This window comes from Nycticebus coucang, chromosome 21, assembly GCF_027406575.1.
Source record: "Nycticebus coucang isolate mNycCou1 chromosome 21, mNycCou1.pri, whole genome shotgun sequence".
Classification (NCBI taxonomy): domain Eukaryota; kingdom Metazoa; phylum Chordata; class Mammalia; order Primates; family Lorisidae; genus Nycticebus; species Nycticebus coucang.
Window position 1 is genome coordinate 50,179,620 of NC_069800.1, and position 60,948 is coordinate 50,240,567.

Consider the following 60,948-nt stretch of genomic DNA (forward strand, 5'->3'; position numbering starts at 1 on the left):
CGAAATAGTGAGACTCTGTCTCAATAAAATAAAATAAAATAAATCCTCAATGCAAAGTTTTGACAATAAAAGGATATTAGTCATTCAGCATCGCAAACAGGTTTGGTCTAACTGGGGGGTAGGGAAGTCATGAGATCCCCAAAATAAAGCTCTAATACTGTACATGAAGCCTTTCTTAGATTTGGGTTCCCCTAGAAGCAGGCCCTGAGACAAAGATTTGAGTGTAAGTAATTTATTTGGGAGGTGACTCCAGGAAGCAAGAGAGGGGAGGGAGGAAGAAAGAGAAAAGATGAAAACGAATTAATAGTGTCTTATCAATTCAGCTACCACTGTGGACACCAAGAGCTCCTTCCTACTGGGATCTCTTGGTAAAGAAGACAAACCTTTGAAATAACCCACCTAAAGGAGGAGGGGTGTTTATACTCTGACTCCCATCTGTCACTGCCTATGCCCAGGGGCACCAGCTCCCCAGTATTTCCAGCCTGCCCAAGCACCCAGGGCTGGGAGGAAGCCCTCAGTGGAGAGTGGCAGGTGTCTACAGTAAGAGTTCCTCAGTACGCACAGGGACAGTTAGTGCCAGTGAGGGTGCAGGGGTGAGTGAGCAGGACAGCTCCAAAGCCCAAGGAGAAAACCAAGAGAAGTTTGTCTCCAACTAACCAATAGGCATCAGAACCGAAAGAAAACTAAGCAAAAGAGGGAGGGTCTGAGACCCTCAGAGAAATCTCTGAATAGAGACCTACAAGCTTCTGCCTGCTTCTCTCCCTCTCTTCCCTCTGTGGCGTATCCGCCTTCCATTTTCTCTCCCTGCCTGACCTGGAATCTATTTTCTTCTCAGCCTGAATCTTCCTTCCTCTTCCCCCTCAATATCTTCCCACCCACCCCTCTTGTCCTTATTTTTTCCCACCCCTTAAACGCCTATGTGAAAGCGAAGTATCTTGCCTAATATTTGTTTACTTAGAAACAGTGAGTTTCATGTACACTGTTCTTAATTAAATTCTCAGCAAGTTTCTATTTGTGGATGGAGAGGCATTCTGCCCAAGGAGAGGGCCTTTCAAATCTTGGCATCTTGTTGCCGATGCACCCTCAGCACTTGGAAGTAACATTTGGGAATTCAGTCTTCCATGTGGGGCCCATGAAGCTATCCGTGTTCTCGGCAACACCAATTATTGGCAATTTCACTCTGTGAGGGAAGTGGCTTTCCTCCCAGACATCCTGGCATGGTGCTCCAGAGGGTGTGGTGACTTGCTGCTTCATCTGTGGGGGCGGCCGGATAGATAAATGATCATGTAAAGTGCCGGGTGGGGTATTGCTAGGAAGCACTTGGTCTCTGCCCAAACCACAGTCTGGAGTCCTTGCTCACTACTGTGACTTTGGGGAGTCCTCTCCAAATGATGGCATTGAGAGAGAGCTTCTCACTGTCCCCTTCTCTCCTCTTGTGATTCTTTCTCTGCATGACTTGATCCTCACAACTACCCAGTGTCATCTCCCTGAAGGAGTCTTCCTTGGCTCCCTAGAGATAGCAGACACCCTCTGTGCTCCCTGCATATAGGACCACCTGCTTCTATGGCTCTGGGGTCAGGGATGATGGAGTCCTCATCTGGGTCAACTTGCCCACCTAGGGGTTCAACATAGGGTATGAGCTCCAGAAATGTTTGTGAGTAAATGAGCACATGAATTAAAGGACTGGCTGAGTACCACGGGGACTTATTAGAGCCTCAGATTAGAGGAACTCCTGGGCTGACAGCTAGCCAGAGGTGTAAAGAATCCAGTGCCCAGAAAGTCCAGTGTTTTTCACACTGGGGTGGGGATGGGGCCCTGAGGAGGCCAAAGTTAATGAATCTCTCCCACGTGGAGCCAGGATGCTCCATTTCTGTTGATTTTACATACTGGGGTTCTGGAGTTCCACTTCTTTAAAAAGTTAGGAAACAGCTGGGCGTGGTGGCTCATGCCTATAATCCTGGCACTGTGGGAAGGTGAGGCAGGTGGATGCCTTGAGCTCAAGACTTCAAGACCAGCCTGAGCGAGAGGGAGACCCATCTGTACTGAAAGAAGAAAAATTAGCCAGATGTTGTGTCAGGTGCCTGTCGTCCCAGCTACTGGGAAGCCTGAGGCAAGCGGATTGCTTGAGCCCAAGGGTTTGAGATTGCTGTGAGCTATGATGCCACCACACTCTACCTAGGGCATCAGAATAAGACTCTGTCTCAAAACAAATGAACAAGCTAACAAAACAAAAGTTTATAAAGTTAGGAGGCTGGGCGTGGTGGCTCACACCCATAATCCTAACACTCTGGGAGGCCAAGGCAGGTGGATTGCTTGAGCTCACTAATTCAATACCAGCCTGAACAAAAGCAAGACCCTGTCTCTACTAAAAATAAAAATAACTGAGGTTGGGCAGCGCCTGTGGCTCAATGGGTAGGGTGCCAGCCCCATATACAGAGGGTGGCAGGTTCAAACCTGCCCCCAGCCAAACTGCAACAAAAAATAGCTGGGCATTGTGGCAGGCACCTGTAGTCCCAGCTACTAGGGAGGCTGAGGCAAGAGAATCACCTAAGCCCAGGAGTTGGAGGTTGCTGTGAGCTGTGACATCACAGCACTATACTGAGGGTGATAAAGTGAAACTCTGTCTCAAAAAAAAACTGAGGCAAGAGGATCACTTGAGCCCGAGTTGGAGGTCGCTGTGAGCTATGATGTCACAGCACTCTACACAGGGCAACAGTTTGAGTTTCTCTCTCTCTCTCTCTCTCTCTCTGTCTATATATATATATGGTTTTCCCAGAGCAAGGCTTATCCATAGCACTCCAGATGTGCTGACCCTTGTTATTTCCCCAAACATGGGAAACTTGACTGCATAATTTGTGGTAGTGGGGGACTACATTTGCAATAAAAGTAAAAAATATATAAAAAGTTAGGCAACCAGTATTCTGTGTTCAAACCACGTCATTTTTTAGAGCATCATGCCCTATTCACAGGAGGCTGGTCTAAAAGCTAGGTTTGCTGACTCTCTGTTTGGTGCTCAAGGCCACAGCCAAGCTGGCCCAGAGACTGGCTCCAGCTCTGAATGTGGGCTTTGCACTGGAAGCTCAGCTGGAGGTGATATCTGCCCACCCCTGAGAGCAGAGGCTGCGATGGGGAGATGGGGAACAGGCATGGAGGCAGGCATAGAGGCTGATACCCGCCTTCAGCAGTGGTGGCAGGCCAGAGGAGATAGGATGGAGACCCCAAGATCAAGGGGAAGCTCAGAGGCCTAGACTGGATTTAATGAGTGGCTTCTGAGGCTGGGAGACTGAGGCGGAGCAGCAGCCGCAAATATGCGGTAGCGCCACCTGCTGGCACCCGCAGGGAGTGCAGCTCAGGCCCGGTCAACCTCAGATGGGGGCAGGTGCTGGGCCCAAAACAGCAGAACAGATGTTTACTCCCTTCACACACACACTTTTTTTTTTCTTTTACATATTATTGTGGAACACTTGAAATACATACAAAATTAGCGATAATTGTAGTCATGAGCTCCCAGATACTCATCCTTCCACTTCACCAATTATTATTAGCTCAGGGCCAATCTGGCTTCATTTTACCTTTCTCCACTACCCCCTCCCAATGTAGTTCAAATAAAATCAAATCTCAGGCATCTTACCATTTCACCCCTAAATGTTTCGGTATTCATCTCTAAGATAAACATTTTTAATAATGTAACTATGATACCCTTATCTTACCCAAAAATAATAATAATTTCTTAATGGTGGTATCATCCAATACAATAAATTTATAAATGTTTTTCTACAGTTTTTTACAGTTATTCTGGAGTTGATTGATCAGGTTCCTAATAAAATCCACACATTGTGACTGGTTTCATGTCTTTTGAGTATTTTTTAATCTATGTGTTTCCCCTCTTTTTTTTTTTTTTTCTTGCCGTTCATTTGTTGAAAGAACCTGGTTGTGTCCTGACACATCCCGTAGTCTGAATTTTTGATGGTTGCGACGCTGTGGTATCATTTCAGATTTTCTGAGTTGTAAATTCTGTCAGTGCAAGTCGAATCTGGAGGTTTGTTCAGATTCAGGTTTGATCTTTTGTCAACTCTACATCAGAGGAGTGCTGGTGTTCTGTCAGGAGGCAGGTGACATCTGCTGGCCTCTCCTCTGGTGGTGTCAGCAGCCATTGACAATCATTACCGAGATCCATTATTTCCCCAGGATGGCAAAATGATGGCATTCAAATTCCATCATTAGCTGTTTGCTTTCAAATCAGAGATTCACTCCTCACTCTATGCACTTTAAATGACAAGGCATTTAAAGATGTTTCTGGATTTTTTTTTAATTTGTAAGGTTGTGTAAATTACATGGCATATTGGCTAGAAATCCTGAGTTATGGACTGTACATATGTATAGTTTGTAAAAAGGACAAAATGACCGAGACAAACTCTTAATGCTCCTTGAGTGACATTGAGGCAGGGGGAGAAGACAGCTTTGAAGTTGGCATTCAGGGCACGCCCGATGAGGCTGCACCTGTTGACACTACCATGGGCATCCATCTAGTGTCAGGTTTTCTTGTTTTTGTACATATATAGTGACATAGCATTCTGCTGTCTTTCTTAGCTATAGACAAAGAGGGGTCAGCTGGCATGAAAAGTGTTTGGATTTTTTTTTTTTTTTTTTTTTAGTTAAGTGCAGCAGTTTTTAAAGTGTTTTAAAACAAATTGTAGAATGGGGCAGGGTGACTCACACCTCTAATCCTAGCTCTCTGGGAAGCTAAGACAGGTAGATTGCTGGAGGTCAGGAATTCGAGACCAGCCTGAGCAGGAGCAAGACCCAGTCTCTAAAAACTAGCCAGGCGTTGTGGCAGGCATGCCTGTAGTCCCAGATACTCGGGAGGCTGATGCAAGACGATCACTTGAGCCCAGGAGTTGGAGGTTGCTGTGAGCTATGATGCCATAGCACTCTAACTGAGGGCAACATAGTGAGACTCTGTCAAAAAAAAAAAATGTAAAATGCTTCATTGTCAGCAAAGAGCCACAGTATCAATGAAAGTTCAAAGAACTTTCTGTACTTAAATGAAATTTGTAATGTTCTGTTATTTTTTTTTGTAGGCTTAGAATACTAAACATTTTTTCTTCCCCCCCCCCCACCTTTTTGTTTTTTAGAGACAGGGTCTCTCTCTGTCACCCAAGCTGGAACACAGTGACATAATCATAGCTCACTATAACCTTGAACTCCTGGGCTTAAGCTACTCTCCTGCCTCAGCCTCCAGTAGCTAGGACCTACAGGCACACACCCCGCTGATTTTTTTTTTTAATATTTTGTATAGATGGCATCTCACTATGTTGCCCAGATCAGTTGAAATGTTTTCGGAGTTAAATAAACAGTATTACATTTTTTACAAAATCATAAATCTATGATTTAAACAGGTATAACATAATAGTATTTATAATAAAGATAAACGGGTTATAGTAATCAATCAAAACTTAGGGAGGCTAAGATTAGGTGAGCGCACAGCAGTGTGCTATTTGCAAGCAAACACAAAAGGATACAAACAGATTGAAGAGTAAAGAATTTAAAGGATATATCAGACAAACATGACCAAAAGAATCCTGAGGTGATTATCCTAATACCTGACAATTATGATTCAATGGAAATAATAGCATTATAGGAGAAGCTATAGATTTCAAATAGCCACCCCTGAGCATATATTTTCACTGCAAATTTTAGCTACAGTTCGCAGCTCAAAATACATGAAACACCACATTACAGAATTGCACAGAGAAATAAATAAAGTACCAATTGTTATTTAGAGAATTTAATTCATCTCTCCTAGGAACGAACCAAGCTCTCACACACACACACAAATCTCAATCAGCAAGCTAATACATACATGTGGAACACTATGTCCTATAGACAAAGAGTAACCAAGATAATGGTTACTGCTCCCAGAATTTGCACAGGCCTGGCTCCACTCAGGTGACTCCTAGATCTCTGTGAGGCCCAGTCCTGGGGCAGTGTGACAGGGTCGGATTTTAAGACTCATATGCCTCTCAGAGAGAGAGACACACACAGAAAACCACCCTTAGACTTGAGTGACCACGGTCTCTCCGCCTTGTGCCTTATTTGGAGGACCTTTCTCTGTCCTTCCTGTAGCTATGCCCTTGCCCAAGGAGTAAGGAATCTAAAAGACCAAGAGTATATGCCCACTGTAGCCCCTCTGCCTTCCTAGACCATGCTGCAGTGCCCCAAAACTCCCTTGCCAAATGATTTCAAGCCTGCTTCCAGCACTTGCATTAATCTTATTTTTAGGTCTTTCCTCCCAAGGGTGGACTTTCCTCAGTATGTGCAGCCCTCGCTCAAAAGGCCAAAAGGAGGTCATTTGCAGGGGAACAGTAGAGGTGGGGAGGGCTCGGAAATGTAGGGTAAAGTGAACAAAGCATGTAGCCAGACCCTTTGTGGTGCAAAGCTGGGGACAGGTCAGAGCCTCTGCCTGTGCTCTTGTCCCTGACCTCTCGTATATTAGAGTTCCACATCAATACCATAACCCCAGTCACAACTCTCCCCTTACCCCATGAGGGTGGTGATAAAACACAAAGAGCAAAAACAATCATTGCTGGAGGCCTAATTATGGCGTGCAGCCTGGTAGTGCTGTATATAGACTCTGCTTAGAGAGAAATGTGCTGATTTATGCAGTTCCCAACATTTAAAGGTGGAGACCAGACTGTGGCTGAATCAGAGCAGATCATTCTCTGGGATAAATTGCAACCCTGAGCTGTTGAGCAAAAACTGTAAAGGATCATCTATCCCCCTCCTGGCCTTTCTTCTCCTAACCTGCTACCAACTCCACTTTGGGTTTTCTGGTCATTCTTTTGAGCCCCATCTCTTCCCCACCCCAGCCCAGCACAAGGTTTGGCACACAGCAGTGACTCATCACACATCTGCTGAATGAATGAGCCCATCCTGCCACCAAGCGCAGGAGCGCAGGGGCTCAGGAGCTTCACTGTCGGGTTCAAGTCCCTGTTCTCACTAGCTCTTCCCCAGCTCTGTGCCAAGATTCTAGACTAAAGTTTTGTGCCCCCAAAATGCATATGTTAAAGCCCTAACCACAATGTGATAGTATGTAGAGATGGAGCCTTTGGGAGGTAATTGGGGTTAGTTTAGGTTATGAGGGTGAGGCCCTCATGATAGGATTAGTGCCTTTATAAGAACAGGAAGAGAGAGAGATCACTTTCCCTCCATGATGAGAGGACACAGCAAGAAGGTGGCCACTGGTAAGCCAGGAAGAGAGTCCTCATCAGGACCGAACCCTGATGGTGTCCTGAGCATGGGCTTCTGGCCTCCAGAACCGCAAGAAAACGACTCTGTTGTTTAAGCCACCCAGTTGATGGCATTTAGTTCCAGCAACCCAGGCAGTCTAAGACAAGCACACAGCACACATGGGGTGTGGAGGCAGGGCACTGCAGGTTATCTTACGTGTTTGAGAGAAACACAATGACATCATCTGTCAGACACCCACAAACTACAGCTCAGGAAAGTTGGCAGTTTCAACTTCAGCTTGTGCTACGTTGCCTCCACCATATCTTTGCAAAGCTGTGTTTTCAATGGTCACAGTAATGAAAGCAAGTACCATGTGAGAATCAATGTAGAACAGGAAATGGGGATAGCAGTGCACAACTGGATTTCAAGTTTTGAGAAGTTACATGGTGCCTAGCAGGCATGGACATCCCGTTACTATGTGATTCTGGTCATCTGAGATGGAATACAAATTTTTTTTCTTTCAATTTATCTGAGTTGTTTCTTCAAATGACCACTAAGCTGTAAGGACATAAATACTTACAAGTTGTTTGGATCTAACTGCTTAATGAAAAGAGCCAGTAAGTATTTCTTTTGGCCTTGGGGCACCACAAAAATGTTACTAAGACACTAAAGGTACTGGAGACAGAGAAACTGGGTATTTTAGGTATTTTACTGTTTTAGGTGTTTTAATTCATTTCTGCAGGTCTCAGTTTTTTTAATTGGGAAATACAAGTATACATCTCAAGGTTATTGATAGGACTAATTAAGTGAAGATATTATATACACAATATTTAGAATGGCCCCTGGTGCAAAATAGCTGCTATATATATGTTGTCATTATTGCATAGAGAGACCAAGTCAGCAGCTGGAATTGCAGAGAAAATATCTAAAATGCAGGGTGGCGCCTGGGGCTCAAAGGAGTAAGGCACTGGCCCCATATGCCAGTGGTGGTGGGTTCAAACCCAGCCCTGGCCAAAACTGCAAAAAAAAAAAATATATATATATATATATATATATATATATATATATATCTAAAATGCATCATGAAGCAGTTTTCCAAAATTCTCTCCTTTTATTCATAATGTAATTACCATAGACCAGGTGTTTGGTATGCATTACAGAGAGCACTGGAATGGGAGTCAGAGATGTGTTCCAGCCTCAGTTCAGCCTGGAAACCTTGTGCAAGTTCCTCCTCCCAAACCTCAGTTTCCAGATCTGTATGTCACATGTGCAGTGGTGACAGGGAGTCCGGGGGAGGGAGCTAAGACTCTTCCCTCAAGTATATAAACACCAACAAGGACCAGGCCCCGACAGAGAAGCACTTACCCTACTGCAAACAGTGCAAACATCAGGAAGCAAGTGATTAATATTTCGTAATTGACATGTTAATGACAAACTATCTTTATCAACTCATTGCAGTGAGTTCCCTTCCACTCTGCAGGCCACAATCTGAAGGAAAGAGTTTCTTGGCTTACACTGAGTTGAAGGTAATTAAGCCACTCAGTTCCAAAACCATCCACTTCAAACTGATTCAGACCTTTCACTAAATTAGACCATCTCAAAATGTGTCGAAACAGTAGGTTTGGCCAGCTGTATAATCAGTTCCATATTCAATTCCTTAAATAGAGATTTGTTGATAAACCAACCTACCATTTTAAAAATGTAGTTTTGTCTTTGGGGGGAAAAAAATGATAAAGCTTTTCTTTAAAAAAAGATCTCAGTTTTCATCAGATCAAATTTCCTTTGCCATTTGCCTCTAGGGTTCCTTAAGGAGTCTGATATTTTTTTAATGCCGAGTTTATTCCTTTATTAGATAGTCATTGAAATTGACCTCGTTCCCATCGAGGGGTGATTATGGATTCATTCCTTTTATAAGGCTGGTGGCTGACAGAAGATACTACCAGGAACTTCAAGGAAATGTGTTTTATAAAACGAGGACTAGGGTTATTAGATAGCTTATTTTGGCATGTTTTCCTAAATTAAAGAAAAATGAAAATGGAAAACTGGCTTCTCTCAGCTGAAGAACTCTGCTCAGAAAGGTGGGACTTCAAAATCTAAAACCCCCCTAGAATATGAATAAAGATGGGTGTCAGTCCCTTAACTCAACCTCCACCTAGGTGGCCCGTCTCTGATATGGGAGCAGAAAGAAGACCTAGCCAGGGTTCCCAGACCCTTCCTGAGGATACATGGTATTTCAATGTTTAGACTCAACCCAACAAAATAAATGATTGCCTTTACAGCTTTCATTTATTTATTTATTTTTGAGACAGAGTCTCAAGCTGTCACCCTAGGTAGAGTGCGATGGTGTCACAGCTCACAGCAACCCCAAACTCTTGGGCTTAAGCAATTCTCTTGCCTCAGCCTCCCACTGGGACTACAGGCACCCACCACAACGCCCGGCTATTTTTTTTTTTTTTTTTTGCAGTTGTCATTGTTATTTTAGTTGGCCCAGGCTGCATTCAAACCCACCAGCTTTGGTGTATACGGCCAGCACCCTACCCACTGAGCTACAGGTGCCACCTCCTTTCGCGCTTTAAAAGAAAAGAATCATCTCACCTCAAACTGATTCCATAATCTCATAAACTCCCCTGTTAGAAAAGTCAGGAAAGTCAGCAAGACATTAGTTGCTACTAAAATTTTTTAAAAAGAAAAAGAAAGAAAGAGAAGTTAGGAAAAGAGAAAAGGCCTCCCACATTAGAGAAGGGTGGAGTCAAGAGCAGGAGTGTCCTTTCCACATAGCCTCTAATGCCAGAGGGCTCAAGTTCAAATCCTGCCTTTGCCACTAACTAGCTGTGTGACTTTGAGCAAGTCACTTAACCTTTCTGTTCTTTGCTTTTCTCATATGTCAAATATGAATAACAATTAAGAATCAAATGGCTTAATATTTCTAAAGTGCTTGGAATAGGGACTGGTATGCATTATTTGATGAGAGCAAACTGCTGGAGTTTTGTCTTCACGTCTGGCCAATAGATAGTCCTCCTTTGCTCCCAGCCTGCCCCTCGCGATCGTCCATTTCCCCAGTAAACTCAGTATACACTTTCTAGCTTTTGCTCACCCCTGCCTTCCACTCCAGACAAAAGTCTGGAAGGCCTTGACATTGTTCAACAACCCTCTTATTTTTCCTAGTTCATCCTCTCACCTTCCTTAGGGAGACTGGATCAGACCTGCCTCCCCCACCAAACCTCTAGCCTTGACTCTTAGCCCATCTCCCCTTTACAGAGAAAATAATGCCATCAAGGGGAACTCCTCAACCTCCTTCATACCTCCTGCTCTTGCTCTGGCTCCTGACCACGCTCCTTCCCTCCTCCACTGTCCTTCCTGCCAGAGTAGAAAAGACTCCATCATCCTACCATCTGAGGCCTCTCGTGAGACCTGCTAGTATAGCTGTACAGATTGTGCACCGTGCAAGGGCATTTAGTCAAGGTGCCAGTAGGAACTGAAATCCAACCCATTTGTATCCTGGAAGGAGATGTCCAGACATATGTGCTTTTTCTAATTCATTCATCCAACAAGGCCCATTTTTCAAATTTAAACAGGTATCTTATAGGTAAGTGGAGATCCTTGCCTCTGAGCTCAACCTCAGATACCCTTAAATTTCCAGCGCTCTTACGCTGTCACCTCTTTATAAGCCTCTTTTCTACCAGCTTCTAACTTCAGTTCCAGAGGTATCCTGGGCAGAGGACAACATTAAGGAAAAACTGGCCAACACATGGAAATGGGGCCAAGAAAGGACCGTGTGTTCCTTCAGTTCTGGGTGTTACCAATCAGATGCTATCACGCCCCTTTCTCTGATTCTCTAGGAATGAGCCATCCAGTACAGTGGCCAGTACCCACAAGCAGTTACTGAACACAAGTTGAGGCTAGTCAGAATTGAGATGTGCTATTAGGGGTAAAGTGCACACCAGTCTTCAAAAACATAGTTAAGAAAAGAAGACTATCAAATAGCTCATTAACAATTTTTATATTGCCCCATTTGCTGGGGCTATCATAACAAAGTACCACAAACAAGGCAACTTAAAACAAAAGAAATTTATTGTCTCACAATTCTGGAAGCTAGAAGTCCAAAATCAAGTCATCAACAAAATTAAACTTACAAGGGAGAACTGTTTCTTGCTTATTTCTATTTACCAGGGCGGCCTTCAATTCTTGGTGTTCCTCGGCCTGCAGCCGCATCACATATGCCTCTATTGTCACTGGGTATTCTTCCTGTGTGTCTGTGTCATCACAGGCCATCTTCTTCTAAGGATACTAGTCCCACTGGATCAGGGGGTTGTCCCTTACCCAATCCATTATGACCTCATCTTCGTGAATTACACTTGCAACAATCCTATTTCCAAATAAGCCCACATTCTGGGCTGCTAGAGGTTAGGATTTCAACATATCTTTTCATGAGACACTATTCAACCCACAACACGTGTTTAAATAATGCTATTTTGAATACATTGAGTTTAAATTAAATAAAATAATCGATTGTATTTGGGCTTACATTTCTATTGGACAGCATCACTCTAGAGGTGTGCACCGTGGTTTAACTTGTTAGTTAATACTGATTAAGGAACCTTACAATTCTGAAAGAAAGGTTGTTAACTTGTAGAAAATCAATAGCAGTCAATAAGTTTTATCCTATAGATATGCAAACAAAAAAGATCCAAGCTAATGGATGTCTTCTGTAAATATTTTGGCAATTTTATTCCAACACCCTTTCTTTGAAGTGATGCTATGTTTTGTATATCCCCCCCCACACACACACACAAAAACTCATGTTGAAAATTAATCCCCCAAAAAAAGAAACAAAAAGAAAATCAATCCCCAATGTGGCAATATTCAGCGGTAGGGCCTTTAAGAAGTGGCTGGGGAAGGAAGGCACTGCTCTCATGAATGGACTGGTCCATTCATGGATTAATGGATTGATGAGTTAACAGATGCATGGGTTCTCATGAGAGTGGGACTGGTGATTTTATGAGAAGAGGAAGAGCGACCTGAGCTAGCACACTCAGCCTTTTCGCGGTGTGATACCCCACACAGTCTCAGGACTCTGCAGAGAGTCCCCACCAGCAAGAAGGCCCTTATCAAATGCATTCCCTCAACCTGGGACTTCTCAGCCTCACAACTGTAAAAAATAAATTTCTTATCTTTATAAATTACCCAGATTGAGGTATTCTTTTATAAGCAATAGAAAATGGACCAAGATAAGTAATTGTAAATATTTCTCTTTCTCCTCTACTTTCTTGTGAACTCTCCTTCAAAAAAAAAAGCCATCTTGCTGGCTCGCTGATGAATTAGTTAACTAAATCTTTGACCTATGCTCACTTCATGGCAAGTTAAGTTTTCAACATTTCAGAAACTATATTTTGATAAGGTGATTCTGAGGACAGGAGAGCCTGAATAGAATCCCTTTCCTTTCTGTTCAACTTTCAGCCTATTGCCTTTTCTGAGCAAGACCTGGTTCCTGCGGACATCACCACTATGGGGCTCCCTTTCCTCACAGACAGTTAACCAGTGAGCAGTGCAGGGACAAGAGTGAAAAGTGGTCATTCCAGGGAAAAGACAAGTTTTCGGGATCCATGGACCCTGCACAAAATTGCTGAGCCTTCTTGACCTTTAGAAGGCCAAGAAGTTGCTGACTTGGATTGAATTATCCCTCCACACTCTGAGAGAATCCAGAGCAACCAAGGAATAGAGAAACTTCCCTTGGACACCTTGCCAGGGGCATGACGAGTCACAGATCCTCAGAGTCAGAGACCCTTCATTTCTGCCCATCTTCTCAACCAGATCTACACCCGAAGAAAGAGATACCAAAAGATAACAGCTCGTCAGAGGTTCCTCAGAGAAGGATGACGTGGAACAAACAGATCCCATGTTCACTAGATAGAAATGGAAGTCGAAGAGACGAATCACACTTGAATTTTTTTTTTTTTTTTGAGACAGAGTCTCAAGCTATCACCCTGGGTAGAGTGCTATGGTGTCATAGCTCACAGCAACCTCCAACTCCTGGGCTCAAGCAGTCCTCTTGCTGCAGTTTTTCTATTTTTAGTAAGACAGAGGTCTCACTTTTGCTGAGGCTAGTCTCGAACTCAAGAGCTCAGGCAATCCACCCACCTTGGCCTCCTAGAGTGCTAGGATTATAGGCATGAGCCACTGCACCTGGCCTGAATTTTTCTTTAAATTATAAAAGACTTTAAGAAGATCCAAACACATCACAGAAAGAACTCCTGAAGCTTAAAACAATAAATGGGAGCTTAAAAATTAATTAATTAAAGGACAGAATGTCATTGTCAAGCCATGAATCAAAAAACTGAAAGATCAAGTATAAGAAATACCCTTAAAGCTCAGAGAAGAAAGGTAAAGAGATAAAAAAAAAAAAAAAAAATGAAGGAAAAGATAAAAGATTTAGAGGAAAGATCCAGAGATCCTAATATGCAAAGGATAGTAGATCCAGCTGGAGACAAAATAAGAGTAAGAACAGAGGTAATAATTAAATATGTGTCAGAAGATTTCCCTGAACTGAGGAAACACCTGAATAGCCTGTTGAGTCGGGACTGCCAGCTAAGAAATTATTCACATGCTGGGCGGCGCCTGTGGCTCAGTGAGCAGGGCGCCGGCCCCATATGCCGAGGGTGGCAGGTTCAAACCCAGCCCCGGCAAACTGCAACAAAAAAATAGCCGGGCGTTGTGGCAGGTGCCTGTAGTCACAGCTACTCGGGAGGCTGAGGCAAGAGAATCGCTTAAGCCCAGGAGTTGGAGGTTGCTGTGAGCTGTGTGACGCCACGGCACTCTACCAAGGGCAATAAAGTGAAACTCTGTCTCTACAAAAAAAAAAAAAAGAAAGAAAGAAATTATTCACATGCTAGAATGCAATAAACACATTCAAAAACCCAAAGGTGAGCCTGTAGATAAGAGACATGGGCGGCACCTGTGGCTCAAAGAGTAGGGCGCCGGCCCCACATACTGGAGGTGGTGGGTTCAAGCCCAGCCCCAGCCAAAACTGAAAAAAAAAAAAAAAAGAGAGAGAGAGAGACAACTTGTGTGAACTAAAAAATGGTTGCTGCTTCACCTCTGCCCTCCAAATCTCCCTCATGAACCTCTCTCATGGCCCACCCTAACAAGACATTTGTAGGTAAAGGTGTTTGTGAAGTGTAGATAAGAACACACATTTCAAAGCTACCATACTAGCTAAGGCTAAAAGAATTGAACATATTTAGATATTTTTAGTCCCATCTTCTCTGAGTGACTTCCAAGCAATAACTGAGCAAGGTGGTGTCACAAAGGCTCAGCCATTTCTGCCCACTGAGGGATCTCTTTAATGGGCAATTGCTGTTCCAGAGCTCCCCTGTCGGGCTGGCAGGAACAGTATTAGGAATATATTGTGATGTGATGGTTCCCCTGTCCGATCCTGCTTCTTTCCATTTCCTTTCACAGGTGTCACTCCACAATAAATCTTTTACACTCTGTCTCTGTATCATCTGCATCTCAGAAATTCCAACCAACATTAAATAATTTTAAATGAGCTGTGACTGCAAGTGTCTCTGAGCCCATTCTGGTTCGGGGGCTGCTCAATAAAAAGGGTAGAAGAAGGCTCGGCACCCATAGCACCACGGTTATGGCTCCAGCCACATACATGGAGGCTGGTGGGTTCGAACCCAGCCCGGGTGAGCTAAACAACAATGACAATGGAAACAAAAAAAAATACCCAGGTATTGTGGCGGGCACCTGTAGTCCCAGCTACTCAGGAGGCTGAGGCAAGAGAATTGCTTAAGCCCAAGAGTTGGAAGTTGCTGTGAGCTGTGACACCATGGCACTCTACCGAGGGTGACAAAGTGAGACTCTGTCTCAAAAAAAAAAAGAAAACAAAAAAGGGTTGACAAAGCTGTGCTCAAGGACACCAAAGAAAATATGTTTTAAATCAATGAACGAATTGGAAATTTCACTAGATAAATAGAAACTACAGAAAAGAACCAAATGAACATATTGGACCTAAAAAATACTATGTCTGGATTTTTTTTAAGTTTGCTGGATGAGCTCAACAAGAGATTAAAGGTGACAGAAGAGTCAACAAACTTGAAGATAGGTTGTAGAAATATCCAAGCCACAGGACAGAAAGGGAAAGACTACAAAATATTAACAAAACTTTAGTGACCTGTGAAACAATAGCAAAAGGTTTAACATTTGTATAATTGCAGTCCCATGAGGCAAGGAGAGAATGGGACGAAAAGTTTTGTGGAGTGTTAACAGTCAAAAATTTCCCATTTTAGGCCAGGCGCAGTGGCTCACGCCTGTAAGCCTAACACTCTGGGAGGCCAAGGCGGGTTGGAGACCAGCCTGAGCTCACGGGTTTGAGACCAGCCTGAACAAGAGTGAGACCCAGTCCCTAAAAATAGCCGGGTGTTGTAACAGGTGTCTGTAGTCCCAGCTACTCGGAAGGCTAAGCCAAGAGGATCACTTGAGCCCAAGAGTTTGAAGTTGCTATGAACTATGATGCCACAGCACTCTACCAAGGTTGACAAAGTGAGACTCTGTCCCCCCCCAAAAAAATTGCCCATTTTAGTGGAAGTTATAAATTTACACATTCAAGAATCCCAACAACAGGAAAAAAGTACAGAGAAAACCACACATAGACACATCATACCAGCCTGCTGAAAACCAAAGATAAAGAAAATGCGATAGTGACCAGAGGAAAATTATACATTGCTCCCTGGACAGCAATGATCTGAATGACTTCTGACTTCACTTCAGAAATAATGAAGGGCAAAGGCAATAGATTCACATCTTTAGAGGGAGGAAAGCAGAATCATCAGCCCAGAAGTCTATGTCCACTAAAATATGCTGAAAAATGAACGCAATGCTGTGTAACCATGATGACAACTCAGTGGGTTTAAAATACTACATATTATCTCACAATCTCTGAGGATCAGAAGTTGGAACAGGGCTTAACTGGGTCCTCAGTAAGGCTGCAACCAAGGTATCAGTTAGGAATCAGTTATTCATATGGCAACTGGACTGATAATGAATCCTCTTCCAAGCTCACTTATGTTGTAGCAGAATGAATTTCTTTGAGTTTGCAAGTTTGAGGCCATCCAGGACAACTGGATGTTATTGAAGTATCTCGCAGCAGTTCTAATGCCGCGACCCTTTAATACAGTTCCTATGGGTCGCCACCCACAGGTTGAAAATCACTGCTCTAGAGTCAGCTAGCAAGACAGTCTTTTACAGTGTACCATAATCGGGGGGAGACACCCCAGCACGCCTGCCATATTCTGTTGGTTCTGAGCAAGTCACATGTTCCATCCACGCTCAAGAAGGGGAGTTTATACAGGATATGCATACCACAAGGTTGTGATTCTTGGGGGTCACTTGGTATTTGTCCATCACAATGAAAATGAAATAAAAATATTTTTTTTTTTTTTTTTTTGTAGAGACAGAGTCTCACTGTACCGCCCTCAGGTAGACTGCCGTGGCATCACACGGCTCACAGCAACCTCTAACTCTTGGGCTTACGCGATTCTCTTGACTCAGCCTCCGGAGCAGCTGGGACTACAGGCACCCACCACAACACCCGGCTATTTTTTTGTTGCAGTTTGACCAGGGCTGGGTTTGAACCCGCCACCCTCGGCATATGGGGCTGGCGCCCTACTCACCGAGCCACAGGCGCCGCCCGAAATAAAAATATTTTCAAATGAAGGAAAACTAAGATAATTCATTGCTAGCAGACCTGCATTACAAGGAAAACTAGATGAAGTTCCTCAGGGGAAGGGAAATGACACAATTAATTGGAAACTTACATCTTCAAGAAAAAAGTGCAAATCCCTGGAAGTGTTAAATATATAAGAGTGTGTTTTTCAAAATATACATTTTCTGAATACTGGCTATTTGTCAGATGTATATGTTTTGTGAATTTTTCCCAGTCTGAAAATGGCAGATTCATTTTCTTCTTTTAATTATAGAAAAAAGAAACTTGACATAGGTCTCCCTTGGTCATCCAGGCTGGATTGCAATGGTATGACCATAGCTCACTGCACCCTCAAATCTGGGCTCAGGTGATCCTCCTGCCTCAGCCTCCCTGCATAGCCAAGGCTACTGGTGCTCACCAACCCTAGCACATTCATTTTCTTTTCTTTTTTTGAGACAGTCTCACTTTGTCACCCTTGGTAGAGTGCCATGGCAACCTCGAACTCTTGGGCTCAAGTGATTCTCTTGCCCATCTTATTTAACTTATGTCTATCCCATGAGGAGATAAAGGTTGAGGGTCACCTTTCTTTCCATAATAGATATCCAGTTGTCCCAGAACCATCTGTTGAAAATGGTTTCTTTAGGCAGCACCTGTAGCTCAGTGGGTACTGCACCAGCCACATACACTGAGGCTGGCAGTTCGAACCTGGCCCAGGCCAGCCTCAGTGTATGTGGCCGGGTGTTGTGGTGGGCATCTGTCGTCCCAGCTACTTGGGAGGCTGAGGCAAGAGAATCGCCTAAGCCCAGGAGTTTAAGGTTGCTGTGAGCTGTGACGCAATGGCATTCCACCAAGGGTGACCTAGTGAGACTCTGTCTCAAAAAATAAAATAAAATAAAATAAGAAAAGAAAAGAAAGGCTTGGCACCCGTAGCACAGTGGTAATGGCGCCAGCCACATACACTGAGGCTGGGGGATTCAAACCCAGCCCGGGCCAGCTAAGTAACAATGACAATTGCAACAACAACACAAAAATAGCCAGCCATTGTGGCAGGTGCCTGTAGTCCCAGCTACTTGGGAGGCTGAGGCAAGAGAATCGCTTAAGCCCAAGAGTTTGAGGTTGCTGTGAGCTGTGACGCCACAGCACTCTACCCAGGGCAACAGCTTTGAGACTCTGTCTCAAAAAAAAAAAAAAAAGAAAGAAAGAAAGAAAATGGTTTCTTTATTGTATTGCTTTGATGCCTTTGTCAAAAATCAAATCGCCCTACAGATGAGGATCTACTTCTGCATTCTGATTTCATTGATCTATTTTTCTATACTTACACCAGTACCACAGTGCCTTGAGGACTACAGCTTCACCGTAAGTCTTTAAGTCAGGTTGCATTAATCTTCCAATGTGTCCTTCTTTTTCAAGATTGCTTTGGATATTTCTAGATCGTTTGCATTTTTATATAAATGTTAGAACCAATTTGTCGATTTCTACAAAATAGTTAGATTGAATTATGGTTGGAATGGCAACCAGATAGATCAATTTTAGGGATAATGGACATCTTAAAAACATTGAATATTCCAATCAATAAGTTTGGTTTATCTCCCCACTTATTTATCTCTTCTTTAATTTCTCTTAGTATTTTGTGGCTTTTGATGTAGACACTTTTAATGCAGAGGTTTTAAATGTAGAGTTCATTTGTTTTGTTAAATTTATTCCTAACCATTTCATGTTTTCTGACAATACAGTAAAGGAAATTGTTTTTCTGATTTCATTCTCCAATTTTTCACTGCTAGAATGTGAAAGTACAATTGACTTTGGTATGTTGTCATCGTGTCTAAAACTTTGCTAATTTGCTTATCAGCTCTAGTAGATGTTTTTAGATTCCTTAAGATTTTCTCTGTAAACAGTCATTTCATTTGTGAATAAAGACAGTGTTATTTCTTCCTCTCTGTATGTCATTTGCTTTTTTATCTTGCCTTACCTCACTGGCTAGGATCTCTGATACCATGCTGAACAGAAGTAGTAAAAAAGGACAGCCTTGCCTTAGTCCCAACCTTGAAAATTATTCAGTCTTTAGCCAGTAAGCATATTGTTAGCTGTAGGCTTTTTGAAGACTTCATTAATCAGATTGCCAGAAGTTTCCTTTTAATTCTGCTTTGCGGGAAGTTGTTTCCTTTTACGTTTTGTTTCTAAATAAATGGATGTTGATTTTTTTTCCCAAATGGTTTTCCTGCTTCTATTTCAACTAGTATATGATTGCTAAGACGTTTAATTATTTTGTTTGACTTTTCACAAATTAAACTGACCTTTGATTTCCAGGATACATCTGAGTTTGTCATGATTCATTTTGTTTTTTGTATGTTGCTGGATTCTATTTGGCAATATTCTGTGAAGGCTTTTTACATCAATGTTCATGAAGAATAGTGGTCTAGAACTTGGGGATTTTTTGTGATTTCTTTTTTTTTGTTTGTTTATTTGTTTTGGGGTTTTGTTGTTGTTCTTGTTGTTTGTTTGTTTTTGTAGAGACAGAGTCTCACTTTATCATCCTCGGTAGAGTGCTGTGGCATCACAGCTCACAGCAACCTCCAACTCCTGGGCTTAAGCGATTCTCTTGCCTCAGCCTCCCGAGTAGCTGGGACTACAGGCGCCCGCCACACGCCCGGCTATTTTTTTATTGCCGTTTGGCTGGGGCTGGGTTTGAACCGGCCACCCTCAGTATACGGGGCCAGTGCCCTACCCACTGAGCCACAGGCACCACCTGGATTTTTTGTGATTTGTCAGGTTCATCATCAGGAGTATGTTGGGCTCAACGGATGAGTTGGGAAGTGCTCTTTCCATTTTCTGGGTTTGCATGTTAATTCCTCCTTAAATTCACTGATGAAACCTTATGCAGTTTTCTTTGTGGGAAGGTCTGCCATCTCCTTTAAGTTGCATTTTCTGCACGTATGCAGAGCAGGTGCAGAAGGAGACGCACAGGAGGCTGGACAACAGATGTTATAAGGGCCATCTCGGGTGGTAGGGTTCCAGGTGACTTCCTTCTTCTTGTAGGAAAGAAGAAAGGAAGGAAGAGAGGAAGGAAAGAAGTCTACAGTCTGCAGTCTCCACATCCTCACCTCCCATTCTCCCCTCAACTCCTAACCTTGCCAGGCCTCGATCTTTTCTGACCTCTCTCCAGCTTTTCACCTCATTGGAAGATGTTTCATTGAAATACTTCCTGTCAGCGACTTCCATGGCACCCTGCTCCCACTCTTGCCTCTCTGGCCATCACTTCTCACTCAACGTTGTGAAATCATCGTCCTCTTTCCACACTCACCATACGCTTCCTCTGGATTTTGCCCTCAAGTCTTTCCTTTGCTCAACTTAATTACCACCTCCACGCTAATGTCTCCCAAGCTTCCAATCGAACACGTCTGGCCCCACAGGGTCACCGGCCTCAGCCTGGCCAAAACCAATCTCATCATCTTCCACCCAAAATCTAATGCTTCTCCTGCAATCCAATCTCAGAAGATATCAGCCCCTATCCACCATTTGAACAAGCCATAAGCCTGAGTATCATTACTCACTCTCTCTCACACTCACAACCAATCACTCACCAAGTGCTGTTGATTCTGTCTCCTGGGTCTCTATCGGTCCATCCCCTTATCTGCTGCTGCTCCACCACCACTGTCTTGGCCCAGCCACCATCATCTGTCTTCTAAATCACCAAAGCAGATGTTGACTCATCTTTCTGTCCACTGCCCTAAACTCATCCCCCACAAATGCCAGATGGGTATTTCTATACCACAGATCTGACCATATTGCTTCCCTGCTTAGAACTCTTTGGAGGTTTCTCATTGCTCTTAAGACCAACATCAAAATCTTAGACATGATATATTAGTTTAAGGATATGTTCAGTCTCCTCCAACACACTCTCCTTCAGCCTCTGATCTCTGTCTTAACCCCATATCTAAGAAGCGAGAACATTGCTGTGGGCCAGGTTCAAAGGCCAGGAGTGCTTAGCTAGTATACGGCAGGGACAGGAAGAGCTGTAGCAGTTGATGCAAGTGAGAATGTCTCTCTCCCTCCTCAGAAAACTACCTTGCAAGTGGCTGGAGAAGTGGAGAGAGCTGAGGCTGCTCTCCCACCCACCTGAGGGTGCGAGCCTGCCATCTCCCACTCGTCCCTCTGACTCTTATTCTCAAGAGGTCAGAGACAATCATCTGGTTGGAGATTACTGACCACAGAAAACAAAAACCCAGACTTGGGACTCGGCACCTGTAGCACAGTGGTTATAGCGCCAGCCACATACACTGAAGGTGGTGAGTTCGAACCCGACCCAGGCAGCTAAACAATGACGACTGCAACGAAAAATAGCTGGACGTTGTGGTGGGCACCTATAGTCCCAGCTACTCGGGAGGCTAAGGCAAGAGAATCACTTAAGCCCGAGAGTTGGAGGTTGCTGTGAGCTGTGACGCCATGGCACTCTACCAAGGACAACAGAGTGAGACTGTCTTAAAAAAAAAAAGAAAAGAAAACCCAGACTTGAGGAAAAGCCCAATTTTCTGTAGTTTTGGGGAGAAGGTTCTGCTCTGGCCTCCTTCATAGCATCCTCCATTTTAATGTCTGACATCTTACATCAGCGCTGGGACCAAGGCCAGAGGGTTCCTTTGCTGGTGACTGTCCACACGTCCACAGCACAGCACCAGGCACTGTAACTGTTTATCTGAATCTTTATTAATGGAGGGTACAATGAATTTCCCCCCTTAGTTCCAAACACCCAAGCCAGAAGGTGAGAAGAAAAAAATTATTCATGACATTTGTTAATGATAATAAGGCAGGGGTCCTCAAACTATGGCCTGCGGGCCACATGTTTTTGCCACCGCGGCCTGTCCTGCTACAGTGCGCATGTGTGGAATGTGTGCGGCACCTTCCAACTCCCCTCCTCTCTGTCTCTCACTCCTCCTCTCAGTCTCGAGACTAACTGATGCACACTTGCATCACTTGTTACCACTAGCAGTGACAGATACGGAACCAGACATTGACCATCTCATTAGCCAAAAGCAGGCCCATAGTTCCCATTGAAATACTGGTAAGTTTGTTGATTTAACTTTAGTTGTTCATTTTAAATATTGTATTTGTTCCCGTTTTGTTTTTTTAATTCAAAATAAGATGTGTGCAGTGTGCATAGGAATTTGTTCATAGTTTTTGTTTTGTTTTTTTTAACTATAGTCCGGCCCTCCAATGGTCTGAGGGACAGTGAACTGGCCCCCCATTTAAAAAGTTTGAGGACTCCTGTAATAAGGCAAACTTGAAGAACCATGGTAGTGGGTAGAGGGATGTCTGCAAAGGGGCCCTGCAGGGCGGCACCTGTGGCTCAAAGGAGTAGGGCACTGTCCCATATACCAGAGATAGCGGGTTCAAACCCGGCCCCAGCCAAAAACTGCAAAAAAAGGGGGGGGAGGGGGATCCTGCAGCAGGGGAGAGAGATTGGACTCAACTCTGATGCCAGCAAGGAAGGACTAGTGGAGCTGTACAGCTGGAGAGCATGGAGGGGCCAGTGGATGGAAAATCACTAAGAGGACACATCAGGGGTGGGAGCATTCTGTTAGTAAACTCAACAGAAGTCTTGCTGGAGGCAGGCCAGGGTGATAATACACCAAGGACTTAGCGGATTCTTGATCAAACTGGATTCTGCAGGGATAGACAGGGAAGCCCAAGATCAGGCCTCATCAGGGGAGGCCTCCTAGAGTTTGGGTCAAAGGCCAGACAGGCTGAAGGAATGCAAGTAGAGACAGACAAAGGAGGGTACAAGGTTGCACGCTGCTCAGAGAACCCCCTTACTTTGAGGCACTCTATAAAGTGGGTGAGCACTGGCTTGAGGGTCCAGCTATAGGTCTGAAGTCCTGGTCCTGTGCGCTACTCACCTCCAGCCTCGACCTCCCCATGGGTGATAACAGAGAGTCAGACTTTAAGCCCAATAGTGGGGGTTTCAGAGCTTACATGTGTACTCAGGGTTCTGATGCCGGCTTTCCAGAAGGTCCCAACTTGAATGTTTCTTAATGAACAAAAGCCAACTCTCTTTCTTCGATAACTTCCACATTTACATATAAATTGCTACCTAATGATTCTGTCCTCCTTTATCTCAGCTCCAGACTCTAATGAGCTGGAAAAATGGTCCTGTGCCTGGGAATAATGAAGCTTCCAGGCTGAGGAAGGAAGAGATAGTGGGTCTTCACTTGCTGTGCCGTAGGGAAGGAGCAGAGGAGGGGATACGATGCCCTGTCTCCACTGGGACACACCCCTCAGTGTCCCTAAGGAAAGGGGGGAAGGAGCATCTTGTAACAGTTTGAAACTTGGTGAGAAATTAAGCATGAAAGTGTTTAAAATCCACTACACAATTTGTGAAAAGCGAGTCATAATTCTATTTGTTCTTTCTGGTGTACACATCACAAATATTTCATCCAGACAGAACCTAAAAATAAAGATGAGCCAGGAGCGCCATCTGGGGTGTGATCTGTCATTAGCCTTAGCTGCTGAAATCCAGAGATATCTACGTGTGTCACATTCTCCACCCCGCCCCACTGGTTCCAGGCCCCTCTTAAAGCGCTTTGCATCCTTTTATTTAATCCCAAAATAACATGATGTTGATATTTCCATTTAAGAGATTGAGGAAACTAAGGATCACCCACTTAAGTAAATCTGGCAGACTTGAGTTTCAAATTCAGGCCTGATTCTAAGGCCCACTTTATCACCAGATGTGGCCACTAGAACAGAGGTTCATGCATAGTATTCAGGAAGTCCATGGATAAAAAATAATTACATCTTTATTTTCTCCCACTTTCAACTAAAATTTAGCATTTCCTTCTGATCCGAATGCGGGCAACAAACCAGTACCTGTGACTTTGTCACCAGTAGAAATCACAGATTTTCATATCATATTAAGAGTTGTTGCTGATATCCCAAAATATTCATCCCAATTCATCACTATTTCAAAGTGTCAGTAGTTAATAGACCCACCACGAGATCTTATCATTTACTGCACTCATAAAAATGCACCATGGCAGGTAGGTGGCTCCCAGAAATAAAGCTCTGTTAGGTAGCATTCACCAATTCCCCCAGTGTAAATGTTCCTGCCATTGCCAATTTCAAGGATGGCTATGTTTACCAACTTGTTTGCAAATTTCCTGAAAATGGAGCCATCAGTTCTTAGAAGCACAAACAAGACAGCTTAGCACACCATTGGCGCAGGAGTGAATTTTCCTAGGTCTGCCTTCCTTCCACGTGCGTCTCTCTTCCCAGAACTTCTGCAGCCTTCGATGTAATGATGTTAATAATAATAGTAATCCAGGGTGGCACCTGTGGCTCAAGGAGTAGGGCACTGGTCCCATATGCCGGAGGTGGCAGGTTCAAACCCAGCCCCAGCCAAAAAAAAAAAAATAGTAATAATAATAATAGTAATCCATTTTAAATATATATGTAGCATTAAATTTTACTCCATGGCAGGCATAATAATAAGCACTTAACATGATCCATCTAATTTAAACTACCAACAATCCTATACGGCAAATATTACTGGAGTGGCTCTGAATGGGGTAAAGTGGTGGTGGGGGAGATGTGCCTTTGCCCCTGAGAACATTTGGCAATGCCTAGAGACATTCCCGGTCATCACAACTGGGTTTGCTAGTGGCATCTAGTGGGTAGATGCTGCTAAACATTCTGCACTGCACAGCACACACACACCACCCTGTAAAGAATTATCCAGCCCAAAATGCCAGTAGTGCTGAGGTTGGGAAATTCTGTTACTGTTATTCTCTTTTTAATGATGGGGAAACTGCCACCCATGGAGATTATCTTACAGTTTTCACATAGTAAGTGCTGAGTGAAGTTCTTACTCTCTAACTTACCCTTGCCAGATGTAGGGAGAGTTGCTTATTTTATTAATGCATTATTATTAAATGAAAGACAGCAGCCTGCTGGGAGCAGCCTTGCAATGTGGGTTCACAATTCCTCCCACGGAAATTCAGTTCTTCCAGGATGGAGGATCCAACCCCAGCTGCAGGAGACATGACCACAGAAATAAGTCAACCAGATGGCCCACTGGGCTGTCTATGAAATTTGTTTAAGACAATGAAATGAAAGAGGAAGTGGGGATTGCTCATGTGACGAATGTTTGCCAAGAACATACTGTCCCAGGCACAACACTATTCTAGGTGTTGAGGACAGAGGAGTAAACAGAACAAAAATGGCTCTTGCCTTCCTGGAGTGTACAAGCTGGAGGGGGGCATAAAAAAGCAAATAAACAGATTAACACAGTTCTAGATCGTGATAGCTGCTGTGAAGGGAGAGAGTGAAGAGCTGTGATAAATCGCTTGTGGGCGGGGAAGACTTCTCTGAAGAGGGGACTGTGAGCTAAGACATGAAGGGAGACAGGCAGTCATGAGGAGCGCCAGGACAGAGGGACAGAGGGCTGCTGCCAAGGTCCAAGGCGGGAATGAGGTGGCCACTGAAAGGATCCAACCCCAGCTGCAGGGCAACCTTTCGATAGTGAGACATCGAAAGGTTACTCCAGCCTGGGCAACATAGTGAGACCAAGTCTCTCCACCAAAAATAGAAAAACTAACCAGGTGTGGTGGCTCACACCTGTAGCCCAAGCTTCTCAGGAGGCTGAGGAGAGAGGTTCGCTTGAGCTGAGTCTGAGGTTACAGTGACATACTTATGATTGTGGCCCTGCCCTCTAGCCTAGGTAACAGAGTGAGACCCTGTCCATAAATAAATAAATAACAAAAATAGAGAAAATGTGACCAGAAGAAAGACACGGCCTGAGGCATTTGGAAACACATGCCCCTTGGGCAGCGCCTGTGGCTCAGTGGGTAGGGCGCCAGCCCCATATGCCGAGGTGGTGGGTTCAAACCCAACCCTGGCCAAACTGCAACAACAACAAAAAAAATAGCCGGGCGTTGTGAACAGGGCCTGTTGTCCCAGCTACTTGGGAGGCTGAGGCAAGAGGATCGCCTAAGCCCAGGAGTTGGAGGTTGCTGTGAGTTATGACACCACAGTACTCTACCAAGGGTGATAAAGTGAGACTCTGTCTCTTAAAAAAAAATAATTAGTTTAAAAAAATACACATGCCCCCACCTCCCTCAGCCCTGGCCCCAACACGGAAGGTAAGAAAGCAGAAATCTCAGGAGGTGAGGGGATAAGAAGTCAGAGGGGCCTTGCTTTGCTGAAGCTCTGAGATGGTCAGGGTGCCCCCAAGGAACGGCCAAGGGAGCAGAGAAACGGCAGGCCTGGGGGTCCATCGGGGTGTAGTCACAGAAGCAGCCCCCGTGAGCACTCTGGGACTGAGACGTGACACAGATGTGGGAGGACTTAGAGCAGCAGTTCTCAGACTGTGGGTACGAAACTGTATTAAAGGGCCGCGGCATTAGGAAGGTTGAGAACCACTGGCTTAGAGGCATGAAGGAAATCAGAGAGCCAGAGAAACAGCCACCATCTTGTCTGCACTGACGTGAGTGGACACATCAAAGCGTGCAGGAAATCCAGGAAGCGAAGCCATTCCTCTGGGCCAAAGGGAGATAGTGGATGGGGATCTTGTAGGGGAACCGTAGCAATGGACATGAGAACAGAGGACAGATCTGAGAGGTGCCCAGAGGTGGACCTGAATGACTGGGAATGGCGTGGTGGAGGGGGACCAAAGACAACCCCAGACTTCTGATACAAGCTGCTGAGTGGACCAAATGTTGTACATGAAAATAGGAAGGTGAGGGCGGCGCCTGTGGCTCAAGGAGTAGGGCGCCGGTCCCATATGCCGGAGGTGGCGGGTTCAAACCCAGCCCCGGCCAAATTAAAAAAAAAAAAAAAAAAAGAAAATAGGAAGGTGAGGGGAGGCAGGACCAGGATGAGAAATCCAGAGACTTGCCTCAGGCACCCAATAAAAGGGTGTGCCAAAACAAATAATCAAGATAAATAATGTTTTAATGCAATAATTATTTATTTATTTATTTAATTTTTTTTTTTTTTTATTGTTGGGGATTCATTGAGGGTACAATAAGCCAGGTTACACTGATTGCAATTGTTAGGTAAAGTCCCTCTTGCAATCATGTCTTGCCCCCAAGACTCCCTATTCAATAAATGGTGTTGGGAGAACTGGATGTCTACATGTAAAAGACTGAAACTGGACCCACAGCTTTCCCCACTCACAAAAATTGATTCAAGATGGATAAAGGACTTAAATTTAAGGCATGAAACAATAAAAATCCTCCAAGAAAGCATAGGAAAAACACTGGAAGATATTGGCCTGGGGAAAGACTTCATGAAGAAGACTGCCATGGCAATTGCAACAACAACAAAAATAAACAAATGGGACTTCATTAATGCAATAATTTTTTAAAAAATCAAAATGAATGCAAAAAAAAAAAAAAATCCATGCTACCAAGACCAGTATTACTGATTTTTCCTTTTGCCCCAGGCTGCGATACGGCTCAGTTCAGCACTACTGCTGCTCCTGTCTTGATTAAAAATGTTGATCTTTTGCTCACCATGAACTTTCCTTTTTTTGCATTTCTTTCTTTTTTAATATTGCATTAAGTCTTGGATATACACAGGCATAAATGGGACCAGAATAGACCTTCACCCTTGTTGCAGCAGGCTCTGTGGGTACCTGCCGCATCCCCCAGATCTTGCCATTTCAGGGCACACCAGCTGCCAATACCTGCATTTCCTGCCTGAGGACTCTATTGGCCACCAAGGGAGATGGGCTTGAAGTTCTGGGTAATGAACGCCCCTGGAGCAGTCCTCAGCTGTTAATCCCTCTTCTATGGGATCATCTCAAGTATGACATCATTTCTCACAGCCCAGGTGAGATTAAGCTCTAGTCACCCACAGCCCAGTTGGCTTCATAATCCAACTGTATGCCCCATCCCTTCACCATCTCACTTCCCTACCCTCCTCATGGTGTTTCTTGAGGTCACTTCCCAAATCCACTGCATGAACTTCAATCCTTGGCTCGGGGCCTGCTCCTAGGACAACCCAAACCAAGAGACACATGTCCTTCCTTTCTTTATCCTTTTCTGGGTGGAAGCATAGAATGTTCTGCATACACGTGGAAGTCTGAGCCTTGGAGGAGAGACCCCTACCTTCAGCACTCTCCTGGTGTGACAGCTTTACCAGGTTCATTGCCCCCTGCCCAGGAGGAAGCCACGGCGCTGAGACCACAGGAATTACAGCAGAGACAGAGTTGGATACTACAGGTGCCATGTGAGGAAATAAGAGGAAGTTCTCAAATCCATTTCCCTGAGAATTTGGGAGAAAGGTTTTATAAAATTGTTTGGTGGGCAAAAGGCTAGGCAACTGGGACTGGTTCAGGGTAGAATCACGGGGGTATAAAAACTGTTCTCTTGGGCAGTGCCTGTGGCTCAAAGGAGTAGGGTGCTGGGCCCATATGCCAGAGGTGGTGGGTTCAAACCCAGCCCTGGCCAGAAACTGTGGGGGGTGGGGGAGGATTAAATAATTAAAAAAAAAAAATGTTCTCTTGTACTAAGTCGGTTCCTGGGTACGAGGTCACAAGACCAGTTGAGTCAGTTCATTGGCATGGGCCACTGCTCTGGTCGGGTCAGCTATTCCACTAGAATGCAGGGTCTGAAAGATATCTCAAAAATTAGCCTTAGGTTTCACAAGGGTGACATTATCTGCGGGTGCAATGATGAAAGCTAAGAGTCTTTATTACCACCAGCTATATAACTCCTAAGTAGTAACTGATTAATTATAGGAAAGCAAGCTAGGAAACAATGGCTGGTTATATTTATTTCTCCTACCATAGTTCCCATTTTGTGGCCCTTTATTAATTTTATAAAGGGCAGTTTCGCTGGGAGGGAGTAGGGGAGAAATTGCCGGCCAGCACTAGAAGGCCTAGATCCAAAATGGGCTCAACTGTGTTTCTGTCATCTCTGTACCTGGAGTGCAAAAATAATTGGCAGACACCTTTCTTGGCCATTAATTCTTTACAGGCAATGCTGAGCCCTTGGGGCAAAAACTGATTGTCTGCGGCTACTGCCAGCCTGGCCCTGAATTCAGAACAGGAAGCTCAATGTTCCCCCAGTTCTCTTTGCAGAAGACCACTCCTCCCCGCTGGAGGATCTCTTCCCCCTACCTCCTCCCTGAGCCCAAGAGGGGCCAGAGAAGGTTGGTTGTGCTGATTGGAGACGACTAAAAAGACCTTCAGAACAGAGGAATTAAGGGTTAAGAGCCATGAGTTAAAAATCATAGAAGATTGGGGGGCACCTGTGGCTCAGTGAGTGGGGTGCCGGCCCCATATACCAAGGGTGGTGGGTTCAAACCCAGCCCTGGCTGAACTGCAACCAAAAACTAGCCGAGCGTTGTAGCGGGCGCCTGTGGTCCCAGCTGCTTGGGAGGCTGAGGCAGGAGAATCGCGAAAGCCCAAGAGCTGGAGGTTGCTGTGAGTCCTGTGACATCATGGCACTCTACCAAGGGTGGTAAAGTGAGACTCTGTCTCTACAAAAAAAAAAAAAAAAATCATAGAAGATTGGCTTGGTGCCTGTGGCTCAAGCAGCTAAGGCACCAGCCACATACACCTGAGCTGGTGGGTTCAAATCCCAGGCCCGCCAAACAACAATGGCGGCTGCAACCAAAAAATAGCTGGGCATTGTGGCAGGCACCTGTGGTCCCAGCTGTTTGGGAGGTGGAGGCAGGAGAATCCCTTAAGCTCAGGAGTTTGAGGTTGCTGTGAGCTGTGATGGCACAGCACTCTACCAAGGGTGACCAACTTGAGGCTTTGTCTTAAAAAAAATCATAGATGGAGATTTATTCATCCTTTCTTTTTAAAAAATATTTTACCATATACACTTTTTGCCCATTGATATTCCAGACAACCTTATGTAGTAAGTGTTATCATTAAACCCAATTTATAGGTGAAAAGGATCAGAGAGGGAAAAGGTCTTAGGCCAGGCCACGTAGAAAATAAGTTGAGTTGGACCCAGGTCTGTTTGATCCAAAGACCATTCTCTTCCCCAGATCGCAGGTTGCTTTTCTTCCTTCAGTGAACACTTCCTGAGTACCTGCCACATGCCAGGCCTCACAGGGACCCAAACAAGGACACAAAGATGAATAAGAAACAATTCTTCCCTCCAGAAGAGAGAGATAAAATCTCCATCCCACCCATTTCTACCCACTCTCTACACAAGGAGTCAGCACCTGTTTTTACAACATTTACATGTTGCCTCTGATGGCCTGAAGGCTACAAATTTGAGTAGGTGCAGCAGAAACCACATGGCCCACAGAGCCCAGGTATTGCCTGCTGGGCTCTTTTTTTTTTTTTCCTTTTATTAAATCATAGCTGTGTACATTAATGCGATCATGGGGCACCATACACTGGTTTTATAGACCATTTGACATATTTTCATCACACTGGTCAACATAGCCTTCCTGGCATTTTCTTATTGTGTTAAGACATTTATATTCTACATTTACTAAGTTTCACATGTACCCTTGTAAGATGCACTACAGGTGTAATCCCACCAATAACCCTCCCTCCGCCCATCCTCTCCCCTCCCCTCCCCTCCCTCTCCCCCTTCCCCATATTCTTAGGTTATAACTGGGTTATAGCTTTCATATGAAAGCCATAAATTAGTTTCATAGTAGGGCTGAGTACACTGGATACTTTTTCTTCCATTCTTGAGAAACTTTGCTAAGAAGAATATGTTCCAGCTCCATCCATGTAAACATGAAAGAGGTAAAGTCTCCATCTTTCTTTAAGGCTGCATAATATTCCATGGTGTACATATACCACAATTTATTAATCCATTCATGGATCGATGGGCACTTGGGCTTTTTCCATGGCTTAGCAATTATGAATTGGGCTGCAATAAACATTCTGGTACAAATATCTTTGTTATGATGTGATTTTTGGTCTTCTGGGTATATGCCTAGTAAAGGAATTATAGGATTGAATGGCAGGTCTGTTTTTAGATCTCTGCCTGCTGGGCTCTTTATAAAAAACATTTGCCAACTCCCAGTCCGCACCACGGCTGGCACTGGTGATGCACCATGTTAGTTACTCATATTTCTCGACTCTGTACGGTGTCCTACTTTTGTGTAGGCATGAAATTTTACAGACGGGTGGCCAACATGTATGGAATATTTTATAGATATTTTGTAAAGATTTATATTTTGTAAATAGAGGTACATTTTGCTACAATTTCCTATTTTCCCTGTGTATGGCAACTCCATGGGCAATCTTTGGGACACCATGTATTTATACTTGAATCCTATCACAGAGCCTACTTCTGGAAGAACCAAAACCAAGACAAGCCCAAACAGAACCTCAGGCCATCTCACCTGGTCTCTGCCACCCTAGAAGCTGGCCTCATCCCCCTTTGTCTGAAGTGGAGACAGAGGTATTCGCAGAATCTAACCTAACCCCTGCCTTCTAGGGACTCCCCACCTCTAGGGATTAGCAAGGGCCAGAGCACTCAAAAAGGTTCTTGGAGGAGGCAATTTGAGCCTGCCTTCTTGATAACAGAGGGAAACTGTGCCAGACACAGGCTGAACCCCAACCATACAGCTCTTTCTACCCTAGGCCCACCTCCCACGTCGCCAGTCCTCTGGAGTCCTCCATTCGTGAAGACAGGTGAAATGGGAAAAGGGCTGCCCCACAATCGACCTGTCATAAAAGAGAACCAAGTTGTGGTTCCCTCCTGTAATCCCAGCTCTTGGGAGGCCAAGGCAGGTAGATTGCCTGAGCTCACAAGTTCAAGACCAGCCTGAGCCAGAGTGAGACTTTGTCTCTAAAAAAATAGCTAGGCATTGTGCTGGGGCCCTGTAGTCCCAGCTACTCGGGAGGCTGAGGCAAGAGAATCACTTAAGCCCAGGAGTTTGAGGTTGCTGTGAGCTATGACACCACGGCACTCTACCAAGGGCGACAAACTAGACAGTCTCAAAAAAAAAAAAAAATCTCCACAGCAAAACTGGAGGGAGAAAACCAGCATAGATGAAATTTCCTCTATTAAATAATAATAGCCAACACTTACTTCATGCCCACTCTGTGTCAGCTGCTGTTCTAAATGTTTTAGAATGAAAGAACTTTTTTTTTTTTTGAGACAGAGTCTCACTATGTCGCCTTTGGTAGAGTACCACGGCATCACAGCTCACAGCAACCTCAAACTCTTGGGCTTAAGCAATTCTCTTGCCTCAGCCTCCCAGGTAGCTGGGACTACAGGCTCCTGCTGGGACTACAGGCTCCTGCTATTTTTTGTTACAGTTGTCATTGTTGTTTAGCAGACCCGGGCTGTGGCTAGCACCATAACCACTGTGCTACAGACACCGAGCCAGCAATGAAAGAACTTTTTAAAATTTTCACACAACTCTTTGAGATAGGGTCTGTAACTTTCTCCATTTTACAGACAAGAAAACTGTAACCTTAAACGCCTGGGCTCAAGCAATCCTCTCCTGCCTCAGCCTCCCAAGTAACTGAGACTACAGGCATACACCCCAACAGGCCCGACTAATTTCTTTTTTTAGAGATGGGGTCTCATTGTGTTGCCCAGGCTGGTCTCTAACTCCTGCCCTCAAGTGATCCTCTTGCCTCAGCCTCCCAAAGTGCTGGGATTATAGGTGTGATCCAGAGGTTAAGAAATCTATCTAAGATCATACAGCAAGCTAGACTAAGCGAAAGATATATAATCATGTGCCACATAAAGACATATCAGACCACATATACAATGGTGGTCCCTTAAGATTATATTTTTATTGTTCCTTTTCTATGTTCAGACATGTCTAGGTGCACAAAACTTCCCATTATGTTATAATTTCCTACCGAACTCAGTACGATAACATGCTGTACAGGTTTGTAGCCTGGGAACAGGGGTTGGGGAACCTGCAGCCTTGGGACCGTAGGTGGCCTTCTGGATTCTTGAGCGTGAACTTATTTGCTCGGTGGAGTTTGGATTTGGTGGAGGGGCTGCTCTTGACGATCTGGAAAGCCACATGTGGACTTGAGGACACAGTCCCCCCAACTCCCCATGGCCTAGGTGTGGAGGAGGCTGCACCATCTAGGTTGTGTGATTACACTCTGTGATGTGTGCAAATGACAAAATCACCTAGTGACACATTCTCACAACATGTCCCCATCTTTAAATGAAATATGACTATACTATCAACCCTCTTCCCCATGTGGTTCCTGGGGCCCACGGTGGATTCTCTGAATGGCAGTGTCCCCTTCAGGCCTGAAGGCTTCACTTTTGGATTTTTTTTTTTTTGAGACAGAGTCTATGTCGCCCTTGGTAGAGTGCCATGGCATCACAGCTCAACCTCAAACTCTTGGGCTTAAGATTCTCTTGCCTCAGCTTCCCAAGTAGTTGGGACTACAGGCGCCCACCACAACACTCAGCTATTTGTTGTTGTTGTTGTTTAGCAGACCTGGGCTGGGTTGGAACCTGCCAGCCTCTGTGTATGTGGACAGCACCCTACCCCGGGAACCACTGTCACCACCCTCATTTTTGTTCTCATTTGTGTTCAGATGAGTAGGAGGCTCAAGCATCCACCCTGGCTGGGGTGAAAGGCTTAACCCAGGCTCTCTGAGGACAAAAAAGATGTCCCAAACACTTGATGCCTTTCTTGGGTTTGTTTTCTGTCATCTTTATTGATGTATAATTTACATACAGTGAAATCTGTCCATTTTTAGTATACAGCTGAATGAGTTTTAGCAAACGTGCATTTGTGCAGACACCACCACCGTCATTTCCCTCACTTCAAAAAGTCCCTTGCTGCCTCCCTGCAGTCAGTCCCCTCCCCTCATCACCACCTAGCATGGTCCCCTGACCGTGGCAGTCCTGCAAGAAGATTTTAACATGCAGATCCCCACGCCCTGCCTGCACCCGGCGAATCCAACTCCGATGACGGAGCCCACATAGCTGTGTGTTTAAACTGCTGAGGATCCCTTCCTTGGGACAACAATTTTTAGATGTCCCAACTGGGTGTGTCTTGTTCCTGTTTATGTCCCCTGAGAATAACGCTGTGCCTGGACAATCTGAGGTGCCTAAAAATGACTTGTTTCCCCTCCCTCTCCTAGGAGGTGAGTTCTGTTCCCGCTTCCCACCGTGCAGCTCCACCCAGCTTCTCCTGCCCTGTGATGTCAGACCACCGGTGGATGCAGGTTTGCCGCCAGACCAGGGCCTACGGTGCAAAGCACAAGCACCTACATGGGGTTCTGGAATATGCTTCAGCTTAAATGTCCAAATCACAGATTGTGCAACTAATGACGGGTAAAATGTCTGCAAGCCGCCGCTTGGTGTCAGGCCAGAGTCAGGAGGGGGCCCCAGCATTGCCTCCTACGGGATTCTGCCAGGCTTGAGGAACAGGGCACTAGCAGCAGTGTGCTATGGGCTCTGTGAGTACCTGACTTCCCCGTGTCCCATGCTCTTCTCCTGGCCTGTGGCCAACCAGGATTTTCCTCATCAGCATTTCTATCTCCCCTGAGTAACTACTCCCTTGAGTAACCATTCTGAGCTTAATTTCCATTCTGCTGGCTCTCCTCCTTTCATGCTAGAGACATTGTCTGCCACCATGGGCTGTTCCAGGAACTTCCTGATCCCAGTCTTGTTCCAGGCAGCAGGAGAAGTAGGGCTGACTGAGGAATTACCTACTAGCTCACACCTGTACAAACAGCAGCCTCGGCTCTTCACTGGCTGCCGCATGTTCACGTTTCACATGCACTTTGTGCACACGGCCTGATGACAATTCTATAAAATTATCCAGACCAGTCCTGGAGGGCCAATGTCAGCTCCGAGGATCACACCTGAAGAGTCACACCACAAATGAGCCTGAGCACAGAAGCATCCAGCCAAAATGACAAACAGACTTGAAACCAGGTCATGGGAGGGATATTTGAGGCACAATGGACTCTCAGCCAGAAGGACATGAACAGAGCATCTGAGTGCTGCCCCAAATATCTGAAAAACCCATTTGTGGGAAATAGATGTGGTATTTGCACATCCTCAAGCACAACTGGGATTAGTGGGTGGACAATTCCAGGCAGCAATTTTTTACTTTAAAATAAAGAATAATTTACATACAATGAAAAAAGGCCCAACAATGGACTTGGATGTCTAGTTAAGGAGTGAACTCTCCCTTAGGGTGATGGTCAAGAAAGGGCTAGAAAGCTGTGTGAATAAAAGGCTTAACATGTAGAAAATTTGGATTCAGGGATCTTCAAAGACCTATTGTTAGGGCTGGTGGAGGGTAAACAGGTGGCAAGAAGGAGGCTGAGGGAAGACAGCAGGAACTGAATTGTAACTAGGTACAAACTGCAGCTAGGAAATGTTCCCTCCTGGGAACACACATCATAAAAAGTTTTAGTGACCTACAACTTACCTAGAGCTCATTACCATCTAATGAAACCTTTGATGTAATCTATTATATAACCCCAATTTGTCAATCACCACAAAGGCAAGAAACAACCACCAATCCTACCAGGAGAAAGATGGGACAAACTAGTGAGCTTATAAAAGGTACCATCTGCTCAGACTCCAGGTATTTTTCCACTTACAGAGACTGACTCATCGCTTTTCACTATGGGTAACTCCCTTCTTTACTATTATTCCTTCTTTTATGCAATGAACTGTGTAAAATTGCTTTGTATGTTTGATCACTCTGTCACCGGCTTGACTCTGCCAGTACTCATTCTTGCCACTGGGAACTAGGGGACCAGGGGGCACCCAGATGGACCCAGCTCTATCTCTGAACTTCATTCAAGAAGGAATGAGTTGCCTGGCTTAATTTATCTACCACTGTAATCACACAGATGACCACCAGGTGGCGAAAAAGCCACACCTTCCACACCAGGGAGCGCTTCTTGCCTAGAGACCACCTAATGGGAAAACAACCCCTCTCCCCTAAAAAACTACAAACAACTAATTGATTCAGACAAACTGACCTCCACAGATAAGTCGGGTTCTCCATAGAGCTTTAGTCCCCCAGAGGACATCTGGTCAAGTAAGTAGTTGTACGTTTTCTTGAGAGACTGAGTATCCGTTTTTGTTTTAATTTTACCAGTGTTCAGCTTAATGCACTTTCACAGAGCACGCCTGTGTAACCAGCATCTAGCTAAAGAAATAAAATGTGGCCAGGACTCCAGTCCCCTCATCAAGGTGACCACCACCCTGACTTCTACCGTTTCCCTGAAAAAGACAGTGTCTTATTTTAAGGTGTGCTCCCAAAGATGCGCTAGGTCTTATTTTCAGGGGACATCTTATCTTTCCTGTAAGTAGGTCTTATTTTCGGAGGATATCTTATTTTCAGGGAAACGGGGTAGCACAATGGATTCGTTTTCCTCATTTTGGGAGTCGTAGAGTGAAGATTCCTCTGCGTCTTCTCCCTACACCATTTGTGAGATCTGGTGATCTTGCTGCTTATTGCCGGCAGCGGGCATTTTTACTGCAGGGAGTGAGCCTACAGCTGGAGCACCCCAATCCAAAATCCACGGGCCAGCGAGGTGGCTTACAGCTGTAATCCCAGCACTCTGGGAGGCTGAGGTTGGCGGATTGCCTGAGCTCAGGAGAAAAAAACAGAAAAAAATAGCTGGGTGTTGTGGCAGGCTCCTGTACTCCCAGCTACTCAGAAGGCCGTGGCAAGAGGATCACCTGAGCCCCAGAGTTTGAGGTTGCTGTGAGCAATAACCACACAGCACTCAACTGCATGGCAACTGAGTGAGACTCTGTCTCAAAAAAAATTTTTTTTATAAAATTATCTTCTGCCTATGTACATAAAGTGCGTGTGAAACATAAATGAAGTTCCTGTTTAGACTTGGGTCTCCTCTCCAAGATACCTCATTATGTATCATATATACAAATATTCCAAAATCAAAAAAACCCTTGAAATCTAAAACATGTCTGGTACCAAGCATTTTGAATAATGGATACTCTACCCAGGGGTCCTCAAACTACGGCCCGTGGGCCACAATTCTGTGGTGTGATTGTATTTGTTCCCGTTTTGTTTTTTTACTTCAAAATAAGATGTGTGCAGTGTGCATAGGAATTTGTTCATAGTTGTTTTTTTTTTTAACTATAGTCCAGCCCTCCAATGGTCTGAGGGACAGTGAACTGGCCCCTGTTTAAAAAGTTTGAGGACCCCTGTTACCCTATTAGTCCATTCTGCTATTGGACATCTGAGGGGGTTCCAGTTGGGGGCTATTACACATAATGCTTCTCTGAATTTCTAATTCATTTCTTTTACAGAGCATCTGTGCACATTTCCATGGGGTGTGGAATTTCAAGTTCACAGGGGCAGCCACTACCAGCTTTCAGCTTTAGTAGACATTAGTAGACACTATCACATAGTTTTCCAAAGTGATCACACCTACTTACACTCCCACCAACAACGTGTGAGAGTTCAAGTGGCTTCATACCCACAGCAGAATGTTCTGTTTAGATAAGTTTCAGTGGAGGAGATGGAGGATCTGGAGAGGGCATTCCTGGACCCCTCTGAGCCCTCAGAGCAGCAGTATGTCTGGGCAGCACTAGTTGGGAGTCATTAACCAGAAGGTGAAAGATTCCATCCCACCAGCACATCACAATGAGGCCATCATTCAGCACCTGCTGAATAAAAACTGCTGGCCAATCATGGTGGCTCATGTCTATAATCCTAGCACTCTGAGAGGTGGAGGCAGGAGGATCCTTTGAATTCAGAAGTTCAAGGCCAGCATTAATGCATTCAAGGCTCGGTCACCTCTTGCTAAGCCCCACCTCACAACACTGTCACATTGGAGACTCAGTTTCCAATACACAACCTCTGGGAGGGGACAAATTCAAACCACAGCAATAATTTTAAGCAGAAACCAAAAGGAAGCAAGAACAAACCATAGCAAAAGATAGTTCTAGAAACAAAACAGGAAACTAACTATTCAGTGAAAAAGCCCTGAGGTGAGTATATGTTTGACACATTCAAGTAAGAAGCTGGTGGGAGGCTCAGCACCCGTAGTAGCACAGAGATTATGGTGCCAGCCACATACACTGAGGATGGCAGGTTCAAATCCCACCCCGGCCTGCTAAACAACAACTGCAACAAAAAAATAGCTGGGCATAGTGGTGGGTGCCTATAGCCCCAGCTACTTGGGAGGCTGAGGCAAGAGAATCGCTTAAGCCCAGAAGATTGAGGTTGCTGTGAGCTGTGATATCACGGTACTCTACCGAGGGTGACACAGTGAGACTCTCTTTCAAAAAGAAAAAGAAGCTGGTAGGAGAAAGGGGTTTGAGGAACACAGAGAGAGCTGGCAGGGCATGTCTCTGTAGGACCCACTCCTACTGATGTCCAAAAGCAACCTCAAACCCAGCCTGATACACACATACGTAGTCACATCTAAGGCTAGGGTTTTAGGGTGGAGGTGTTTGTTGTTTATAAAAACAGGATTACAGACAGGCATGGAGGCTCGCACCTGTAATCCTAGCACTTTGGGAGGCTATTCAAGACCAGCCTGGGCAACATAACCAGACCCCCACATCCTACAAAAAAATTAGCCAGGCATGTTGGCATGCACCTATGGTTCCAGCTACTCAGGAGGCTCAGGCAGGAAGATCACATTCACCCAGGAGTTTTCAAGGTTACAGTGAGTGATGATCAGACCACAGAGCAAGACCTTGTCTCTAAAAATGGCCTCTTATCAATACTGGCCTTAAAGTGGCTCAGTTCCCATAGCACAGTGGTAAAAGCGTCACCCTCATACACGAGGGTTTCCAGTTCAAACCCAGCCTGGGCCAGCTAAAAATAAAATAAAAAAGTAAACTTCTTGGGCAGTGCCTGTGGCTTTCAGTGAGTAGGGTGCTGGCCCCATATACCGAGGGTGGCGGGTTTGAACACAGCCGGGCACTGGGCGGGCACCTGTAGTCCCAGCTGCTCTGGAGGCTGAGGCAAGAGAATCGCTAAGCCCAAGAGCTAGAAGTTACTGTGAGCTGTGATGCCATAGCACTCTACTGAGGGCGATAAAGTAAAACTCTGTCTCTAAAAAGAAAAAAAAAAAAAACTGGCCTTCTTTACTTAACAATATACCATAGGCAACTTTATAAGCTGATCACATAGATTGGAGTAGGCAATTTTTTTTCTTTTTACATTCTTCAGAAAGTAAAAAGTTTAGACTTTGTGGGCTTGACATCTGTTACAACCACTCAATCCCAAAACTATTCAATACTGCTGTTGTTTGAGAGAAGACATAGGGAACATGTAAATAGCTGGGTAAGGCTCTGTTCCCATAGAATGTTATTTACATCTGGTCATGCCTGCATGAGAAAAAAGAGGAACAAATGTTATTTACAAAACAGACACCAGGCTGGATGTGGCCAGGGGTCGTGGTTTGCAGAGCTGACACATCCCTCCACTGTTGTATTCCTAATGCCAAGAACAGTGGCTGGCACACAGCAGGCATACAATTAATATTGGTTAAACAGGGCGGCGCCTGTGGCTCAGTCGGTAGGGCGCCGGCCCCATATACCAAGGGTGGCGGGTTCAGACCCGGCCCCGGCCAAACTGCAACCAAAAAATAGCCGGGCGTTGTGGCGGGCACCTGTAGTCCCAGCTGCTCGGGAGGCTGAGGCGGGAGAATCGCCGAAGCCCAGGAGTTGGAGGTTGCTGTGAGCTGTGTGAGGCCACGGCACTCTACCGAGGGCCATAAAGTCAGACTCTGTCTCTACAAAAAAAAAAATATATATATTGGTTAAACAAATGGATAATCTTGTTATCATCGTGGAAGTGTCCCATCACAGAAACTGCCACACATTTTTGTCAAATAGATCTCCTTTCTTTTCAGGGTCTCAACTCTGTTCCTAGATATAAGTGCAGTGACACAGTCATTGCTCACTGCAGCCTCCAACTCTTATGCTCCAACAATCCTCCTGCCTCAGCCTCCCAAAATACTGGGGTTTCAGGTGAGCCAGTGCACTTGGCTTATCAAATAGATTTCCAGGAGCAAGGGTGCTGAGTCAAAGACCTAGTAACTTCCTATTTGTCAACTGACCACCACTGCCTTAAAACTCTTTCTATTCAGGCGGCGCCTGTGGCTCAGTGAGTAGGGCGCCGGCCCCATATGCTGATGGTGGCGGGTTCAAACCCAGCCCCGGCCAAACTGCAACAAAAAAATAGCCGGGCGTTGTGGCAGGCGCCTGTAGTCCCAGCTGCTTGGGAGAATCGCGTAAGCCCAAGAGTTAGAGGTTGCTGTGAGCCGTGTGAAGTCATGGCACTCTACCCGAGGGCGGTACAGTGAGACTCTGTCTCTACAAAAAAAAAAAAAAAAAACTCTTTCTATTCTAGGCTTGGCGCCTGTAGCTCAGCGGCTAGGGCACCAGCCACATACGCCAGAGGTGGCAGGTTTGAACCCGGCCTGGGCCTACCAAACAGCAATGCCAGCTACAACCAAAAAATAGCTGGGCATTGTGGCAAGCACCTGTAAGTCCCAGCTACTCGGGAGACTGAGGCAAGAGAATCACTTAAGCCCAAGAGTTGAAGGTTAGGCCGGGCTTGGTGGCTCACGCCTGTAGTCCCAGCGCTGTGGGAGGCCAAGGCAGGTGGATTGCCTGAGCTCAGAGGTTCGAAACCAGTATCAGCAGCAGTGAGCCAGAGTAAGACCCCATCTCTACTAACATCAAGAACATCGCCAGAGGAAGAAGAAAATGAACAACAAAAAAGAGTACTTCAAACGAAGAAGAATGAACAAGGAAGTTGAAATTAAAAATTTAAAAAAAACAATTAAAAGAAAAAAGAGTTGGAGGTTGCTGTGAGCTGTGACGCCACAGCACTCTACCGAGGGCGACACAGTGAGACTCTGTCTCAAGAAAAAAAAAAAAACTCTTTCTACTCTTAGCTTTTGTGACACCACCCTTTCTTTTTTTTTGTAGAGACGGGAGTGTCACTTTATGGCCCTCGGGTAGAGTGCCATGGCATCACACAGCTCACAGCAACCTCCAACTCCTGGGCTTAAGCGATTCTCTTGCCTCAGCCTCCCGAGTAGCTGGGACTACAGGCGCCCGCCACAACGCCCAGCTATTTTTTGGTTGCAGTTCAGCCGGGGCCGGGCTTGAACTCGCCACCTTAGGTATATGGGGCTGGTGCCTTACGGACTGAGCCACAGGCGCCGCCCAACACCACCCTTTCTTGTTTTTCTTCCCTGCCTTGTAGCCATTCCTTACTAGTTGCCTTTCCTAGGTTTAACTAAATTTCAGTGTCCCTGTAATAAAATAATGGCCCTCAAGGATGTCCAAGTCCTAATTCCTGGAAACTGTGAATATGTTACTTTCTTGGCAAAAGGGCCTTTGCAGATGTGATTAAGTTAAGCATCTTGAGGTGAAGAGATTATCCCTGATTATCTGGGTGGGCCCAATGTGACCGCAAAGAGCCTTATATGAGGAAGGTAAGATAGTCAGAGTGAGGGCAGTGCCTGTGGCTCAGTGAGTAGGGCGCCGGCCCTATATACCAAGGGTGGCAGGTTCAAACCCAGCCCCAGCCAAACTGCAACAAAAAAATAGCTGGGCGTTGTGGCGGGCGCCTGTAATCCCAGCTACTCAGGAGGCTGAGGCAGGAGAATCGCCTGAGCCCAGGAGTTGAAGGTTGCTGTGAGCTGTGTGATACCACGGCACTCTACGGACGGCGATAAAGGGAGACTCTGTCTCTACAAAAAAAAAAAAAAAAAAAGAAGAAGAGAGAGTCAGAGTGAGAGCAGACATGACAAAGGAACAAAGGGTTGGGACTGGAGTGACTGGATGTAAGGAAGATGGAAGAACGAACCACAAGCCAAACAATGCTGACAGCCTCTACAAGCCGGAAGACGCAAAGAGAAGGGGTCCCCCCTGGAGCCCCTGGAAAGAATGTGCTCCTGCTGACAGCTTGATTTCAGTGCACTGAACCATTACAGACTTCTGACCTCCAGGTCTGTAAGCTAGTAAATTTGTGTTGCTTTAAGCCACTAAGTTGGTGGTAATGCGCTGCATGTACCAGCCACGGGAGGCATTCATAGGAATTAACACAGTCCCCCAGAGCACAGCCCTGGGTCTTCTGACCTCTCCAAACCTACTCTTCTGAGTTTTCATCCAGTTTGTGACAAATTAACAAATTTATATATCTGGTCCACTACGTGCACCTTTCCTACTTGACACTATTAGATTTTATTTGCTCACAGGTTCTTAGTCCAGGTGTCTTACCAAGCATGTGCCCAGGATGTCCTGGGCCCAAATTCATGTATTCAGTAGGGGGAAAACTCACTGTTAATCAAACTCTACTCATTACACTCCTCAGCATACGATTCAGATAATGCCAAATACTGTATTTAAGTAGTTTGGTATATCCCTACTCTTCTTGAGTGGTGTAACCTCCTTATCCTTCAACGTCTGGTTGAAAACTCTGGTTAGTCCTTGGATGTGTAGAATACTGAAGCGGTACTACCTCAGCCCCGCACATCACCTCACCCTCAGGAGCGCTACATCGGTGGTTCTCCCCAGGGGAGAACTGCCAATACCTGAAGATCTTTTGGGTTGTCTCACCTGGAGGTGGGAGGGGGCTACTGGCATGTCAGGGATACTGCTAAAATCCTACAACACAAGGGATAGCCCCCCTCAACAAAGAATGAACTGGCCCCAAATTCGAATGGTGCTGTGGTTGAAAAACCCTACTCTAGGTGAATCCTATATAGATTTTTTTTTTTAATATGCAAGCCGCCATAGAACTGTACAGATGTTTTTAAACAAGGATTTGGACTAGCTAAGCAACACTTAATCCAATCTCCAGTTAGTTGAAAATTAATCTCCCAGTGGAACATTTAATCCAGCCTCCCCGTTGGAGTACCTCAGAGGATCTTTCAATCATCTGATTTGTCACAGACAGTTTCCATTTCTGGATTCTGTCTCGGAGCAACCTCTCCTATATTCACTCCATTCCATACAATTATACCTGAGTTGCCATATTAGTCAGGGGTCCCCAAAAAGAACTAAAAGAAGATAGACTGATAGATGAAAGAGAGAAGAAGGTAGGAAGAAAGGATGGAAGGAGGGAGGGAGGGAGGGAGGGAGACAGAGAAATGAGGGCATTTATTAGGGGCATTGCCTTATGCAATTATGGGGGCTGGGAAGTCCCACCACAGGCTGTCTGCGAGCCAGAGAAACAGGGAAACCAGTAGCTTGACTCAGCCCAAGTACAAAGTTCTCTGCACCAGCAAAGTGTAACTCTCAATCCAAGGCTGAAGGCCTGAGAACATGACAGGGGCTGGACACTGGTGCAAGTCCTGCTGTCCAAAGACCAGAGATGTCCAAGAGCAGGAAAAGATGGGCATCCTCCCTCCAAGAAAGAAAGCAAATTCACTTTCTTCTGGCTTTTTGTTCTATCTCCGCCTTCAACCAAACCTGCATGCCCACGTTGGGCAAGGGCAGATTCTCCTGGCAAATGCCGATCCCTTCTGGAAAAATTTTCACAGAAATACTCAGAATTAATGTGTAACAACTATCTAGGTATCCTACAGTCAAGCTGATTCCTAAAATTAACCATCACAGTTTCCATGTCCCCCAAAACCCATTCATGGTAGCATCTGCTAAAATACTACATTTTTCAGACATAAGATAGCAAAATCTATCAGAACCCCCACTCCAAATCATACAGTGCTTGGAAAATCCCTTTGGTTTCCAGCTAACATACGTAAGAACGTGCACTGGGTTGAAAACCATAACCTTATATATTCTATACTGTCCTTTACAATCTGGATCATTATCGATTTGAGGTTAACACTCCATGTATCAGATTATGGCAACTCTTCTTCTCTTGATGATAGACTCCTGCAGTCACCCACATCCACCATTTTATTTTTATTTTTTTCTTAGAGACAGACTCTCACTTTATTGCCCTCCGCAGGGTGCCGTGGCATCACAGCTCACAGCAACCTCCAGTTCTTGGGCTTAGGTGATTCTCTTGTCTCAGCCTTCCCAGTAGCTGGGACTACAGGCGTCTGCCACAACACCCAGCTATTTTTTTGTTGCAGTTTGGCCAAGGCCAGGTTTCAAACCTGCCACCCTCGGTATATGGGACCGGCGCCCTACTCACTGAGCCACAGGCGCCACCCAACACATCCACAATTTTACAATAAGCAGTGATCTTTATCTACCATAATTAGAGGTGTCTAAATAAATTAGCTCCCATGCTGCACATCCGTCATTACTCCTCTGAGTTGTCCTTTCAACATGTCCTTAATCCTCAGCAAGACGCTACAGAATATTGCTGGTCTAACACCTCCCTCATGATGACATACGAGACTGTTTCCTGTAGCAGGTGCTCTTCGGTTTTTTGTTAAGAGTAGCTGTTGGTTGGGCAGTGCCCATGGCTCAGTGGGTAGGGTGCCGGCCACACACACCGGAGCTGGTAGGTTTGAATCCAGCCCAGGCCCGCCAAACAACAATGGTAACTACGACCAAAAAATAGCTGGGCGTTGTGGTGGGCACCTGTAGTCCCAATTGTTTGGGAGCCTGAGGCAAGAGAATCGCTTAAGCCCAAGAGTTTGAGGTTGCTGTGAGCTGTGATGCCACAGCACTCTACCAATGGTGACGAAACGAGACTCTGTCTCAAAAAAAAAAAAAAAAAGCAGCCATTAGCTCTCTCTGGGAAAGAGAGATGAGTTAGAGACGATGATGTCAGCTGCATCTTTCTCTTTGGACAAATGAACTACAAGGAGAGGAAGTAACAAGCCACTTCCCATATGCATCCTTTAATAAGTACTATTCCTCACCAAGAAGAATGTTCAATCCCACCAACTCTATGCCAGTGCCATTTTCTGGTTCTCCTTTTACAAGATGAACCAGAAAATATATTTTCAAATAATAATTTTTTTTTAGAGTCTCACTATGCTGTCCTGGGTAGAGTGCCGTAGCATCACAGCTCACAGCAACCTCAAACTCTTGGGCTCAAGCAATTCTCTTGTCCCTCCCAACCAGCTGGGACTACAGGAGATGGCCACAACGCCCAGCTATTTTTATGTTGCAGTTATCATTATTGTTTAGCAGGTCCAGGCCGGGCTTGAACCCCCCAGCCTTGGTGTATGTGGCCGACACCTTACTCCCTGAGCTACAGGTGAGAACCCCAAATAATATTTTAACAAATTTTAATATATTGACAATGTGATGAATAAAAATGTTATCACATTGGTATTTTGTTTTGGGGGGGAGGTTTGACACAGAGTCTCACTTTGTGGCCCTCAGTAGAGTGTCGTGGCATCACAGCTCACAGCAACCTCCAGCTCTTAGGCTTAGGCGATTGTCTTGCCTCAGCCTCCCAAGTAGCTGGGACCACAGGTGCCCACCACAACGCCCAGCTATTTCTTTGTTGCAGTTTGGCCGGGGCCGGGTTTGAACCCGCCACCCTAGGTACATGGGGCCAGCGCCCTACCCATTGAGCCACAGGCGCCACCCCACATTGGTATTTTCTATGAATTTTTTAAAATTTTAAGTCTACGTACATTTTCACTTATCTAATTTCAACCATGGACTCTAAGATATTTTTTTTTATTTTTTTGAGACCGTGTCTTGCCCTGCCTCCCAGTCTGCATTACAGTAGCATCATCATAGCTCACTGCAACCTCAAACTCCTGGGATCCAGCAAGCCTCCTGCCCCAGCCTCCCAAGCAGCTGGGAATACAGATGCATGGTATTATTCCCCGCTAATAATAATAATAGCTACTATTACTATTTTGCAATACGAAGTCTCACTGTTCCTCAGGCTGGTTTCCAACTCTTTAGGTGTCAGTATCAACAGTTCCCTCTCCTCAAATCATGACAACCCAACAATGCCTCCAGACTGCCAAACATACCAGGAAGGCAAAACCGCCCCTTTTCACCTAGAAGGTGAAGCATATTGAGGTTGCACCACTCAACAGAGCAGACATAAACAACTAAGGAGCCAGTATTGGGGGGCACCTGTAGCTCAATGAGTAGGGCGCCCGCCCCATATACCGAGGGTGGAGGGTTCAGGGTTCGAACACGGCCCAGGCCAAACTGCAACAAAAAAATAGCCGGGCCTTGTGGCCGGCGCCTGTAGTCCCAGCTACTCTGGAGGCTGAGCCAAGAGAATCGCCTAAGCCCAAGAGCTGGAATTTGCTGTGAGCTGTGACACCACTGCACTCTACCGAGGACGACAAAATGACACTGTCTTTAAAAAAATAAAGAGCCAGAATGATCTCGTGAGATACCATTCCTCTCTTACGATCTTCTCTTAGCTTCAGTGACACCACATTCTTCTGGTCTTCTCCCACCTCCCTAGTCATTCTTTCGCAGTCTCCTTTCCTGTACTTAAATTTTGGGCCTAGTGCGGTGGCTCACGCCTGTAATCTCAGCACTTTGGGAGGCTAAGGCGAGTGGATTGCTTGAGCTCAGGAATTCTAGACCAGTCTGAGCAAGGGCTAAGAATAGATGGGAGTTGTGGCAGGCGCCTGTAGTCCCAAGCTACTCGGGAAGCTGAGGCATGAAGATCACTAGAGCGCTACAACGCCACAGCACTCTACCTACGGCAACAAAGTGAGACTGTGTCTCAATCAATCGTGGAGTACCCCGGTCGTCTTCCTGGGTTTCAGCTCTTCATTTAAACTCACTCCTTTGGAGTTTTCATCTAGCTCTCCCACTTTCAATGACATCTCTCTAGTCGCCGAAATAATTTTCTTTTCTTTTTTTTTTTTTTTTTGACACAGAGTCTCACTTTGTCGCCCTTGGTAGAGTGCTATGTCGTCATAGCTCACAGCAATCTCAAACTCTTGGGTTCAAGTGATCCTTTTGCCTCAGCCTCCCAAGTAGTTGGGACTACAGGCACCCGCCACAACACCCGGCTACTTTTAGAGAGGAAGTCTCATTCTGGCTCGGCCTGGTCTCAATTCCGTGAGCTCAGGCGATCCGCCCGTCTCGGCGTGAGCCACCGCGCCCGGCTAGTCCACGAAATAATTAAAAATAAAAGATGACATCTCTATTGATAAACCTACAAATGTATATGTCTGCCACATCAATAAGGTACCTTCCAAGCCAATGGAGGAAAGAATAGTATTGGGACAACGGACTTATTACGTAGTGGAGAAAACATGGAGAAAAACAGACCATTGCCGGGATGGTTGCCAGGTCTTCCTCAGCCTTCTTGGGCACTGGCTTTGGTGTCAAAAGCCTTGGCCGCGTTCCCTTTTGTACACCTACAGTGTGAGCAGGAGTCTCATGTACATCTCCTTCTACTGGTGACTCAAGCTGCCAGAGCTCCAAGAAAGACCCACGGAGGGAGAGAGGAACGTGCAGGGAGGCGCTGAAGGACTATGAAGGCTGTAAGCCCCCAAAGGACTGAAGCCACCAAGGCCGTGCGCTCGTAAACCGCGACCCTAACCGGGTCAGCACGACCTCCTCCGATCCTAATCCTCGGATTCAGTCAAACCGGATAATCAACTGCGTCCGAGAGCGCGGGCCCCATCAAAGTAAGCGTAAACCAATCGGTGTAGGAGAAGCGCAGCCTTGTTTTAAACAACCAATCAGAAACCGCAGTGACCTTGTATGACAACCTCGACGACCAATGAAAACCTAGGATTTTCCTAGCCGCCCAAGCTCTAGCCCCGAAGGGCTCTTACAGAAGAACTATTATTTGTAAAGCTACTAATTAGAAAACAAGTCAGCGAGGGGATACGGGATAGTATGTTTACAAAGACCGGCTAAGAAGACTGGAGAAAATTCTGGAAGCCAGCACAACCGTATTTATCCAAATCCTCGCAGACAGGGGCGGAACCAACAAGTCATCTTCTAGCCTAGGGCCCCTACACGAGCGCGTAAGGGCTGCGCGCTGACGTCACACGCTAGCTCCGCCCCACCGACCGCCCATATAGCGTATCTCAGACTCGCGCGCGCAGCATTGTGTGGCTGGACTCGGCCGCTGCTTCGGTGTGAGGCGCGTGTTCAGGCTTTCGCCGTGCCCGCACCCGCACCGCGGCTCCTGTCCTGCGGTCTACTGTTCGACAGGCAGCCCTTGGGCCCCCTGCCAGCCACGGCCATGCCGCGCGTCTACATAGGACGCCTGAGCTACAATGTCCGGGAGAAGGACATCCAGCGCTTTTTCAGTGGCTATGGCCGCCTTCTCGAAGTAGACCTCAAAAATGGGTGAGTCAGATTTGGGCGTTCACGTCCGCGCCCAGCGTCCCTAGCCCGGCGGCGGCGGCAGGAACCCCCCCAAAAGAGGCGGCTAGGGCCGCGGCGCCGCGTGGCAGGGCCTCCAAGATGGCGACAGCGCGGCGCCGCGGGAGTGCGCGGGGAGAACGCGGGGGCGCGCACGCAGGCGCCCCGGCTAACGACGCCCCGCCGGCGTCGGCCCTGCACCGCCCCCAGGTACGGCTTCGTGGAGTTCGAGGACTCCCGCGACGCCGACGACGCCGTTTACGAGCTGAACGGCAAGGAGCTCTGCGGCGAGCGCGTGATCGTGGAGCACGCCAGGGGCCCGCGCCGCGATCGCGACGGCTACAGCTACGGAAGCCGCAGTGAGTCCTACCCCCGCGAGCTCCGCGCCCTTGGGGACCCTGGGGGGCGGGCGCAGGCGTTAGGGCAGGCGGGGTGGGGCCTCCCGTCCCGGGCAGGCGCGGGGGCCGGGGGTCGTTTGACTCGGCTGTCCCCAGGTCCCGCTGCCTTCACGTCTGCTCGGGGCAGCCATGGGACACCGGAGCGCGGGGATTGGGTTTGGGTGTTTGGTTTGGTTTGTGTCTTTTGGCCAAGTTGGGTCGGGGTGGCTTCTTGCTGGTCCCTTGTCGCACTGTCATGCGTTGTGCCCAAGGAGAAAGTAAGGGATGGCCGTATTTGTATTTCCCTTACTTACCTGTCAGTGCGTTAACTAGAAATGTGGAAGTTTGGGGTGGAGATAGGGTGGGGGGCGGGGGAAGGGGCGGAGCTTAGTGTAGGTCTTATAGGTAATAAAATCTGTGGGGACCAGAGAAAATACCATTTTAAAGTAATGTGGCCTTGTACCACAAAGTAGATCTAAAGCCTTGTGCTGTATTTGAACTAGTTGGGGCATGTTGGGAGGAGGTGGGGGGACTTTTGATATGTTAAATGTTTGATGTTGAAATTGTTGCATGTTGAATTCAAACTTTTTAACAAGTCCTTGATGTTTCAATTTGAAAGTGACCAATGGGGCTGAGGCTGTGTCCACTGAGGCTAAGATGACTGCCTTTCCTGATTGGCCTTGGCTTTTCCATACATTGTGTGACCCTTGCCCTATGACCCTTTGGCTGACCTTACCGGAAGCCATGACGACAGCAGCCTTTTGCCATTAGACGCAGGGTGATGGTGAGGATTCCAAGGGTTAGACAAAACTGGTTAATCTGAACTAGGTGACTGTTACCTTGCGTGTTTTGTGGCCAAACCACCACCAAAAACCTCACACTGTGATGTAAGTACTTAGTGTAACTAGTAAAAATTTTTGTAAAATGTAGAAATGCATGTAATCAGTTAAGTTTTATATTTTACAATGTTCTGTAAAATAAAACTTAGCGAGGTAAATTGAATAAAGGAGCAGTCACTCTCTAACAGATTGTAGGAGAGGTTTAGTTGGATTTAGTCTTATTTGACTTGCCCTTAATTTAATTTATGGCAAATCACAAATGTATCAAAGGTTTAGCAATGATAGCAAAGTCCTACTCCAGTAAATAAAAGTTGATATGTTTGTACTAACTTTCAAAATCATTATGCATTTTTATCATTGCAAAGCATCTAACTGTTCCCTTCATGTGATAAAGGTGGTGGAGGTGGATACAGCAGTCGGAGAACTTCTGGCAGAGACAAATATGGACCACCTGTTCGTACAGAGTACAGGCTTATTGTAGAAAACCTTTCTAGTCGTTGTAGCTGGCAAGATTTAAAGGTATGTGCTGTAATTGGAAATAAACATAGTACTAGTGCTTTAAAGTTAGGCTCTTTTTCACTTTTATTTTTGAGAATCAAGTACTATGTGTAGATTTTTATCATTAGATTTGTGGGTCTAATTAATCTTGCTTGGTGTTTTAGGATTTTATGCGACAGGCAGGTGAAGTAACTTATGCGGATGCTCATAAGGAACGCACAAACGAGGGCGTAATTGAGTTTCGCTCCTACTCTGACATGAAGCGTGCTTTGGACAGACTGGATGGTACCGAAATAAATGGCAGAAATATTAGGCTTATTGAAGATAAGCCACGCACAAGCCATAGGCGGTCTTATTCTGGAAGCAGATCTAGGTAACTTGGTGGTGGACACAGAAAGAGGGGGAGGAAACAGGACTTGCCAACAAAGCAAAAGGAGTAATGGAATAATTCCTGAACGGAAGCCAGCTTTTAATTTTTTTTTTTTTTTTTGTGGCTTTTGGCTGGGGCTAGGTTTGAACCCGCCACCTCCGGCATATGGGACCGGCGCCTTACTCCTTGAGCCACAGGCGCCACCCTTTTTTTTTTTTTTTTTTTTTTTTTTTTACAAAACAACAAACCTTGCTCATTTTATTTATTTATTTTTTTTTTAATTTTTTTTATTAAATCATAACTGTATACAATGATATGATTATGGGGCATCATACACTCACTTCATAAACCATTTGACACATTTTTATCACAGTGGTTAACATAGCCTTTCCGGCGTGCGCCACCCTTTAATTTCTTTTAGGCTGTGCATCGTTGGGTTCTTTTCTACATGTTTTGATAGTGGACTTACAGTGAACACAGGCATTCTTTTTTGGTTTATATATTGTTTTTACCAAGTGGCACAAATACATTCATGTTGAGATGTACTGAGATTAAGAATTCATTGTCTGTGTTTTAGGTCTCGATCTAGAAGAAGATCACGAAGTAGGAGTCGTAGAAGCAGCCGCAGTAGATCTCGGAGTATCTCAAAAAGTCGCTCCCGGTAAACAATGTGGTGTTGAATCTTTGTGACTATTTCTGTAGTTATTTATGGAGTACATGTGTGTCCTGAAATGATTGAAAAAATACGGTTTTCTTACCCAGATCCAGGTCACGGAGCAAAGGTCGATCACGTTCTCGATCAAAAAGCAGGAAATCTAGGTCAAAGAGCAAGTCTAAGCCCAAGTCTAATCGGGCCTCCCGTTCTCGCTCCCGAAGCAGATCTAAAGAGTATGGGAAATCTCGAAGCAGGTCTCGGTCACGGTCTCGATCCCTAAAAGAAAATGGAAAAGGTGATATAAAGTCAAAATCCAGATCAAGGAGCCAGTCTCGTTCCAATTCACCCTTACCTGTTCCACCATCAAAGGCTCGTTCTGTGTCCCCTCCACCAAAAAGAGCTGCTTCAAGATCCCATTCTAGATCGCGCTCAAAGTCACGGTCAAGGTCTAGATCGAGTTCCAGAGATTAACCTAGAACTCTACATTCTTTGCACACTATTACAAAACACTTCCTACTTAGGCAGTTACTCTTCCATGTTTGTACTTGGCCTCTTCTGCAAGAGGAATCTCCTGAAAACGGGGGCACACAGAAATTTGATTTGTGGCCAAATTTGATGAAAAAGATAAGGTTCTAAGGAAATGGCATGAAGTCAAAGACCTCCCTTTGTAGAATTAAGATAATTTTGATTTTATAGCTTTTGAGCTAAAATAACTTTTGTAAAGATTAAGCTCATTTAGATTTTTTTTTTTTAAAGTATTTCAGCAGGATCTGCTGCAGGGGGGTTTTGTTGTTTTATTTGTTTGCTTATTTTTAAATTAACCGTTTCAAGCTTTGAATACTTAAGGCTTTAGAGGGACAACCCAATATTCAATTATGTTGGCTTTTTATAAAGCTCGAGTTATGTAAGATTTAAATAAAAATTTGCTACCAAGATGATTGCCTTATTTGAATAGGTCACTATTAAATTTCTTTAAATGTTCATATCTGCTATTTGTGGAAACAATGTAAATTCTACTTCAGTGTAAAGGCAAGCCTCAGACCAGCAATAAATTATTCAGTTTGGATAATGTTATTTTGTGCTGTCAATCAAATTGCCAAAGTCTTTATCTGCCCTTTTAACAAGCTGAGTTAATACAGACTATTTTATAGTCCATCTGTTAACATAATTTTGCTTAATGTTTAAACAATGAAACTTTCAGATGTTAATTTCAACTCCTAATAGTTGGGGGTTTTTGTTCAGCTAATTATCCCAATTTATGGAAGTGGTGAGTGTAGTTAGTATTCAGAGTACAGTTCAATGATCTGTGTTATGTGAAAATGGAAGTAGCCTTTCTTTTATTAGAAATTTAGTGTATTGTTCAAAGTGGGAAAGCACATTGCTTTTTCTGCTGAAAGATCGTTTGCTCATTGGATCCTTGGTAAAGTTAGTTGCTGATTAAAGTAAAATTAGGCCAGGCTCAGTGACTAATGCCTTGGTCCTAGCACTCTGGTAGGCTGAGGATAGAGAATCTCTTGAGCTCCCAGAGTTCAAGACGAGCATGAGCAAGAGTGAGATCCCCATCTCTATTTTAAAAAATAGAAAAACAGCCAGACATGATACTGTCTTACCCAGAGCAACAGAGCAAGGCTGTCTCAAAAAAATTAGAAATAACACCAAGTGATCATTCCTCCCCTCCTTCTAGCTAGTGAGGTCATGTGGTAATTGGTTTAAATCATCCTTAATAAATTTTATGCTTTGTGTAGTTGATTTGAAAAACAAAATGGGTAAACTAAAAACTTTGTGCTTTATTATAGATGAAGTGTAAAGAATACTGTGGAACCAGATTAGAATACTGCAAATTTATAGGTGTTATTAGGTTAGCAATCCATATATCTGTAAGCCTGATTTGTTGAAATTGCAGTTCAAGAAGTGAATTAACCTTACAATCCTTTGTTCAGATATTATTTTAAAAGCACTTACAACTTTGATCTGAAATGGAGATATAGGTTAATTTGCTCGGCTTTAATGTTAGGAGCTGTCCTGGTAAGATGCCAAGGTTGAAGTTGTAATAGGGCATGGTACACTGCTCATTGTGCCACAGGCGTGACTAGAAAGCATGATATTCTAGCCTTGGCTTGTAGCTTCAATTAATCCAGGTATAGTTATACCTAATAAAATGAGGCTGAGTGAACAAGAAAGTCAAATATCTTGGTATCACAATAAGTGAGAGTCCTTGATAATGTCAAAACAATGCTTTTAAGAAATTACTAGGCTTCCTGTTAAATCTTTATATTAAATTTAGTTATTAAGATAACAAAACTAGATCTGTTAAAAATAAAACCTAACCTTAAAAGTATAGTGCCCCAAAGAGTTGATGTTTCCATTAATCTTTTTTTTCTTCAGTATCTTTGTTTTGGATGTTTGTGAAAAATAAGTTTATTTTTCCAATATAAAATATAGTGTAAGGGAAGAAAATGATGTCTGTTCTTACAGTTCGTTATTTTGCCTATTCATAGAAGTAATTACTTTAAAATTGGTTTTGACCAAACTTTTAATTGTTTTCAGGGAAAGGATATGAAAGCTTTTTGAACCACAGCCTTTTAAGGGGGGGGGGGTGCTTGTTAAAATGTGAAGTTTGGCTTTTTGAAAGTATGCAACATCCTTCAGCTGGGCTCACTTTGTTAGTGTGACATCACATGGTAATAGGCAGTTTGACTACGTTGCTGGTTGCCCCACTAAGTGGGTAATTGTATAAGTAAATGCCTGCACCCATGAATATGACCTAGTTACAGCAGAGACCAATTTATTTAAAATCTAGTCTTACTCCATGCCTGTAGACCCAAGTAATCGGATGCACTAAACTATAAATTGGCCCACGTGGGAACAGTTAACTGATGAAATGTTTAGTTCCTTGCTCATTTGTGAGTAAAATCTGAGTTGACAACATGCTACATTCATATCAGTGGCTAGATGAAGTGTTAAACTGCTAACAGAGCAAAAGAGAATTGAGGAATATCTGGATTCTGCTTATTTTACTTGATAGTGTTTATTGACATGCCATAGTGCCTTTTTGGCCAGTTTGAGTCCTGCCTATTTCGACATAATTTCCTACTGCTATGTTGCTACCTTTCATCTTGGTATCTTTTTTTTCCCCAATTTGTTAACCTATTTTATGCTTTATCAATAAAATACTTATTGAGGGAAAGGCTCGTTTTGAGTTCATTGTGTATTCCTCTTTAGTAGATGTTAGAGAAGTCAGGTCACAGTCTTACAGCATTTTCCAGGCTTGATTTTGCTGATTACAATGGTTTCGTAGAGCATGTAAACGTGTTTTCTTGTATCTCACATATCCTGTAAATGAGTAGAACTAGAGAAACAGTCCTTATCTGGGATCCTCAAGCCCCACCCCAGACTCACTGAATCAGAAACTCCCCTGATGGCAAGTCCCTATAGTCGCAGTTACTCAGGAGGTTGAAGTGGGAGAACTGCTAGAGGCCAAGAGTAAGAGGCTGTACTGTATACAGTGATTGCACCCGTCAGTAGCCGTTGTGTGTTGTCTGAGCCCATCTAAGAAGTTTTTTTTTTAAAAATTGGGTGAGATCCAGCCATAGGTATTTTAGCAATCCCCCAGGTGGTTCTGGTACATGCCATTATAAAATTTAATACCTATTGTGGTAGCTTTATCAAATTCAGAATTTTTCTTTCTTAGAATTAAAAGTAGGAGCTCAGGGGTCCATTGCCTGTCATGAGATTCCAGCAATGGCTCAGAGTGTTTGCTCCACTCTGATATTTACTGAAGTCTATTTGCCCAGAGGGTAAGATAAGGGTCAAATTTTTTTTTTCTTTTTACAAAGCTACTTGGATATCTTTTTTGTTAAAATGTCAGCTATTGATTGTTTTCCTAGATTCAGTAAGCCATAAACTCGTGGCTTTAAACACTTGCATCAGTCCATTATAGTCCTTACCAATGTTACCTCATCCAGCCTTGGGGACTCAATGAAACATGCTTCCTGAGTTCCTTTGAAGCAGTCCTCTTCTTGATAGTTTCCTTGCTTTCTGGTATGGTAAAATTTACAGGCTGATGTACGTTTGCAGTACCAGATTTGGAATTAGCCTTATATAACTCCAAGGAGCCCTGGTTATTTATTTATTTTTATAGAAGTCTCACTTTGTCACCCTGTTAGACAGCTGTGGCGTTACAGCTCACAGCAACCTCCAGCTCTTGCGTTTAGGCGATTATCTTGCCTCAGCCTCCCAAGTAGCTGGGACTACAGGCGCCTGCCATAACGCCCAGCTATTTTTTGTTGCAGATTTGGCCCGGGCCAGGTTCGAACCCTCCACGTTTGGTATATGGGGCCAGTGCCCTACTCACTGAGCCACAGGTGCTGCCCCAGAGCCCTGGTTATTTTTAGTTGTAAATGGCATTTAGCAATCTCAGTCTGGACCCTGGGGATACTCACTTCTGCTAGCTTGGGTCATAGGCCTTTTCAGTGGACACAGCTAGAAAACCATTGCCTGGTTCTCTAGCCTCACAGATCATGTTACCTTCTGGTCGGCTAAAGGTCCTCTTTAAGTTAAACACACCCTTAACTCTGTCTCAGTGCACCAGTTTTGAATCCCTTAGCCATCTGTTGTCTTCCTGTACTCTGATTTGTGAGTGTGCTGCTTAGAGAGGGTCCCACTGGTAGACAGCTCTCCAGGCTTGCTCTGGAGCAAGTAGAGCAGGACCTGGCTTCTCTGCCCTAACAGATACTGCCTCCGCTGAATTCTGGGCCATTCCTGGCAAAGGGGAGAGGGGATTAAAAGGAAATTATTTCTCTAAGATCTCAGTAGAATCCTTTCTGCACCTACAGAGAACTTAAAGCAAATGTTAAAGTTCTTACCAATTATGTGGTAGATTATAGTTAGAAATATTTACTGTTGCCCCATTCCACCTTTATGATCAAAACATTTGTCATCCCTTGATTTTGACCAATGAAATTTTAGCAGGTATGACAGTTGATAATGCGGAATCAGGCTCTTCTACCCAAAGAAGGCCCTCCTCCCACCAAAAGATCCACCTTCTAATCCCCAGGATTTGCGAATATGATAAAAAGGTCTTTGCAGATGTGATTAAATGCAGCTGTGGAGATGAAATTGTTCTGCATTACCTGGAAGAGCCCAGTGTAATAAGGGTCCTTATAAATAAGGCTGGAGAATCAAAAATAGAAAAATTGGGGTGGTGCCTATGGCTCAGTGAGTGGGGTGCCGGCCCCATATGCCGAGGGTGGCGGGTTCAAACCCAGCCCCTGCCAAACTGCAACAAAAAAATGGCCGGGTGTTGTGGCGGGCGCCTGTAGTCCCAGCTGCTCTGGAGGCTGAGGCAAGAGAATCGCGTAAGCCCAAGAGCTGGAGGTTGCTGTGAGCCGTGTGACGTCATGGCACTCTACCCGAGAGCAGTACAGTGAGACTCTATCCCTACAAAAAAATAAAATTAAAAACAAAAAAGAAAATTGGTGTGAAAATGGAAGCGAAGTCAGATTGTAAGCGCTACACTGTTGACTTTGAAGTTGGAAGGAGCCATGAGGAAACAAGATTGTTCCCTAGAGCCAATGGCAGGAATGCAGCCCTGCTACACCCTGATAAAGCCCAGTGAAATGCATTTTAGGCTTTTTTTTTTTTTTCACTTTTTTGGGTTTGAATATGCCACCTCCAGCATATGGAGCTGGCACCCTACTCCATTGAGCCACAGGCACCACCCTTTAGGCTTTTTTTTTAAGAATCTGAAAGGCTGGGTGCAATGATTCATGCCTATAATCCCAGCACATTGGAAGGTAGGAGGATCACTTGGATTTCAAAACCAGCCTGGTCAAGAGTGAGACCGTTTTTACAAAAAATTAAGAAATTAACTAGTAGTTAATGACTCACACCAGTACTCCTAGCGGAGACAGGAGAATCAATCACTTGAGCCCTGGTAAGTGAGATTACAGCAAGCTGTCATCACACTACTCTACTTCAGCCTGGGTGACGGAGACCTTATCACTTTAAAAAAAAAAAAAACCTGAAAGACAATCATGTCAGATTTCTGATCTCCAAAACCATAATACTAATAAATGTGTTAAGCCACCAAATTTCTTAATTTATGCATTATCAGGATTCTTATTAAAATTGGTCTATGGGGGGCGGCGCCTGTGGCTCAATTGGTAAGGCACCGGCCCCATGTGCCAAGGGTGGCGGGTTCGAACTTGTCGTCCCCGGCCAAACTGCAACCAAAAATAGCTGGGCGTTGTGGGCACCTAGTCCCAGCTACTCGGGAGGCTGAGGCAAGAGAATCGCTTAAGCCCAGGAGTTGCGAGGTTGCTGTGAGCTGTGTGAGGCCACGGCACTCTACCGAGGACCATAAAGTGAGACTCTTGTCTCCACAAAAAAAAAAAAATTGGTCTATGGGCTCAGCGCCTGTGGCTCAAGCAGCTAAGGCGCCAGCCACGTACACCTGAGCTGGCAGGTTCAACTCCAGCCCCGGCCCGCTGCAACCAAAAAAATAGCCAGGCGTTGTGGCGGGCGCCTGTAGTCCCAGCTACTTGGGAGATGGAGACAGGAGACTCCCTTGAGCCCAGGAGTTTGAGGTTGCTGTGAGGTATGATTCCACGGCACTCTACCCAGGGCAACAGCTTGAGGCCCTGTCTCAAAAAAAAAAAAAAAAAAAATTGGTCTATGCAGTCTAAGGAAAGGGTGGATGTTGATGTGATAAGTGAGAGCAAGTTTTGTCAAGGAGAAAACCTTTGTCAAGTTTTTTTTTAAGAGAGAGTCCCACTGGGTAGAGTGCTATGGTGTCACAGCTCACAGCAACCTCCAACTCCTAGACTTAAGCGATTCTCTTAGCCTCCCGGGTAACTGGGACTACAGGACCCCGCCACAACGCCCCACTATTTTTTTGTTGGAGATTGGCCAGGGTCAGGTTTGAACCTGCCACCCTCAGCATACAGGGCTGACGCCCTACCTACTGAGCCACAGGTGTTGCCCTCTTCCCCATTTTATAGCTCTGTATCTTTTTTTTTTTTTTTTTTTTTAAGACAGTCTTTGCCACCGTGGGTAGAGTGCTCTGGTGTCATAGCTCACTGCAACATCAAGGTCTTGAGCTCAAGCGATCATCTTGCCTCAACCTCCCAAGTAGCTAGGACTACAGGCGCCCGTCACAATGCCCCAGTATTTTTTTTATTTATTTATTTATTTATTTTTTTGTAGAGACAGAGTCTCACTTTATGGCCCTCGGCAGAGTGCCGTGGCCTCACACAGCTCACAGCAACCTCCAACTCCTGGGCTCAAGCGATTCTCTAGCCTCAGCCTCCCGAGTAGCTGGGACTACAGGCGCCCGCCACAACGCCTGGCTATTTTTTGGTTGCAGTTTGGCCGGGGCCGGGTTTGAACTCGCCACCCTCGGTATATGGGGCCGGCGCCTTACCGACTGAGCCACAGGCGCCGCCCGCCCCAGTATTTTTAGAGATGAGGTCTCACTCTAGCTCAGCTGGTCACAAACCTGTGAGCTCAGGCAAGCCACCTTCAGGCTGAAGCTGTGCCTCAGCCTCCCAAAGTGCTCGAATTACCAGCAGGAGCCACCAGGCCCCTCCCTCTTTCTTTTCTTTGAGACAGAGTCTTACTCTGTCACTTGGGAGTACAGTGGTGTCATCATAGCTCACTGCAACCTCAAACTCCTGGGTTCAAATGATCTTTCTGCCTTTGTCCCCCAAGCAGTGAGGACTACAAGTGCATGCTACCATGCCTGGCTAATTTTTCTGTTTTTTCCTAGAGACAGGGTTTTGCTGTGTTGCCCAGGCTGGTCTGGAACTCCTGCCCTCAAGCAGTCCTCTTGCCTCAGCCTCCCAAAGTGCTTCAAAATCCAACATTCTAGCCTAGTGTGATGGCATACGTCTGTGGTCCAAGCTACTTGGGAAACTGAGCCAGGAGTTTGAGGTTGCAGTGAACTGAGATCCCACCACTGCAATCTAGTGTGGCCTACAGTGTGAGACCCTGTCTCTAAATAAAACAAAAATGATGACTTTTTTATATGCCACCAAATATAACCAGAAGGATATCGAGATCACCAAGAATAAGGTGGGCATGGTGGTCACACCTGTAATCCCAGCACTCTGGGAGGCCAAAGCGGGTGGATCGCCTGAGCTCATGAGTTTGAGGCCAGCCAGAACAAAAGCAAGACCCATCTCTAAAAATAGCCAGGCGTTGTGGTAGGCACCTGTAGTCCCAGCTACTTGGGAGGCTGAGGCAAGAGGATCTCTTGAGCCCAACAGTTTGTGGTTGCTGTCAGTTATGACGCCATGGCACTCTACCAAGGGTAACAAAGTGAAACTCCATCTAAAAAAAAAATAGAGAATGGCGGCGCCTGTGGCTCAGTCAGTAGGGCGCCGGCCCCATATGCCGAGGGTGGCGGGTTCAAACCCAGCCCCGGCCAAACTGCAACCAAAAAATAGCCGGGCGTTGTGGCGGGCGCCTGTAGTCCCAGCTACTTGGGAGGCTGAGGCAAGAGAATCACTTAAGCCCAGGAGTTGGAGGTTGCTGTGAGCTGTGTGTAGCCATGGCACTCTACCGAGGGCCATAAAGTGAGACTCTGTCTCTACAAAAAAAAGAAAAAAAAAACATAGAGAATAATTTAGAGGTTGCCAAAGACTTCTTAAAAGTGTTTTCAAGTCTGATCAAGACTTTTTACATTGGCTCAGTACCTATAGTTCAGCTTCTAGTGCAGCAGCCACATACACTGGGGCTAGCGGGTTCAAACCCCGCCTGGGCCAGCTAAACAACAATGACAACTGCAACAACAACAACAAAAAAAAATAGCCAGGCATTGTGGCAAGCGCCTGTAGTCCCAGCTACTTGGGAGGCTGAGGCAAGAAAATTGCTAAAGCCCAAGAGTTTGAGGTTTTTATGAGCTGTGACACCATGGTCCTCTACCCAGGGCAACATAATGAGACTGTCTCAAAAAACAATAATAAAAAGGTGGTGCCTGTAGCTCAGTTGGTAGGTCTCAGGCCACATACACCCGGGGTGGCAGGTTCAAACCTGCCCCAGGCCTGCTAAACAACGACAACTGCAACCAAAAAAAAGCCGGGCATTGTGGCGGGCACCTGTAATGCCAGCTACTCAGGAGGCTGAGGCAAGAGAAGCGCTTAAGCTCAGGAGTTTGAGGTTGCTGTGAGCTGTGACACCACAGTACTCTACTGAGGGACATACTGAAACTCTCAAAACAAAAAAGAATTTTATTTATTTATTTATTTTTTTTTTTGTAGAGACAGAGTTTCACTTTATTGCCCTCGGTAGAGTGCTGTGGCCTCACACAGCTCACAGCAACCTCCAACTCCTGGGCTTAAGCGATTCTCCTGCCTCAGCCTCCCGAGTAGCTGGGACTACAGGCACCCGCCACAACGCCCGGCTATTTTTTGATTGCAGTTTAGCCGGGGCCGGGTTTGAACCCGCCACCCTTGGTATATGGGGCCGGCGCCCTACTCACTGAGCCACAGGCGCCGCCCAACAAAAAAGAATTTTTACATTTAAATTGGAGGAGGCTGGACGCCTGCAGTTCAGTGGTTAAGGTGCTGGCCACATGATCTGGGACTGGTGGATTCAAACCCGGCCTGGGCCTGCTAAACACAAATAAATAGCTGGGTGTTGTGGCGGGAGGCTGAGGCAAGAGAATCGCTTAAGCCCAAGAGTTTGAGGTTGCTGTGAGCTATGACGCCATAGCACTCTACTGAGGGTGACAAAGTAAGACTCTGTCTCCATAGAAACATATAAATAAATTAGAAGGAAAAAAGAGAAAAAATCACAAATGGAGCAGTCTTCCTGCGTGTTTTCAGGCCACATTGTTTATGATCATGTATTTGTATGATTATCTTATACTTTCTGGATTTTTTTTTTTTTTTTTTTTGCAGTTTTTGGCCAGGGCTGGGTTTGAACCCGCCACCCCTTGGTATATGGGGCCAGTGCCCTACTCCTTTGAGCCACAGGCACTGCCCGATTTTTTTTCTTTTTTTTTTTTTTTTGAGACAGCGTCTCACTATGTCACCCTGGGTAGAGTGCGTGGCATCACAGTTCACAGCAACCTCAAACTATTGGGCTTAAGCAACTCTCTTGCCTCAGCCTCCCGAGTAGCTGGGACTACAGGCACCTGCCACAACGCTCAGC

At 45.2% G+C, this 60,948-nt stretch overlaps 1 protein-coding gene across 1 annotated transcript; it reads left to right on the forward strand.

Moving 5' to 3' along the window:
* The first annotated feature begins 47,758 nt into the window (after positions 1 to 47,758).
* On the forward strand, positions 47,759 to 51,946 carry SRSF6 (serine and arginine rich splicing factor 6). The gene is made up of 6 exons (XM_053573364.1): positions 47,759 to 48,039; positions 48,265 to 48,413; positions 49,665 to 49,789; positions 49,933 to 50,141; positions 50,716 to 50,799; positions 50,901 to 51,946. The coding sequence occupies exons 1-6, from the start codon at positions 47,933 to 47,935 to the stop codon at positions 51,262 to 51,264; spliced, it is 1,038 nt and encodes a 345-aa protein (XP_053429339.1). The 5' UTR covers positions 47,759 to 47,932; the 3' UTR covers positions 51,265 to 51,946.
* The last annotated feature ends 9,002 nt before the right edge of the window (positions 51,947 to 60,948 follow it).

Bases quoted from the DNA above. Each gene is read 5' to 3' on its own strand.
- SRSF6 (XM_053573364.1), top strand. From the start codon at position 47,933: ATGCCGCGCGTCTACATAGGACGCCTGAGCTACAATGTCCGGGAGAAG. The intron at 48,040-48,264 runs GTGAGTCAGATT...CACCGCCCCCAG, and splicing joins GAAGTAGACCTCAAAAATGG to GTACGGCTTCGTGGAGTTCG. The intron at 49,790-49,932 runs GTATGTGCTGTA...TTGGTGTTTTAG, and splicing joins GTAGCTGGCAAGATTTAAAG to GATTTTATGCGACAGGCAGG.